Source organism: Myotis yumanensis, unplaced genomic scaffold, assembly GCF_028538775.1.
Source record: "Myotis yumanensis isolate MYYU_CA2020_CCGP unplaced genomic scaffold, mMyoYum1.0.hap1 SCAF_2, whole genome shotgun sequence".
Taxonomy (NCBI): Eukaryota; Metazoa; Chordata; class Mammalia; order Chiroptera; family Vespertilionidae; genus Myotis; species Myotis yumanensis.
Window position 1 is genome coordinate 67,941,617 of NW_027223753.1, and position 72,089 is coordinate 68,013,705.

Below are 72,089 nucleotides of genomic sequence, written 5' to 3' on the forward strand. Positions count from 1 at the left end.
TAAAAGAGAAACATGGTAATTAGCATATGACTGCTACCCTTCCCATTGGCTAATCAGCATACCCTTATGCAAATTAACTGTCAGCCAGGATGGCGGCCAGCAGCCATGCACTGAAGCCAGCAGGGAGGCTTGCTTGCTCCAGTGACGGCAGACTCCAACGTTCCCCGCCTCACTTGCCGGCCTCTCACCTGCAACTCTAAGCAACTATGTACTATGTTGCAAATAAGAAGCTAAACAAAACCCCAGAAACCAGCCGGACTGGAAGCCAGCCGGACCGCAACTTTGTATCGATGTTTTCAGCAGCAAGGCCTCCGAGCTAAAGCTGGCCCAGAATAAAAAAAAAGAAAAAGAAAGAAAACAAGGAGCGGTTGGAAGCTTTAGTCACTCGCCAGCCGGAAAACAGCCCTCAGCCCCTCACCCAGACTGGCCAGGCACCCCAGTGGAGACCCCCACCCTGATCCAGGACACCCTTCAGGGCAAACCAGCCAGCCCCTACCCATGCACCCGGCCTCTATTCTATATAGTAAAAGGGTAATATGCCTCCTGGCTATGGGATCAGCTTGACAGGGGGCAGCACCCAAACCCCGTGATCACCCTGAGGCTCTGTGTGTGACAGGGGGTGAGGCCACAACCTCCATATCCGCCCTGCTCTGTGCCTGATAGGGAGGAGCTCCCCAATCCCCTGATTGCCCTGTGGCTCTGTGGGTGACAGGATAGAGCCATAAACTCTCCATCAGCCCTGCCCCGAGTGTGACAGTGGCGGCACCCCAACCCCCTTATCGGCCCTGCTCTGTGGGAGATAGAGGGTGGCGCCCTAACCCCCCTCCACGGGCCTTGCTCTGTGTGTGACAGGGTAGAGCCATAACCTCCCCATTGGCCCTGCCCTGATTGTGACAGGGTGCAGCGCCCCAACCCCCTGATCAGCCCTGCTCTGTGTGTGACAGGGGGTGGCGCTACAACCTCCCTATTGACCCTGCCTTGAGTGTGACAGGGGGCAGTGCCCCAACCCCCCAATCGGCCATACCCTGAGCGTGACTGAGGATGGCATCGCAACCTCCCGATCCGCCCTGCTCTGTGCATGATGGGGCGGCTCCCCAACTCCCCAATCAGCCCTGCTCTGAGCCCGACCAGTGGCTGCACCTAGGGATTGGGCCTGCCCTCTGCCACCTGGGAGCAGGCCTAAGCCAGCAGGTCATTATCTCCCGGAGGGTCCCAGACTGCAAGAGGGCACAGGCCGGGCTGGGGGACCCCCCCGCCCCGAGTGCACAAATTTTTGTGCACTGGGCCTTTAGTATATATATATTATACTTTACTATAGCTGAGGAATGGGAAATGATGATAAAAAGGTAAAATTGGAAGGGAGACAGAAAAAAATCATTATTTAAGAGGTCCAACAACTTTCTTTTTTTTTTTTTTTTTCCTCTTAAAGTATTACAAAGGGTATTACATAAGTATCCTTCCCCCCCCCCCCCCCCGCCCTTGACAAACCACTACCCTCCCTTACCCCCCAGTGTCTTATGTCCATTAGTTATGCTTATATGCATGCATACAAGTCCTTCGGTTGATCTCTTACTCCCCTCCCTCCTGCCCCCCAACTCTCTCTGGCCTTCCCACTGCAGTTTGACAATCAGTTTGAGGCAGCTCTGCCTCTGTATCTATTATTGTTCAAAAGTTTGTAATGGTCTTTATTATCCATGAATGAGTGAGATCATGTGGTATTTTTCCTTCATTGACTGGCTTGTTTCACTTAGCATAATGCTCTCCAGTTCCATCCATGATGTTGCAAATGGTAGGAGTTCCTTCTTTTTAACAGCAGCATAGTATTCCATCGTGTAGATGTACCAAAGTTTTCTAATCCATTCATCTACTGATGGGCACTTAGGCTGTTTCCAGATCTTAGCTATGGTGAATTGTGCTGCTATGAACATCTGGGTGCATATATCCTTTCTGATAGGTGTTTCTGGTTTCTTGGGATATATTCCTAGTAGTGGGATCACAGGGTCAAATGGGAGTTCCATTTCCAATTTTTTGAGGAACCTCCATACTGCCTTCCATAGTGGCTGCACCAGTCTGCATTCCCACCAGCAGTGCACAAGTGTTCCTTTTTCTCCACATCCTCTCCAGCACTTGTCGTTTGTTGATTTGTTGATGATGGCCATTCTGACAGGTGTGAGATGGTACCTCATTGTTGTTTTGATTTGCATCTCTCGGATGATTAGTGACTTTGAGCATGTTTTCATATGTCTCTTGGCTTTCTGAATGTCCTCTTTTGAAAGGTGTCTATTTAGATCCTTTGCCCATTTTTTGATTGGATTGTTTATCTTCTTTTTGTTAAGTTGTATGAGTTCCCTATAAATTTTGGAGATTAAGCCCTTATCAGATATGACGTTGGCAAATATGTTTTCCCACGAGGTGGGTTTTCTTGTTGTTTTGTTGATGGTTTCTTTTGCTGTGCAGAAGCTTTTTATTTTGATGTAGTCCCATTTGTTCAGTTTCTCTTTAGTTTCAACTGCCCTAGGAGCTGTATCAGTGAAGAAATTGTTTTGGCATATGTCTGAGATTTTGTTGCCTTTGTATTCTTCTAGAATTTTTATGGTTTCCTGTCGTACATTTAAGTCCTTTATCCATTTTGAGTTTATTCTTGTGTATGGTGTAAGTTGGTGGTCTAGTTTCATTTTCTTGCATATGTCTGTCCAATTTTCCCAACACCATTTATTGAAGAGACTATCTTGGCTCCATTGTATGTTCATGCCTCCTTTGTCAAAAATTAATTGAGCATATTGGTTCGGGCTAATTTCTGGACTCTCTATTCTATTCCACTGATCTATATGTCTGTTCTTGTGCCAGTACCAGGCAGTTTTGAGAACAGTGGCTTTGTAATACAGCTTGATATCTGGCATTGAGATCCCACCTACTTTGTTCTTTCTCAGGATCGTTGCAGCTATTCGGGGTCTTTTTTTATTCCAGATGAATTTTTGGAGAGTTCGTTCTAGATCTTTGAAGAAGGCCATTGGTATTTTAATGGGAAGTGCGTTGAATGTATAGATTGCTTTGGGTAGTATGGAAGAGGTCCAACAACTTTCATTGTCATTTTCCATAGCAAATGTATGGCACTTTGCTAGCTATTTATTTATTTATTTATTTATTTATTTATTTATTATTTTTTATTTGTTTTCAGCATTAAAATCTTTTAAAAAACAGGCTGGTAATTTAAAGAAGCTGTCAGTTGGCCTATTTTTAGGTCCGAATGCATGGCCAGGAATAATCAGTTTTGGCAGTCCTAATTCATATTTTCACAGTAGTCACAAGGAGTTTATTAAAACAAATTGTCCTGTCACTTTTTTCTACACAGAGTCCTAAAGCATTAAAAGCTTGCATACTTCACACCATGGCTGCAAGATCCTACAGATTCTGACTCCTGCCTGGCCCTCTCATCATCACATGTTATTTCACAACTCTTCACCAAATAGGACTTTTGTGCACAAACTCTCCTCTGTCTAAAACTCTCTTCCCTCACATTTTCCCCAGTTGTTTACTGAAAATTTATCTTAACTTTATTTTCCCAAGGAAGTATTTCTGAATGAGTAGTCCAAATTCATTCTCCATTCTTACTCATAGCACTCTGTATGATTACTTTACAATGCCTATTAGGCATTCAAATATTACATTTATTTGTATAACTTGTTTTAATGTCTTCTTTCTGTTATAGAAATAATGCATGAACACAGGGACCATGTCTGCTGTGCTGATGATAGACTCCTCAATGCCACCCCAATGCTCAGCCATGGTCAGTGGTCTGTACATATGCATTGAGTGATTGATGCAGTCATGTTTAAAATGACCCATTTGATATCATCCAAGATTTTACTTGAGGTTTTTTTCTGCACTGTAAACTTGCAAATATATCAAACTTCATCCACATGCAGAAAATATGAACTATGTAGGTGAGCTCTTGTCAATACTGTATTTGTTTCTATCATCCTTATTATTACAATTATCATTATGATCACCATCACCATCTGTATTAGGTTTGCCTTTGATTGTTCTCTCATTCAAAAAAGACACTATTTCTAAGTAAGAAATGTATTATGCAAAGCCAATAAAATTTTTGGTTGTGCTAAAATTTGCTTTGTGTTGCCGAAACCAGTTTGGCTCAGTGGATAGAGCATCGGCTTGCAGACTGAACGGTCCCAGGTTCGATTCCAGTCAAGGACATGTACTTGGGTTGCGGGCACATCTCCAGTGGGAGATGTGCAGGAGGCGGCTGATCGATGTTTCTAACTCTCTATCAATCTCCCTTCTTCTCTGTAAAAAATCAATAAAATATATTTTTTTTAAATTTTGCTTTGTGTTAACATTAAGGATTTGGATTTTATTCTGAATTAAATTATTTACTTACTATCATTCTAAAAAAAAACAAAAACAAAAAAACCACCTTCAGCAGTTTTGCTTAGTGAATAGAACATTGGCCTACCAGATTCCATTCTGGTAAAGGGCGTTTTCTGCATTGCAAGCTCCTCCCTGGCCCAGGTCCTGGTTGAGACTCCTACAGTAGACAAATAATCCATGTGTTTCTCTCACAAAAATGTTTCTTTCTGTCTTTCCCTCCCTCTTCCACTCTCCTTAAAAATCAATGGAAAAAAAATAACCTCAGGTGAGGCTTAATAACAAAATTAAAAAATTAAAATTTTTAACAAAGTAATACATACTTCTTTACTCATTAATAAAGCTACAACAACAACAAAACTGAGACCTGATGAAGTATCAGTGAGTCAGTGGTTTGGATCATGCTGCGTTTAAATTTTCAACAGAGAGACAGGCAGGTTAAACTGTTTTGAGATAAAGAAAACATCTTCCTTAGGCACTGTTATGTGGCCCCTTCTTCCATACTGTTCTCAGCCCTTATGTCTGTTTAGACTCTGGAATACCTATTATGAGATTGGGATGTGATTGAATAGACACAGTTTCGTGGTTCTGGATCAATAGTTCCTAAAGGTGGTGATTTGGCCCCAGCTGACAGTTAGTAATGACTGGAAACATATTTTGTTGTCACAACTGGGTTGTTCAGAACACATGCTGTGGCATCTTGTGTTTAGAGGACAAGGCTGCCTGTTGAACATCCTAAAATGCCCAGGCAGCCACACATCAAAAAAAAATTTTGCAGCCCAAAATGTCAAGTGTGCTGGGGCTGAGAAATGTTTTGTGAAGCAATGAAGAGAATGAACTTTTGCATGCAACAAGGATGACTGTCACAAACAAAACATTGAGCAAAGGACTCAGAAAAGAGTACATGAAGTTGTGTCATATGAAGTTAAGACAGACTAAACTTTGCTTGGTGATAGAAGGCAGAGTAGTAGTTAATCGTGGGTAACTAGAAGTAGAAACATTACTGGGATTCAAGTAATGCTTTATATTTTTATCTGGGTGGGAGTTGCAAGGATGCATTTATTTGTAAATAATAGGTACTTGTGTACTAAAGTCTCCTGTAGACTTTGAACTTCATCTGCAACTTTTTCTCTTCCTAGCCTTCAGACTAGAAATGGAACATCAGCTCTCCTGAGCCTGCTGGCCCACCTTGTAGGTTTGGGACTTGATAACCTCCGCAATTTTTAGAGCCAGTTCCTTTCAATAAATTTCTTTCTATATGCATGCACATCGTATTAGTTCTGGGTTTCTTGTATTGTTTTGTTTTCTTGTTTGTTTGTTTGTAGAACTCTAACTGCAACACATGGTCAAATTTTGGAATTAACAATAAACATTTCACCTTAAGAAACTTGCCATTACAAATTTAATTCTATGCCTATCAGTTTCTTTTTTGTATTGTGAGCCCTTCTTCTATAACCCTACCTGAATGCTCTTGAACCTCAATGAAGTATAAATCCATTGTCCTCACCACTTATCAAATCTCCCATCTTCCTAGATTCCTTTGTTCTGAACTACATCCTCTCCTACAAACACATGTAATGCAATTTTCAGCTCCCTTCTAAATTGTGCCATGCCAGCATGGCCAAGAGTGGACCTGAGGAGTGGCAGTGAAGTATTAAAGATGACAGACAAGAGAATACAGCTGGGGTTTGGTAGATCTCCCGTGCCTGAATGAGGACACAGAAAAGATCCAGCCTGCAAGATGAGGCTTTATTTTATAGTCAAAGCAAAACAAGGAAGTTGTCAACATGGTTACAATGTTCTTGTGAGTTTCACCTTGTTTTGGCAGCACTTCTTGCACCTCCTACAGCCCATTAGCTACCTAGGAAGGAACTAGGGAAGGCTATAAGTTTAAAATTAATTATGCTAAGAGGGCTCAGCCCTCCAATCTGGGACTTGTTTGTGTCCCTGCCACAGGTCAATCTGAAGCTTGACCCTGTAGCTGCTTCCTACATCTCCCCCTTTTTTGTTTTTAAGCTACTATAATAAAAGTAAAAGTTAAATATCAAGAACAAAAGGCAAAAAACAAACTATAAACATGTTAACATTTTACGACTTGAATGTCTAAAACAAAACTCTGGCTATTAAAATAATAACAAAACAATGTCAATGCAACACAGAAATAAGAGAGAAATAAAACTACACACATGTTAACATTTTCAGCTACAAAATGAAAGTTTCTTTTGCTGCTGGTGTATATTTCCTGAGTCCTCTGACTTGGCTGCACAAGACTTTAAGAAGACTGCCAGATAACCAATGCTAGCATAGCTAGGAACATCATTGAGGAAGCAGTTTCCACTTCTTACTTTTTCACCGTCTGCTGGGCTTCAGTAGTTAACTTCTTCAGCTGACCACATGTTGGCCCTTTGGCCCCTTGAGGAGCCTTCATTTTCTTCTCCTTCTGCATTGCTGTCATCATGGCAACTCACAGTCTTTTGAACAAAGGGACAAAGAGCTTCTTTGGGTCCATTTTGGTGATGCACATAACACTCTGGCACCCAAATTGGCTGTGCTGCTCCTTCTGGAATGATACAGAACACAACCTCCTCCCACATCTTTACTGGGTCTGGTAAAACTCTTGTCTGCTTTGCTCTTCCTTCCACTGGGCTAACTCGGCAGAGGCTATTGCACTGGAGGTCCAATGCCTTTCAGTGGCTGTACAACTCTCTTCATCATAAATAAAAAAATTTAACATATAACATCCTTATCACCCTTTTGGTTTTTGTAATTGCTTTTTAAGAGTAGATTGGCTCTTTCCGCTATTGCCTGATCTTGAATTTGTGCTATTTTTTTCTGGTAAGACCTGATTTATAGTATTAATTGTTTGTGCCATTACTTAATTTCTCCAGTATAGTCCTGATCTATTACCCCAGGGAGAACTTCAAACCCTTTCAATGTTAAACTACTTCTCCCTAAATTTAGTCCCATGATGCCTGAGGGAAGGGGACCATACACTACCATGGAAATGGCCTGAGGCCCCATCTCTGGGGTTATATCGAGAGGTGGGACTGAGGTCCAATCCTGTGCTTCCCGAGGTGGCATGGTAAAGGTTTCGAATGGTTGGCTTTGGGACTGAGCCAGCTGGAAAGGCTGCAGTGGGGTTAAGAATAAGGCCCTTAATGTTTGGTGGGGCCGAGGCTGGCCTGGCTTGAAGTTTCCCTGCCTAGGGGGCATTGGATTATCATCAACATCAGTCTTGGAGCGGCATTCATTTACCCAATGCTTTCCTCTCCTGCACCTTGGACATAGTCCAGGCTTCTTGTTTCAATTCCCTGTAGCCTTTGACTTCCATTTCTAGCATTACAGTCTTTAGCAAAATTCCCTGGTTTACCACAGTTAAAACATCCCCCTTTCTTTTTCTGCTGACCAATGAGTGACATCTTTTTAAAAATATATTTTATTGATTTTATACAGAGAGATAGAGAGCTAGAAACAACGATCACCTGCCTCATGCACATCTTCCACTGGGGATATGCCCACAACCCAGGTACATGGCCTTGACCGGCATCGAACCTGGGACCATTCAGTCCACAAACGCACACTTTATCCACTGAGCCAAACCAGTTTCTGCGAGTAGCATCTCCTTTAATGTGGCAGCTAATACCACACCCTGAATGTAGGCTGGTCCAATTTCAGCACAAACACAGATAAAATACTTCCATAATATGTAATCTCCTGGTGAGAGACAAGCCTCTGCACAACTTTAAGCCTCTGGTAACCTTCCACTATCTGTCTTACTTCCCCTGCTACATACACTTATCTCAATTTGCTAATTTAAATCAGTCTGAAATAGGTTTACCTTCTAACTTTATTTGTCCTAGGGTGTGAACAGTAAATGACACTAATTGAATTTCTGCTATCATTCTTTTTGAGTATAGAGACTAAGCTTTGGTTAGGGAGGTAAAATTCACATTATTTACTTTTAAGTGTCCTTTGTTTAGGGAAGATAGGACTTACTATCTTCCCTAAAATACCTAGATATTTAATAATATTTATTATTTAATTTAGCAATGTTCTAAAGTCTTTAAGTTACCAAGGACTTGGGAAAATTTTGTATAGGCATGTCAAAAAGGCAGGGGGAGGAGCAACAAGGCCCCTAGCCTCTTGAATGTAAAACTGCCACATTTTTCCTTAGAGATAACATCTAAGGTTGCTGCTGCAGCTTCCCTGGGACTGGCCTTTTCCTCCAACAGAGAGTAAAGCCAGTCTCCTCTTGAGTGACTGGACTTTTATTGTTAATACATTTGTAATTATTACTGAAAAAGCTTTATTACAAATTCTTTCATTTAATTATGTATATTTTGCCTTAACAACTTTGAGATTTTAAAGCCAATTATTATTATCCAAGGCATTTTCTTTCGTAAATTCTGTAACAGAAATAATTTACTGACTTTCAGTGGCTTTCATGTTAAAGTATTATTATATTTTATTTCTTTATTTTATTATATTTCTTTTATTTTTTTAATTATATTTTATTGTTTTTTTTACAGAGGGGAAGGTAGAGGAATAGAGAGTTAGAAACATCGATGAGAGAGAAACATCTATTAGCTGCCTTCTGCACACTCCCTAATGTGCCTGTAACCAAGGTACATGCCCTTGACCAAAACCTGGGACCCTTCAATCCGCAGGCCTAAGCTCTAGCCAATGAGCCAAATTTGTTAGAGCTATTTTATTTTATTTTATTTCATTTTATTTTTTATAAAAACATGAGTGCCCCAGGACCTGTGAGGCAACATTGGAATGTGCTCTATTATTATTCAAGAACTACCCATTATTATGGAAACACTAATCTTGTTGCCTAAACCCAGCCTGTATATTTTCCTTGTGTCATTTTGGCCATCTTTGAAAGAAAAACAGTCTTGGGTTTATTCTATAGCATCCATGAAGAGATAGGGCTCAGTCCAAGAGCCATCCAAAATCAGGCAGGGCATGCCTTCTCTTATGCTAGGCTTTTTCTCTTCATGGGTACAGAAATCCCAGACGCATCCCTAAATTGTGAGAAATGTCTCATCTCTCCAAATTTCAAATAATGGACTGGGAAATAAAAACATGGCAAAAATGAGACTTTTAATAACACTCCAGAGAGTGGGCGTCCATTTTACAGGATCACCAAAAACCTATGAATTAATGGGCTGGTGCTTTTTTTAGTTACTTCCCTCTGTCTAGGGGATTTTCTTAGAACCTGTATTATTAACCACGTGTACCGCTCATATTCTTTCTCTCCCCATTCCCACATTCTGTTTCCTCTGGGGAAATTTAGTAATGGTCTGGCCATCTACTGTTCTTTAAAATTAAATGAAAGGCATGATTAATAGACTAACAATAAACAAATTAAACCAAACAACCAAGAAAAATAAAACAACAATCAACAGACAAGTGCCCATAACACATAGAAAATACTTAATAAATCAGAGTTCTTTTCATGGATCTTTCAGATGTTTTTTATAGTGCCTGGGACTTACAGCCACAATGCAGCCTAGATCTCAACCTCTTGCTCACGGATCTTATCATATTCTGCTCTCCATAGCATTAACTGGCATCTAAAGTTATTTTTGGTAAAATCTGTCTGTCCCAAAGCATAATATGGTAATTTTACAGACTTTTGATCTTCAATATGAAGTGGGCATAATGCAGTTCAAACAAGAACACACATAGTTAAAGATGACAAGAGCACTTGTTTTCTTTGAGCCTGATTTAAGAGACTGCCTTTTGACATTTTAGACCAGCCATGGGCAAACTACGGCCCGCGGGCCGGATCCGGCCCATTTGAAATGAATAAAACTAAAAAAAAAAAAAAAAAGACCGTACCCTTTTATGTAATGTTTACTTTGAATTTATATTAGTTCACACAAACACTCCATCCATGCTTTTGTTCTGGCCCTCCAGTCCAGTTTAAGAACCCCTTGTGGCCCTTGAGTCAAAAACTTTGCCCACCCCTGTTTTAGACACTTAAGAATTTGCATTGTTTTAGAGATCCCTTTCCTGAAATCCTGAATTTCCCATGTTTTCTGCCTAGCCAATACTAAACTGCGCTCTTTATCTTGCTTTGTGCTTTATGCACGTGCTTCACTGTAGTGCCCTTTCACCTTGCCATTGTAGTTCCCCTGTACTCAGGCCCCACATTGGGCAACACAAGTACTCTGCCAGCACAGCCAAGGGTAGACCTGGGGAGGGGCGGTGACAAGAGAAGACAGACAAGAGAATACATTTAGGGCTTGGTGGCTATCCTATGCCTGGATGAGGACACAAAAAAAGATCCAGCCTTCAAGCTGAGGCTTTATTTTATAGTCAAAGCAAAACAAGGAAGTTGTCAACATGGTTACAATGTTCTTGTGAGTTTCACCTTGTTTTGGCAGCACTTCTTGCACCTCCCACAGCCCATTAGCTACCTAGGAAGGAGCTAGGAAGGGCTATAAGGTTAAACTTAATTATGCTAAGCGGGCTCTGCCCTCCAAGCTCAGACTTGTGTGTAGCCCTGCCACAGGTCAGTCAGAGGCTGGACCCTATAGCCACTAGCTACACTAAGAGTCACCTTGTCCAAAGTTTTGACTCTTCTTAGGGTGTTCATCATTCCATGACCGATCTCTTAAAAACTAGGTGAAAGGGAAGAACTACTGAAGACCGGAGTTCTCTGTTGAAATGGGTGAAGCAATTTTTAAGACTCTAGATAAACTTCCCTTCCTTCCCAGTCCCATTTCCTTCCACATCTTTTCATAAGTGCTCTTTCCAGTAGTGTTCCCTAGTAAAAATTTTACATACCAATTTCAGTCACAGAATTTGCTTTCTAGGGAATTCAACCAGCAGTAGACTATACCCACAGAGGTCTGAAAAATAAGTTTCTGCAAAGGGATTCAACATCTAAGTAACAGGCTGCCTGGATGACAGGGACCCCACGAGTGCTGGTAAGTGTGTCATACATAGACCTTTGCATAGGGTAGGTATGCAAATATTAATCATTACACTGGTGCTGTTCGCTGTTAGTGCCTCAGTTTGATCATCTTACAAGGCCTTGCATCCATCCTGCTATTGCTGTGGATGTTGGTTGCTAAAAAGCTCACAGCTGCTCTTTCCTTTGGAGAATTTCCCTTAGCACCATGGTAGCTGCTCTGCTCAAGATGGATGGCCCACATACAGTGCCTGATGTGGTACAAATGTCTAGCACTTTGCTTCAAAGAGGGACAAATGCTCATGCTGTTTGTGCTACAGAAATCCCAGTGGATCAGCTTGAAGCCATTTTTTCCCTGCTACCATAGCCTCATTTCATTTCTATTTTCTTGACCTCTCCCTCTTCCCTTGTATTGAAAGCACGCCCTCAATACATCACATGAACACAAACCCATAGTCAAGGCTCTGCTTCTAGAGAATCTGACATAAGACAACTAATCCTGCTTTGTGGTTTGGTACAGGCAAAATTCATGTGATGTTTCTTAGTGTGCCTTACAATAAAGCATATTCTACTATTGTTGGGTGTAGGGTACTCCATTCATACATTAGGCCAAAGTGATCATCATGGCTTCAAAATATTTTCTAGCTTTATTTGAAATTTTACTTCTTTTTTGTGTGACTTACTTAGATATATGAAAATCATTTCTAAGTCTCCTGGTATAGAAATAGAAAACTTTCTCGGTTCTTTAACTGATTACATTATAAATGGCAATATTTAGATTTAAATCATGAAACCCAAAATTACTTGCCTTAATCTCCTGAAAACAATACAAGAACCTTATAATACCTGATCTATGACTAGATTCTTTGTGAATTATTTTATGTTGATTTTATCTGCTCTTTTCTAATTCCAGAGTATATTACTATGATTTTTTACGCAGTCAATATTTATTGTCTCACATATCTATTACATTTTTGGATCTCATTCCCTTTCATAGTGCAGACATTATAATTAGGCTATCTTTGTTTTTGACTAAAGTAAAATATTTAGAACATTTTCAGACTTTTTCAAGAAAAACTTTGCCCAAATATAAATTTTGTACCTATTTTTGACAGTTATTTTTTCTCACATACATTTAGGTTGACAATTATATTTCACTAACTTACACTCTCTCTTTCTTGCACTATTGTTTAACTACCCTTATTATAAAAATCATGAGAGCTCCTCCCAACCCTTTCCACCATGTGAAGACACAATAAGAGGGCAGCCCTCTGAAATCAAGGAGAGAATTCTGACCAAGAACCCCTAATGTTCGCATGCTGATCTCAAACTAACAGCCTCCAGAACTAGAAGAAATAAATATTTGCTTTCTAAGACACACAAAAATGGTACCTTTTTATAGCAGCCTGAGCTAAAGCAAACCATGATACTGATGGCATTTAAGTGCCAAAACCTGGCCTCCATGTGACAAGGTTTACCATCCCCAACTCCACCGGGCCATCCATTTCTGCAGTGGTACATGTCTCTTTACCCTTCCTTATAGCATAGAGGCCACCACTGCACTTTTAAGGATATAAAATCTCTCTTACCAATGCATGTTCTTATGTTTGGTAATTTGCTTCTAACAGCTTAGAAGTATAATTCAGGATAGGAATCAGAAGTTACTCTAGCTGAGATTTCCAAGTGAGACAGGAAAGTATATGTCTTAGTTTTGAAGCAAATATAATGGATTGAGAACCAGTCCTATAAGGAAATCAGATGAGGATGCAAATGTTATACCTTGTATACTTTTATTTAAGCTGAAACCTCTAATTTTGCAGGCTTGTGTCATTTCTAGAAGTGGTGAGAACTTTCATGATCTAATAGCCAGTTTTTACATTTTCTTGTTATTGTCATTATCAGTGTTACACTTTACATTTTCTTTGTTATTTATTTATTAATGATTGGAGGCCTGGTGCATGAAATTCGTGCATTGGGAGAGGAAGGGGATTGTCCCTCAGCGTAGCCAGCACCATTTCCAATCTGGGACTCCTTGAGGGATATCCAACTGCCGGTTTAAACATCTCTTTCACAATACAGAACTGCTGGCTCACAACCACTTGCTCACCTGCCTGCCTGCCTGGTTGCCCCTAACCACTTCTGCCTACCAGCCTGATCACCCCCTAACCACCCCCATTCCAGTATGATCGATGCCTAACTACTCCCCAGCCAGCCCAATTGCCGCCAACTGCCGTCCCCTTCAGGCCTTCCCCCTTCAACTGCCCTCCCCTACAGACCTGGTTACCCCAAACTGCTCTCTCCTGGAGGCCAGTTTGCCCCAACTGCCCTCCCCTAAAGGCTAGGTTGCCCCCAACTGCTCTCCCCTGGAGGCCAGGTTGCCCCTAACTGCCCTCCCCTGGGGGCTAGGTTGTCCCAAACTGCCCGCCCCTGCTTGCCTGATTGCCCACAACTGCCCTCCCCTGTTGGCCATCTTGTGGCAGCCATCTTGTAACCACATGGGGGTGGCCATCTTGTGCGATGACATGATGGTAAATTTGCATATTACTTCTTTATTATGTAGGATTTTTTTTACAGTATTCAGAAGAAAGAGTATATAATGAAAAGCAAGTGATATGCTTACCGTGATCCCACCAACTTCTCCAGAGTAGGAACTGATATTTTTTTAGGGCTTCCATAGGTGTTCAGTGTATACACATATGTATGATTGCAAACAGTAATTACATTTTTTCCAGTATACACATTATACACTTCTTGTGTTCCTCTTTTTTTCACTTTACAATGTATTTTCAACATTGTTGTATATTTATAAAAATAGAGTTGAATTCTCTCTTTACTGGTTGCATAATATTCCAACATGTGCACATGTTAAATTATATTACCAATTTATATCGATGAATATTTTAGTAGTTTCTAATTTTTTGTCATTAAGAGCAGTAAGTCAATGAATTGTTTGTAAGTATATTTATTTAAACATGCATATTTCATAAAGTAAATGCTATAACAAAGCATAGGAGCATTAATTCAATCTAATGAGGGATAGGCATTGATATTCTTTAGTAAGCACCTTTTTTTGTTTCATTGGGTGAAAAAACTTGAAAAGAATACACACTAAAAACAAGCCATAGCATATATCCACATTCTATAATTTTTTTCTAAGGAAAATTATTTCTTTTTTAAGGAGCCTATGCCTCTCAAAATATCACTAACAACTTTACCAGTATTACACAATACTGACAAGACATCTATGGCTTTTTCAATCCAGGAAGTATTATCCTTTTGAGCAGTATCAATCTTATTTCTCAAATGATTGATCTCTGCATTCATCAGTTCAGATTTATTTTTAAATCCTTCTTTAAGCAGATCTTCTTGAACCTAAAAAAAAAAAAAATGAGAAGAAAAATAAAATATTTTAAATTCCCATGTTTTCCAAGAATTTCATTTTCTATTTAAGAACTCTTTCCTTTCATTCTTAAAATTGTTCTCTCTTATACAATCAAGGATAATTTTGCAATAAGGAATAATCCTGTCTTGGACATAAACACTGAAAGAAAGCTTAGTTTACAGTCTTACAAATATTCACATATCTATAGGGTTTTGCTAGGACAGCCTGGCACTAGGACAAATGTAATGTGTGCCAGTCACAATGTCAGTTGAGAAGTAACCTTGGTCTGCTGGCACCAATTCTCAGTCCCACTTGGAATAATGTGGCCAACAAAATGCAGAAATAATGGGAAATTATACATTGAGCTGGAACCTTATTATAAACACGTACAGATAGCCAATCAGAAATGCTTCCTCTGCCATAAGATAACTTGGGTAGACTCTCCATACCTAGCAACAGTGCAGCAAATTTAAAACTATCATATCCCTGTAATTTTAAACTGGAATTTCGGATAATTTATTGTCAGCAGAGGTCTACCTTAGAGTCTTTGGATGGTAGCAGGGTTCGTGATAATAGGCAATGATCTTGGTAAAGCAAACCAGTTGGTGTTCATCTTAAATACATGTGTTTCAAATAACTGTTTATTCAGGCAAAATAAATCATTTTAAAATAACCCAAAATCACACCTCAGAACCTATTTATATGGTCCAAATATTCAGAAGTGAGATGCTTGTCCTGACCACTCCACAGTGTATGCACAGAGTAGATTTCAAAGATACTTTTTACAAAGAAAGGGAACAAAGGGAAGATTCAAGGTATTAACAAATCACAAGTAGTAAATGGCAATGGTGTTTCCTCCATGGTCTTGCTGTACCATTCTCCATCCACCTGAGGTACCAGGACAATGACCATGGAGCACTACTGAGGCCATGGCAGGACTTACCTTCAATTTATGCTCCAACATCATATTCTGCTCTCTTACTATAGTCTCTCTGTCCCTCTCCATCTTCTCCTTCAGTTGCAATATATTTTCCTCAAGACTCTTCTTCTGTGCCTCCATCTGCTGCTGCTGCTCCTGTAGTTTCTGTCTCAGCAACTCCTGATCCTTCTCAATTGCCTCCTTCTTGGCCCGCTCCGCTGCCCCAGGGAGGTTTGACAGAGGAAAGAAAATTAAGTGAGGACTAATCTCTACCCTCCTGAGCTCTGAGAACAAAACAAACTGGAAGGGGAGGTGAGAAGACTCTGAACTGCTCCCTTGCCACACCATCAAGAGCTCATAGCAGAGTGTGATAAGAAAGGCCCTGGCTGGCTGATGTGCCCTGGTGTTTTCAGAGTTAGAGAGTATGTCCCACAGAAGGAGAGAAAGCTCCTTGTGTCAGGAGGTTTTGTTCTCACAGCTGTCAAAGGACACTGCAGGTACCTGCCACCCATTGTGAGCCCAGCCCTGCCCCTTACCTGCCATGGCCTTCTCTCCATCCGTGAGAGCTTTGTCTGCCTGCAGGATGGAATTCTCTGTTGCTGCCTGCGACTGCAGGAACCTCTGGAGAACCTCATGTGCCTGAGGGGACAAGAAGGAACAAAGAACTTCAATTTCCACTGGGAAGAATAGGCTTCAAAAAACAATGTCCAGGTTATTTTTTCTTCCTGACTAAAACTGCACCATGTCTCCGCACAGTTTCCAATCTCATTAGAGAGACCAGAAGCTCTTCATACCCCTGGAGTCTCTCCCCTAGTGCTACATTCTACTGTTCACTCTACATTCCAGCCAGAGAGAACCATGTTCAGTTCTACACAACCACTGTCTCTGGTGCTTTTGTATAGTTGCCTTCCAGGGAGAAATGTTATCTCCAATTAGTGTTGTTGTTCTCCTCTGTCACTTGCTGGCTGTTCCGTTGAGCAAATCATTTTATCCCATCTCTGCCTCTCAGTTCAGATATGTGAAATGTTCTCAAAAGGTATAGATGCCTCTTAATGCTACTTGAAGGATAACATTAAAATTCTCAGGGAGGAACTCAATATTATGTCTTAATAATAAGAGTTCAATAAATATGAATTGCATTATTATCACTATTATTTTATTATTATTGGTTGGTACCACCACCTCTATAGCCAACTATCTCAGATTCATAAGTATTTTAACGCTGTATGCAATTATGGATATGTTTGACTTCCTTTTCTCTTTTGATCAGCTTTGAATACATAAATTCTGACTTTAACTTGTAAATTGTTTGCCTTTGACTCACTGAATGTTATATTGTTGGATGGAAAAGGATTGTTTCTTTTCTGTCTTTTATGGATTTCAGAAATCCATATTCTTTTCTGAGAATGGACATTGTGACTCTCTTTAGGAAGAAAGACCAAATTATGGGCCTTTCATGCTAAAACAGTCATGATATCTCCATGCTCCCATATTACCCACAACTGATGCTGTGACCGATTTCCAGGAGACCCCCTTGACTTTAATCTGTAAGATCCCTATGCTCCCCTTAGTCCTCACCTTCACTCCTTTCCTGGGCACTTGCCAGTAGTCCTGTTCAAGCCTTTCCTTTGTTTCCATATAGAGCTTGTGACCACCAGGAACAGAGAAAATACCTGCTGAAATACCTTCCATTAGGGACTTGGAAAGCTGCTCTAGTTTTTCCTGGCAGTATTTAACAGATGCCTCTTCATTCTGCAGCAAGATCTTATCCTGCTTATCCTTTATGATTTCCTGAAAGGGAAGTATAGAGGGCTGTCACCAGGAGAAAGGAACAGAGGAGAAAAAATTCCAAATAACTTGGTGGAAGGAAGTCTAGCTGTGGTCTTCATGAGAAAAGCATTCTGTTCGAGAATGACACAGAATAAAACAGGAATTACAAGACTTCCTTTACTCACAACCCTGAAAATTCCATGTGAGGCAGGGGAAAGTTTCTAACCCCCTTAGGTCTCAGGTTCTTCATCAAAAATGTTGGTGTTGAGTCCTGACCGATTTGGCTCATTGGATAGAGGGTTGGCCTGCGGACTCAAGGATCCCTGGTTCGATTCTGGTCAAGGGCATGTACCTTGGTTGCAGGCACATCCCCACTAGGGGCTGTATAGAAGGCAGCTGATCAATGTTTCTCTCTCATCAATGTTTCTAACTCTCTATCCACCTCCCTTCCTCTCTGTAAAAAATCAATAAAATATATATTTTTAAAAAATGTTGGTGTTGAATTCCCTTATCTCTATGGCTCCTTGCAATTGTGAATTTTGTTAATTTCATCTTCAATGACACAAGGAAGCAATAAGGAGCCATAGCAGATGAAAATAGCCTGGTATGAGGGTCTGTTAAGAGAAATTTGGTTCCTGGGAATGGAAGATTGTTCTCAAAAAGCATCTAAAGAAGGAATGACTTTTGGGTATTCAGGGCAGGCTTGACTTCAATGTAAGTATTCAGTTCAGAAAGATGTCTATGCTAATTATGCATCAGAGACCATATAAATTTTTACATAAAGTACCTGGGGAGAGGAAGAAGAAAATGCAGTCTTTTTAAATTGCATCCCTCATATGAATCCAGACCACTCTATCCATGACTGAGAGGAGGACTGGGGTCAGAAAAGTTCCTCTAGGCTACCTTTTTAATGAAAAGGTCTCAAAGGGTAAATAAATACTAAGATACAGTACCACAAGATTCTTCTGGAACACTTGGTTGTCATCCTTGAAGGAGTGCTCCATGAAGATTGCAATGGCTTCCTTCTCACAGGCTGCGTGCAGGTCCAGCAGCTCCTGCAGCGTCTCTGTGGGGAAGCTCACTCTCTGTGCCATCTGCTCGCTGTAGTGGTTGGCTGCCTTCTGAACGGCCCCAGAGTTCTCAAGCTGGGCCAGTGTTGTAACCGCATTCTCCAAACAAGGCACTGCACCACTGTTGATGGCATCCACATAAGTCACCACCAGAGTCCTTAGCCCTAATAAGCCAGGAAATTTAAGGGATAAATATCAGTTTATCACTCAACAGCATCTATGATTTGGAGACTAAATTTCTAAATCTCTCTATATGTCTGTCTCTCACAACCAACACACATATGTGTGCACGCATGCACACACAAACATACACACACACACACACATACAACTTCCATCTACTGCTATTGGTATATGCAGTTAGTTAGATATTAACAAGATACCAGGGAGCTACTGGAATTAGTCATCTGTTAAAGCCTGATTAAATAGAAAAAATAGCCTTACAATCACCCTGGGGAGTCCACCCAACTAACTAGGATGGGAGAAAAACGGCACAGAGAGAATTCCTTTACTAAGTACCTGTGCAATAGGAGCCAAATGACCAAGCAAAACAATGAAGCATGTGCAATAGGAGCCAAAATGTGGACCATAAGTGGGGGAGGGCATAAAACCAGGAAAATGGGGGGAAAGATTGCATGGGGGAAGGGCACAAGTCCCGAAGAAAACAGGAAAGAGATTGGATAGTTTTAAAGAAAGCTTGACCTTTCCCAAACCCAAATATATATGGGGAAGGTTCACAAATACCTCAGGGCAGTAGCTGCCCTCTAGCCTGCCAGCTCTCCGTCTCCCTGAGAGTCTACTTTGCTTTTCACTTTAATAAACCTTGCCATTATGGCATAAAACTCCTCCTACATAAGGGTCCCTCAAATTCCTTTCACACAACACCACAGAAGAACATATTTCCACTAGTAACACTATTGTCTCATTGACTCTAATTTGTATGTTTCTTTAGACCACAAGGCTAACATAATTCAATACATTCCTTTATCTAACATACTAAAAGATATCTGGAAAACACAATTTCTCATTGAAAATTTTACAAGCAAATTACTTACAGATGAGGCAGGGTAAATGTGATCCTATATTTTTCTGAATAATAAAGCTTCCTGTAAATTTTCAGAGCTTTATGGGCTCAGGTGCATTGTTAAATTGTTCTAAATCCCCAACATATCTTTTGTATTCTCCTTGGAAATCTCATTCATTATAAATAACCTCAGTTAAGGAAATAATGTATTCTATTTTTCTACCCAGTTAGTGATTCCTTTTGAGTGGATGTTTTATTAGTATGGATACTGCAAATTTTGCTGTCAATGGTTGTAATTTTAGAGAGAAATTTATAAACACCCAAAAGTATGACAAGTATACATGTGTCTGCATTGAGTATGAATATTTGTAGACCCATAATTCTATGTAGAATCAAACACAAATCCTGGAGAACACATCCTATAATATATTCAACAAATATCAGGCCCCACAAAATGTGAAATAGAGACTCACGTTTCCCAGTGACTGTGATTCCCTCCCTGAGGGTCTTGGTCCTGGCCTGGGTGAGGATGTAAGAACAGAAATTCTTTGTTTGTTCCTTGAATTTAGGATTCAGTTGGTATTCTGAAACCTTCTCAATATGGGCTAGGAGTTCTTTGTCATTTATTGGCCGGTCAAAGACAAAACACTTCCTTCTTGGAAAGAAATGGCGGATGCACTCTCTAGGGAGATTAGATATTTGAGCTTTGCGATTCAGGCCTGAAAGATTAAAACAAACAAAAACAAAAACAGGTATTACAGTAGGAGCAATCTGAGGACAAAAGACCTAAAGATTTTTATGACAGGGATTTTTGTATCTTTGCCATATTCTCTCTGTATAACTTCTGGTTATAACTCCTTTAGCATGGACATCCAAATGCTCCTTTAACATCAAATTTACCAATGATGCAACTTTAGGGGAAAATTTTAGAAGAGTTTAAATATGCTTAAAAAAAAAACAACTACAACTACCTATTGCTGTTATCAGACCTGAAAATGATAGAGTATTGTCTATATTGTCAATATTGGCTACTGAATAAATAACAGAAACATGGGTCAAATGTAAGATATTGGTCACCTTGATCCCATGGGGAAATGAAGCTGTGGAACAAAATGAAGAGCCCAAACAAGACTTAATGAAGCAATGTTGGAAATAACACCAGATTATCTAAGGAAAACTGTTTAGATGCTAAAAATAATGTGTACAGCATTAGCTTTCAAAACAATATTATACTCTGAAGAGTGAAGGGTAAATGTAGCTAAAACATAATTTTAAGATATCACCATTAGTCTCTAAACTCTTTAAGGAAAATAACTATATTCATTTGATAGCTTTGCTGTTCTGTGTAGCCCATTTCTCATTTTTTTGAGAAACCATAAATAGAAACATGAAATTAGGAGTGTATAAATCAGAAGTGGATTTTCTTTCAAGGGTTCATCAGATACCTACACGCTCCTGTTAATTTAACCTATTCAAATATTTTTATTATTTTGAAATTGTAGCACGGGTAAATATGGGTAAATTGAAAAAAATTATGATACAGATAGAAAGAATTAACATAATTAAAATGTCTATAATGCCTATAATGAATCTATAAATTCAACACAATCCCTGTCAAAATACCAATGGTGATTTTCACATCAGTACAATAAATAATCCAAAATGTATATGAAACCATAAAAAACCCTGAATAGTCACAGACATACTGAGAAAGAACAAAGTTGGAAGTATTATGCTACCTGATACCAAACAATAATACAAGGTTATGGTAATCTAAGCAGCATAGGGCTGGAATAAAAACAGACATCTACATCAATTGAACACAACAGAGTGCACAGAAATAAACCCATGCAAATATGATCAATTAATAGATGACAAAGGAGGCAAAACAACATACAATGGGGTAAAGGCAGCCTAGTGGTGCATGGTCTTGGAAAATTGGACAAATATGTGCAAAAGTAGTGAATCTACACCACCGTCTTACACCATATACAAGAATAAGCTCAACATAGATTAAAGACTTAAATGTAAGACTTAAAACCATAAAACTACTAGAATAAAACATATACAGTAAAATCTCAGACATGAAGGCTAATACACATATGAAAAGATGTTCAACATCACTAATCATCAGAGAAATGCAAGTTAAAACCACAATGAGATATCACCTCATGCCTGTCCGAATGGTTCTCATTCACAAATTAACAAGCAATAAGGGTTGGTGAGGATGTGGAAAAAAAGGGAACAATTTTGCACTGTTGGTGGGAATGCAGATTTGTGCAGCTACTATGGAAAAGAGAAAGGATGTTTCTCAAAAGAATTAAAAATAGGACTACCTTATGACCCAGTGACTTCACTTCTGGTTATATATTTGAAGAAATCCAAAACACTAATCCAAAAAGAATATATGACTCCTATATTCATTGCAGCATTATATACAATAGCCAAGATATGTAAGTAACCTAAGTGCCCAAAAATAGACAAGTAGATAAAATATAGGTAGTACATATACACAATGGAATACTACTCAATCATAATAAATAATGAAATCATATCATTTGATATAGCATGGATGAATATAGACAGTACTATGCTCACTGAAATAAGTTAGAGAGAGACAAATATCATATGACTTTACTTATTTGTGGATTCTAAAAAACAAAATAAATGAACAAAATTGATACAGACTAATACACACAGAGAAAAAAAATTTGATGGCTGCATGAGGAGAGTGGGGGTGAAAAAGTGAAGGCATTAACAAATACAAGTTGGTAGTTGAAAATATTCATGGGGATGTAAAAAAGAGCATATGGAATCCTATATAATAAAAGAGAAACATGGTAATTAACCGTACGGCCGCTACCCTTCCCATTGGCTAATCAGGGAGATATGCAAATTAACTGCCAACCAAGATGGCGGCTGGCAGCCAGGCAGTTTGAAGCGAACAGGGAGGCTTGCTTGCTCCAGTGACTGTGGACTCCAATGTGCCCCGACTGACTTGCCGGCCTCTCAGCTGCAACTCTAAGCAACTATGTTGCAAATATACAAGCTAAACCAAACCCCAGAAACCTGCTTCAGTCAGCCGGGCTTCAGCGAGCCAGACCGCAACATTGTATCAAATACAGAAGGTAAACAAAGGCCAGAAAACCGCTTTCAGCAGCCGAGGCTTCAGAGCTAAAGCTGGCCCAGAATAAATTTTTAAAAAAAGAAAAAAAAGGAGCAATTGGGAGCTTCAGTCACCTGCCAGCCTGAAAACGGACCTCAGCCCCTTAGCCAGACTGGCCAGGTACCCCAGTGGGGACCCCCACCCTTATCCAGGACACCCTTCAGGGCAAACCAGCCGGCCCCCACCTGTGCACCAGGCCTCTATTCTATATAGTAAAAGGGTAATATGCCTCCCGGCACCGGGATCAGCGGAGCTGCAAGGCCTCCCAGCACCGGGATCAGCATGACAGGGGGCAGCGCCCCAACCCCCTGATTGCCCTGTGGCTCTGTGTGTGACAGGGGGCGGGGCCACAACCTCCCTATCCACCCTGCTCTGTTCGTGACAGGGGAAGGCGTCCCAACCCCCTGATCAGCCCTGCTCTGTGCCTGATAGGGGGGAGCTCCCCAATCCCCTGATCGTCCTGTGGCTCTGTGTGTGACAGGGTGCAGCGCCCCAACCCCCTGATCAGCCCTGCTCTGTGGGTGATAGAGGGCAACGCCACAACACCACCCCCCTACGGGCGCTGCTCTGTGTGTGACAGGGTAGAGCCATAACCTCCCCATCAGCCCTGCCCTGAGTGTGACAGTGGTGGCCTCCCAATCCCCTGATCAGCCCTGCTCTGTGAGTGATAGAGGGCAGCGCCCCAACCACCTGATCGGCCCTGCTCTGTGGGTGACAGGGGGGAGCTCCCCAACCCCCTGATCGCCCTGCGGCTCTGTGTGTGACAAGGTGCAGCGCCCTAACCCCTTGATCGGCCCTGCTCTGTGCATGACAGGGGGCTGCGCCCCAACCCCCTAACCCACCCTGCTCTGTGTGTGACAGGGGGCCGTGCCCCAACTCACCTATCGTCCCTACTCTGTGAGTGACAGGGGGGAGCTCCTCAAGCCCCTGCTCATCCCTGCTCTGTGTGTGACAAGGTACGGAGCCCCAACCCCCCTGATGGGCCCTGCTCTGTGCATGACAGGGGGCAATGCCCCAACCCCCTGATCTGCCCTGCTCTGTGCGTGACAGGGGGTGGCGCCGCAACTTCCCTATCGACCATGCCTTGAGTGTGACAGAGGGTGGTGCCCCAACCCCCCAATCGACTCTACCCTGAGCTTGACTAGGGGTTGCATCGGACCTCCCGATCCACCCTGCTCTGTGCATGACAGGGGGCAGCGCCCCAACTCCCCAATCGGCCCTGCTCTGAGCCCGACCAGTGGCTGCACCTAGGGATTGGACCTGCCCTCTGCCACCCGGGAGCAGGCCTAAGCCAGCAGGTCATTATCTCCTGAAGCGTCCCAGACTGCGAAAGGGCACAGGATGGGCTAAGGGACACCCCCCCCCCCCCCCCCCCCCCGCACCGAGTGCACAAATTTTTGTGCACTGGGCCTCTAGTATAGTTAATAATATTGTAATATCTATGCATTGTACTAGGTGAGTACCTGAAATATAGGGAGATCTCATTGTAAAGTATGTGTTATCTAACTGCTATGCTATATATTTGCAAATAATACAAAATGATATTGAGTGTAAACTACAATTGAAAATAGGTGTCAATGAGTGAGGGACAGTTAAATCCAGCAGGAAAATCAGAGGCGGGCAGACCGGGCTCTCCTGGACAGGAGCACCTACCATTGCCACCTGCACTCCCTAGGATGTGGGGCTCGGGCACAGAGCCCTTGCCATCTTGAATGAGAGAGCAGTCTCTTCTAGGAACTCATCAGCTCCACCACCCAGACTGGCGTTGGACAATGCCCAAGACCCTGCAGTCACTCCAGTCAAAATCCTGTTGCCCCACCCGCAGACCTGCAGATCCCTAGGATTTCCACCTCCAAGGGTGTGTGGCTCCTGCAGCAGTAAGTGTGACTTCCCTCTCCCAGACTGTCGACCTCCAGACACTACAGTCATGCCTTTCTAGCGTGCAGACCTCCTGAGCCCACCGCCTCAAAGGTGGCTATTTGGTGCCGCTGTAAGCCCCCACTGGGTGTGCTTGTATCCAAACAAGGACACATGCCCCAGCAATAGAAATTGGGACACCCTCCTTCCCGGCTGCCTGCCCACAAACACAGCAGGTCACACAACTTCAGCTCCAGAGCCCATCTGAGTACTCCGCCTTGGCAAAGAACCACCAGGTGCCTCTGTGAGCCACCACTGGTACGTGAATCCAATCAAGGGCACAAGGTCCCAGCAGCAAAAACTGTGTCTTCCCAATCCACAGCTACCAACCACCAGACACCACAGTCGTGCCTTTCCAATGCACAGGAAAAGGCAGCACTGAACACCAGTAACTTGACTCTCGGCAGGCACATGCTGGGACTGTCTCTCATTGCATGCACATGGGATCCCTGATTCTCAGTGCAAGCAAACTGAGCTCCAGTGACTCCAATTCTTGGCACACATGCACACAGGGACCCTGATTCTTGGCACAAGGTCGCACCAAGCGACCGAGACTCCAATACTCAATTCTCGGAGCGTGCATATGGGGACTCTGACTCCTGGTGCACTCCAGGGGACTCTGATTTTTGGTGCATGACCACAGGGATTATTTTTTTCAGTGTGGCACATGCGGGGTGCCTGATCCTAGATGCATGCACGAGGCTGCACTGAGCACCGGTGACTGATTCTCGGTGCACGTGGCACCCACTGGCCCGTGGCAGCCACAGGCTTCAGTGTCAGAGCTCTTCAGTGACACTTCAGAGGCACGACGTTCCCATTGCACATGACTCAGGCCCCGCAACTCAGTGTTTGGACCTTCTGATGATAGTTAGAATGGAAAGACAAGGAACAATCCTCAGAGGAAAAAAAAGAGAAATCACTAAGAAAAGAAATAAGTGAAATGAAGGCATGCAATGTGACAGAAAAAGAATTCAGAGTAATGGTCATACAATCCTAAATGACTCACTAGATCAGATGTGCTTAATTGACATCATTAGAACATTCCAACCCACCCCAAAACTACAGAATATACATTCTTTTCAAGTGCACATGGGACATTTCAAAAGATAGACCACATACTGGGACATAGGCAAAGTATCTCCAAATTCAAGAAGATTGAAATCATATCATAAACTGGATGGATGAGAAAATCAACAACCTATGCAAAAATCAGGAAGAAATCTAAAGTGATAAGCTACAATCAAAAATGCTATGGAAGGTTTCAAGAGTAAACCAGAAGAAGCAGAGGACCAAATTACTGAGTTAGAAGATAAAGAAGAGAAACAAGCCCAAACTGAACACCAACTGGAGAAAAACCAGAAAGAGAAAATAAGGGAACTTTGGGACAACACAAAATGAAGTAACATATGTATAACAAGGGCACCAGAAGGACAAGAAGAGGAGCAAGGACTAGAGAATCTATTTGAAAAAATGTTGACAGAAAACTTCCCTGATATGGGGAACAAAAAAGTCACACAAGTACAGAGATTCCCAAGCAAGATGAATCCCAAAAGACTCACAACAAGACAAATCATAATTACTATGGCAAATGTTATCGACAAAGAGAAAATCTTAAAGGCTGCAAGAGATACAGAGAGTTGCCTCCTAAAGATCCCCCATCAGATTATCAAATGACTTCTCAACTGAAACTAGAAGGGAATGGAATGAAGTATACAAAATTATGCAAAGCAAAGGACTGAATCCAAGAATACTCAATCCAACAAGACTATCAATCAAAATATAAGGGGAAATCAGGAACCTGGCAGATAAAAAAAAATGCTGAGTTTATCACTACCAAGTCAGCAATGTTAGAAATTTTAAAGGGAATGCTATGAAAAGAAGAAATAGACAGGGAGGAAGGAAGACAGGCATAAAGTACAGAAATGTCTACAAACAAGTGCCAATCAATAATAACATTGAACTTAAATGGATTAAATGCTCCAATCAAAAGACATGGAGTGAATGAATGGATAAGCAAACATGACCCATATATATGCTGTCTACAGGAAACCCACCTCAGAACAAGGGAATCACACAGACTGAAAGGGAAGGATGGAAAAATATCTAGCAGGCAAATGGAAAGGGAAAATATGCTGGGGTAGCAATACTTCTATCTGACAAAAAAAGACCTCAATGTGAAGACCATAACAAGAGACAAGAAAGGCCACTTCATAATTCTAAAGAGATTGACACAACAAGAGGTTATATCTTTGGTAAACATATATGCACCAAATGCGGAAGCACCCTAATACATAATAAAACTTCTGGGAGATATTAGGGGAGAGATTGACAGCAATGCAATCATAATAGAAGACTTTAACACGCACACTCGTCTTGTATACTTGTTTCGTCTATCTACTTTCGTTCATCCTCTCTGTATGTCCAAACCATCTCAACATACCTTTCTCAATCTTCGACACTACACCTTCTTTCACTCCACAACATTCCCTAAAATTAACTTAATAAACTTTACTTAAAGTTTTAAGTCAACTTCGCACTGTACGTGCATGCCCGCATGTGGTATTTTGTGGAAGAGCCACACTCAAGGAGCCAAAGAGCAGCATGTGGCTAGTGAGGTGTGATTTGCCGACTAAGGCTCTAGACAAAAAATTAGCAAAGAAATAGCAATCCTAAATGACTCACTAGATCAGATGTGCTTAATTGACATCATTAGAACATTCCAACCCACCTCAAAACTACAGAATATACATTCTTTTCAAGTGCACATGGGACATTTCAAAAGATAGACCACATACTGGGACATAGGCAAAGTATCTCCAAATTCAAGAAGATTGAAATCATATCAAGCATTTTCTCAGACACAATGGAATAATATTAGAAATAAACTACAATATATACAATAAAAAAAATTCAAACTCTTGGAGGCTGAATAGCATACTATTAAACAATGATTGGGTTACCAAAGAGATCAAAGAAGAAATAAAAAACATCCTGGCAAGAAATCACAATGAAAATACAACAATACAAAATCTTTGGGACACAGTGAAAGCTATTCTGAGGGGGAAATTTTATAGCATTACAGACCTACCTAAAAAAAAACAAGAAAAACTGGTAATAAACCATATAACTCTACAACTTGAAGAATTAGAAAGAGAACAACAAGAAAAGTGCAGAGTGAGCAGAAGGAAGGAAATAATAAAGATCAGAATAGAAATAAATAACATTGAGACCAAAAAGAACAACAAAAAAGATCATTGAAACTAAGAGCTGGTTCTTTGAAAGGATAAACAAGATTAGTGAACTGCTAGCCAGGCTCACTAAGAAGCAAAGAGAGAGGACCCAAATAAACAAAATCAGAAATGAAAGAGGCGAAATAACAACAAGCCCCACAGAAATATGAAGGATTACAAAAAAAAAAAAAACTATGAACAACTCTATTCCAACAAACTGGTCAAAATAGAATAAATGCACATGTTCCTAGAAAAATACTACCTTCCAAAACTCAACCAGGAGGAATCAAAAAAATCTGAATAAGCCAATAACTATGGAGGAAATTGAAGCAGTAATCAAAAAACGTCCAACAATCAAAAGCCCTGGACCACACAGCTTCACAGGGGAATTCTTCTAAACACTCAAAGAAGAAATGAAATCTATCTTCCTCAGACTATTCCAAACAATTTAGGAGGAAGGAACACTTCCAACCTCTTACTATGAAGCCAACATTACTCTAATCCCAAAACCAGATAAAGACAACACAAAGAAAGAGAATTATAGGAAAATATCCCTCATGGACATACACGCGAAAATTCTCAACAAAATATTAGCAAATCAAATCCAGTATTACATTAAAAAGATCATACACCATGACCAAGTGGAATTTATTCCGGGGATACAAGGATGGTACAGTATCCACAAATCAATAAACGTGTTATATCACATAAACAAACTGAGAGATAAAAACCATATAATCATATCCATTGATGCAGGAAAAGCATTTGACAAAATCCAACACCCTTTTTCATAAAAATCCTCAGCAATGTGTGAATAAAAGGATGATACCGCAACATAATTAAAGTCATATATGTCAAACCCACCCTAAGAACAGGAACAAGACAGGGATGCCCACTCTCACCACTCTGGTTTGACAGAGTACTGGAAGTACTAGCCATTGCACTCACACAGGAAGAAGAAATAAAAGGCATCCAAGTTGGAAAAGAAGAAGTAAAACTGTCCTTATTCGCAGATGACATGATATTGTACATAGAAAACCCCGAAGACTCCATCAAAAAACTACTGGATTTAATAAATGAATTCAGCAATGTAGCAGGATAAAAAATTAGCACCAAGAAGTATATGGCTTTTCTATACACAAATAATGAACTCACAGAAAGAGAAACTTAAAAAGCAATCACATTTACCATTGCAACAAAAAAATTAAGATACCCAGGAATAAATTTAACCAAGGAGATAAAGCAGTGGTTCTCAACCTTCCTAATGCCGAGTCCCTTTAATACAGTTCTTCATGTTTTGGTGACCCCCAACCATAAAATTATTTTCGTTGCTACTTCATAACTGTAATTTTGCTACTCTTATGAATCGTAATGTAACTATCTGATATGCAGCATGTATTTAGGCGATCCCTGTGAAAGGGTCATTCAACCACCAAAGGGGTCGCAACCCACAAGTTGAGAACCACTGAGATAAAGGCCCTGTACTCAGAAAATATCAGGACACTGAAAAAAGAGATAGAGGAAGACATGAACAAATGGAAGACTATACCATGTTCATGGATTTGGTAGAATCAACATCATTAAAGTGACCAAACTACTCAAAGCGATCTATAAATCCAATGCAATCCTCATTAAAATACCAAACACATACTTCAAAGACCTAGAACAGACTCCAAAAATTCATCTGGAATAAAAAAAGATCCCAAATAGCTGCAACAATCTTGAGAAAGAAGAACAATGTTGGAGGGGACCTCAATACCAGATATCAAGCTATACAACAAAGCCACTGTTCTCAAAACTGCCTGGTACTGGAACAAGAAGAGGTATATAGACCAGTGGAACAGAACAGAGAACCCAGAAATTGACATAAGTCACTGTGCTCAATTAATATTTGACAAAGGAGGCAAGAACATACAATGGAGTCAAGATAGTCTCTTCAATAAATGGTGTTGGGAAAATTGGACAGATACATGCAAAAAAATTAAACTAGTCCTCCAACTTATGCCATACACAAAAGAAAACTCAAAATGGATAAAAGACTTAAAACATAAGATGGGAAGCCATAAAAATATTAAAGAATCCATAGGCACTAAGTAGCAGACATTTGTTGTAGCAATATCTTCATCGATAAGCTCCTAGGACAGTGATGGCGAACCTTTTGAGCTCGGTGTGTCAGTATTTTGAAAAACCCTAACATAACTCTGGTGCCATGTCACATATAGAAATTTTTTGATATTTGCAAAAATAGTCAAACAAAGATTTATATTTTTAATATTTATTTTATATATTTAAAGGCCACTTAACAAAGAAAAATCAACCAAAAAAATGAGTTCGCGTGTCACCTCTGGCATGCATGTCATAAGTTCACCATCACTGTCCTAGGGCAATGGAAACTAAAGAGAAAAGAAACAAATGGGACTACATCAAAATACAAAGCTTCTGCACAGCAAAAGAAATCATTAACAAAACAAGAAGCCCACTGCATGGGAGAACATATTTGCCTATGTTATCTCTGATAAGGGTTTAATCTCCAACATTTACAGGGAACTCATACAAGTTAACAAAAGGAAGGTAAACAATCCAATCAAAAAATAGGCAAAGGACCTAAATAGATACTTTTCGAAAGAGGACATACAGAAAGTCAAGAGACATGTGAAAATGTGCTCAAAATCACTAATCATCTGAGATATGCAAATCAAAACAACAATGAGGTACCATCTCACACCTGCCAGAATGGCTATCATCAACAAATCAACAAATGACAAGTGTTAGAGAGGATGTGGAGAAAAAGGAACCCTCCTTCACTGATGGTGGGAATGCAGACTGGGGCAGCCACTGTGGAGAACAATATGGCATTTCCTCAAAAAATTAAATGGAATTTTCATTTGATCCAGTAATCCCACACTGGAATATATCCCAAGAAACTAGAAACACCAATCACAAAAATATATGCACCCCTATGTTCATAGCAGCACAATTCACGATAGCTAAGATTTGGAAACAGCCTATATGCCCAACAGCCAATGAGTGGATTAAAAAACAGTGTTACAGCTCTGACCGATTTGGCTCAGTGGATAGAAGGGTCCCAGGTTCGATTCTGGTCAAGGACATGTGCCTTGGTTGTGGGCACATCCCCGGTTGGGGGTGTGCAGGAGGTGGCTGATCAATGTTTCTCTCACTAATGTGTCTAACTCTCTATTCCTCTCCCTTTCTCTCTGTAAAGCCCTGACTGGTTTGGCTCAGTGGATAGAGCATCGGCCTGTGGACCAAAGGGTCCTGGGTTCGATTCCAATCAAGGCATGTACCTAGGTTGCAGGCACATCCCTAGTAGGGGGTATGCAGGAGGCAGCTAATCGATGTTTCTCTCTCATGGATGTTTCTAACTCTCTATCCCTCTCCCTTCCTCTCTGTAAAAAATCAATAAAATATAGTTTAAAAAACGGTGTTACATATACACAATGGAATACTACGCTGCTGTAAAAAAGAAGGAACTCTTACCATTTGCAATAGCATGGATGGAACTGGAGAGCATTATGCTAAGTGAAATAAGCCACTCAGTGAAAGATAAATGCCACATGATCTCACGCATTTGTGGAATATAAAGAACAATATAAACTCATGAACAAAAATAGATACTAAGGCAAAGAAGCATCCAACAGACTGTCAAACTACAGCGGGAAGGCAGGGAGGGGTCGGGGGCAGAGGTAAGAGATCAATCGAAGGACTTGTATGCATGCATATAAGCATAACCAATGGACACAAGACACTGGGGGTGAGAGTGTTGGCATGTGCCAAGGGATAAGGCAGGCCAGGGGGAGGTCAATGAGGAAAAAAGGCATGAGCACTACTATTTGCAATACTTTAAACAATAAAATAAAATTAAAAATAAAATTATTTAAAAATAAAAAATCTTTGATATAGAAATTAAAATTATATTCTAATAATTATCAATAATTGCATAAATAGGTAGATTGAAAAGAGAAAATATACTACTTCAGGTTTATGAGAACATAAAGTCATTTTTAGAAGAATTATGTCTAATTACATGAAAAACATTTTTTCATTAGTAGGCTTTTCATTGTAATTTTATGCCAAACAAGTTTTTGATCAGCTGTTTTCCTCAAAACAGAAAAGCAGAAGCTAAAATAATAAACATAAGTGACAGCTCATTAGAAGATTTTAGCACCAATTTCAAAAGTTAAATTGGATTCTAAATTACAATGTGTAAAGATCAAATCGGTTATGAATAGTTTTACTCTACTTTAGGCTCTACTTTTATTAAGTGAACTAAAACTCCAGTCCATAGAGCTTTAAAACCCATTCCCAGCCACCATTTCTGCAGACTGCTATTCTCAAGTACAAATGCAACTCCAGATGTAAAGTTCAGTACCTCCCATCTGTTTTGGACCATCCACTGCCCAGCCATGCTGTTACCTGGAACCAGCTTCAAGGCATTCTCCAGGTACTCATCTTCTGTGATAGGGTGACCATTTAACTCCAGCTCCAGGATGAAATCCCGTACAGCCCAGATAAAGTCTGGGAAGAAACTCACAAACTCTGTTGAATCTTCTGCTCCATCTGGTGTAGGGGAGGACTTAGCCCTGATGAGTTCTGTCAGCTCTGTCACATAACTAGGACCTTGCTAAGGAAAATTAACTTTCTACCCACAATTCCCACATTTCTCTAATTCAAACAAACAAACAAACAAAAAAACAAGAAAAGAAATACTATTATAAACACTCTCATTCGGATCCTTTTGGTCTACAAAGGCAACTGAGAGGGAAGGAGAAACTGACTGGATCCCCATTCCCACTGAAGCCATGACACATGGAGGTTGGGTTCCTGGAAGGATACTGCAGCTGCTCCAGGGCCTGGTGGTTGATGGTGCTCATGCTGTTGTAGACAAAGCTGCTACATAGCAGCACAGCCAGGGCAAAGATCCACGAGTCATTCTTCGAGTCGCCCTGGAAGTACAATAGGGCAAGACATTCAGGGGTTTACCCTATAGAAATTCATTCAGACACTAAGTCTAACAGTCCTTCAATTTATTTCAGGTAATGTACTCATCATGCAAACAAGTAAGTTTGAAGATGGGAATAAATATACATATGAGCTTTAGCAATTACAAAAACATTACTTGTGACTGTGAATTTGTCATCACAGGGTTTTCTTTTTAATGAATTGGATGAAATAAAATAACATATAAAGTAATTTAGTGCAGCACCTGGTGTGCTATTAGGTTCAATGACTGGTACTAGCAGATATTTATTCTACATATATTGGTTGGTCATGGACTATATAAAATATTCCATAGTTAACATAACTGGGGATATATCCAAGAAGTGTTTATGGGAAACTACTGAATATTTCCACTGTTGTTAAAATTAAAAATCAGTTTAAAATGACAAATATTACTTTCCAGGTCACTATTTCAAAGCCATGATGAACATCTATAGCAAGGAATATAACAAGGATAATATCTATAGGATGCTACATCAAAGTAATGTATGTAAGCATTGGAACCTGTAGCTATAATGGTAATTTAAGGGGGGCAGGAGAGAAAATATCAACCAAAGAACTTATATGCATATATGCACAAAACATGGACACTGACAAAAGCATGCTGAAGGCCTGCAGAGGGGATAGGTGTGAGGAAGTCATGGTCAATAGGAGGGGACGAAGGGAAAAATATGTAATACTTTCAATAATAAATACAAATTTTAAAAAGCATTAAGTTAAAATTTACATGTCTAGCATGGAAGATCAGAGCTCTGAAATTTGGAAAATTTTACATAACATAAAGTCTTCCTCAGCATCTTGATTGAAAATTAAAGACTTAGCAGAGTGTGAATTTCAAGAAGTGAAGGTATCCTGCACATGGAAAGACCCACAGAAGCAAAAGTAGACATGGCCGCATACAGAAGTCTTTTCTATAAAATAGAGTTATTTGATCTGACTGGAACAGAGGGTAGGTCAAGAAGTTAAAGCTGGATAGTGAGCCTAGTGCAACCAGATGAAGGACCTTAAAGGAGGGGGTAATTTGTTTGTATAAAATACAGCAGGTCTAAATAACGGCACAATACAGACTTTTTATTCTATTACAAACACTCTCTAAAGTTGTTCCCCAGAGCAAAAGTGGAAAATATCTACAAAAACTTGGAAGGAAATGCTGATTTGTCCATTTATATTCCAAAGCCCAATTTAAAAAAATGATTACAATAAGAATTTGCACTTATGACAAACAACAGGTTATCGGGACAGCAAGACTGTTTGATATATAAAAACAAACACAAAATTTCTAAATCTTCTCTGGGTAGAAATAAAAAGTTGTAGGAATTTAGGTACTATTTCCAAATAAGTCTCAAAATAAAGCAGAAAAGGAGAAATCATTCGTTTTACCCTTTAGTAGAAAACTAAAATAACAGAAACCCATCTTAAAATGATGTAGGACAAACACATCTTTTATAGAACCATCTCATTCAGAGGTGTCTCGAAGTCTTCCAAAATGCTTGGTGAGCACTTGGTGAACTTCACCAGATGACCAAAGACTTATTGAGGGCAGGGCTTTTACATGGGTCACTAGTATCTACAGTACTAACTTAGAGACCCAGGAATATGGTGCTCAGCAATTGAATCAAATTATGCATTTATTGCCAAGAAATAGAAAAAATTTACACAATGTAACATGACACCTTACCTAGAAATAAGAGCCAAACAACCAAGAATTTGCCTGATATATATAATTCGATTTCTAGATTTCACAAATAGATCAAGCAGTTAAATTAAAAAGTTCACTATGAGACAATCCATTACTTTGATGTAACATCCTATAGATGAAAACATTTTATCTGTGACCCTCTGCCTTACCTTTTCCACATCGCCCAGGCCCTCAGTGTCCAGAAGGACCAGAGTGCAATCAGGCTTATAGGGGTGAGGCACACACCACATCCAGATGCCCTTGGTTTTAGACTGCACCGTAGAGCCCAGAGGGAAACCTATAAAGGAAGGGGAGACCCAAGCCAAGTGACAACAAATAATGTAAGCAGCCAAGTGGCTACAAAATCAGACTCTTTGGAATGGAATTACCCCAGAATATAAGATGGTGCTTTCTCTATTTTATAAGAATGCTTTACTTAGTGTGTCATCTATTTGAAGGAGGAGATGAATGTTAACAGTGAGAATGATATCCTGCAAGAGCTCAAAATGGAGGTGAAGTGCATCCATGAATCAGACATAATAAAGGTCACTGAATACCATAATAAGAGCATATTAAAGAATGGTCCAGTAAAGGCCAAATAGAAGTGGGTAGAAGAGAGACATCTAAAGAAAAAGAAATTCAGATAATGTTTTTCCAATCAAAGTGATAAAAATAAAAATTACAAATGGTGTGGGAGAGGTTGTTAACAACAATGGCATGTGAACTCAAAAAAATCTTTAAAGATGGTGATAGATATGCAATTATCTCCATATATTCATGGGAAAAGCAAAATTCTATAGAGAGAGCAAAAGATGTTATGACCAAGAGAGGAGGCACAATTTCAAGACCCCAGTGTTGGCACAGGTAAAAGAAGGAGTCTATGCATTACTAAGAGGGATTTTCCTTAACAGAAGTAAAACTATAAATATGGCAATAGAATAGATTAAGCTAATAATTTAGTGATGAGAATTAGACTTAGAAATTTGGTTTATTGAGAGGAGTTTAGTTCTCTCTTCATGTAACCAGGGAAGAAAACTAATAAGCTGGGATTTAGTTAGAGTAAAAAAACTGGCCCTGGCCTGAGATAAGACTAATTAAGCTCATAATTTATTAGTAAGAATTAGAAATAGAAGATTGGTTTATTGAAAGGAATTTAGCTCTTTCTTCATGTGACTAGGGAAGAAAACTACGAAACTGTGATATAGCTGGAGTCACAGAATTGTCCTCTGCCTGAGACACCACTCACCGTGATTCTGTCCTGCAAGCCGATTCATCAAGTAGGATTTGCCTGTTCGATACAGTCCTACAATGGCCACGACCACCACTGGCTCAGAAATCTGGCCAAGAATCTCTAGAGCTTCCTGATTCACTGACAGCTGCTCATTGTTGTTTTCCACCAGGCAAATGGGGGCCGTCATGTTGGGTCTAGATGCCATGGCAACCTGCAAACCTAGAAAAACATCCCCATAGAAATAAGCTTAAAATGTTATTCACTGAAGCAGAGTTGTGCAAAGCACCCATCACCTTAGGACAATGGGAGTGTTTTACTTTTTTTCTGGCACAGTAAGCATAGGCCAAGACCTGCAGTGAAAAATTGATCTTTTTTTGTTCTATACTTGCAGTGAATCTCTGCAAGGTCCAAAGTGTTCCCAATGCTGTGAGGACCTCAGATTGAATGTTATTGCTGGTGCTGGGCAGCACATCTTGTAATGCAGGTGAGTGGCTCTACCCTATGCCAGGGTCACCCCTGAGAAGCAAAGCTATCACCTCATGTGAATATCCTGTCCCCATCCCTGAGTTTTAACCAGCTGCTTAGAGAATAGTGAGGCGGATGCTGAGGAAGGACCTGCCTGGGACAAGAGCGACCCGGGCACAAAGCCAAGATATATTAAGCCATAGGTTTCATGCATCTCTGTCTCGTGGTCCTCGTTGCTGAGGACAGCTATAGAACTAGTGGTGAGTATGACTAGTATTCATCACAATCTGAGGATTTAACTGGACAATTTGATTTGAAATACGACAGACCAATAAAATGTAATATTTATTTATGATACTGAAGGAACTGAAGGAGTTTGGGGTTCCAGAAGAGAAACAGCTTTTGATTTTTCTCTTGTCTTAGAAGTTCTCAAAATCCTTTTGGCCATAAAGTTTTACAGTCATTCCCTGTTTAGAGAAACTGAGTCATGTGATACTTATTTTGTTTTTCAACATGAAGTGTGCATCAAAATTAAAAATAGATTGATGTTATAAGCCAATAAAAAGTATGTATTAATAAAACTGTCAATAAAGAATAACAAGAAGTCTTCCTATTTTTGTATCCTCCATGTTTTGTTAAAAATATCCTTGTGATTAAAAAAATCAACAGCTTATGTAAGACTCTAGAGGAAATAAAGGGTGATATAGCTACAATAAAAAATACTATGGAAAGTTTCAACAGTGGACTAGGAGAAGCAGAGAACTGAATTAACCAATTAGAAGGCAGGGCAGTAAAACAAGCCCAAAATGAACTGCAATTGGAGAAAAAAATTAAAGGCCAGGAGGGGAGCCTAGGAGAGCTTTGGGACAACATGAAACAACACAACATACGAATAATAGGGGTGCCAGAGTGACAAGAAGACAAACAAAGGTTAGAAAAACTATTCGAAGTAATACAGAAAACTTCCCTGATTTAGGGAAGAAAAAGGTCACACAAGTAGAGAGAGTCCCAAACAATATGAACCTGAAAAGACCCAGACCAAGACTCAACGTAATTACAATGGCAAATGTTCAGGACAAAGAGAGAATCTTAAAGGCTGTAAGAGAGAGACAGAAAGTTATTTATAAGGGATCCCCCATTCTATTATCAAATGATTTCTCAACGGAAACACATCAGGCCAGAAAGGAATGGAAGCAAGTTTACAAAATCAGGCAAAGCAACATACTAAAACTAAGAATACTCTATCCATCAAGGCTATCACTCAAAATTGAAGGGGAAATAGTGAGTTTCACAAAAAAGAAAAAAAATGCTAAAGGGAGTTTTTCACTACCAAGCCAGCAATGCAAGAAATGCCAAAAGGGCCTGGTTTAAAAAGAAGAAATAAATAAGGAAGAAGGAACACAGGAACAAAAATAAAAATGGCTACAAACAAGTACCCATCAATAATAACTTTAAAAGTAAATGGACTAAACGCTTCAATCAAAAGACATCCGAGTGGCTGAGTGGATAAGAAAACATGACCCATATATATGCTGTCTACAAAATACCCACCTCAGAACAAGGGACTCATACGGACTGAAAGCAAAGGGATGGAAAAGTATCTTCCAGGCAAAATGGAACTAAAAAAAAAAAAAAAAAAAAAAGCTGAGGTAGTAATACTTAAATCTGACAAAATAGGCCTCAAAATGAAGACCATTACAAGAGATAGGGATGGCCACTTCATAATGCTGAAGGGATTGATACAACAAGAGGATAAAACCCTGGTAAACATATATGCACCCAATGCAGGAGCACCCAAACACATAAAAAACTCCTAGAAGATATCAAGGGAGAGATCAACAACAATACAATCATAGTAGGGGACTTTAATACCCCACTGACATCACTGGATAAATCCTCTTGACAAAAAATCAGCAAAGAAATACCAATCCTAAATAACTCACTAGATCAGATGGAATTAATTGATATCATCAGATCTTTTCACTCCAAAGTGAAATATACGTTCTTCTCAAGTACACATGGGACATTTTCAAAGATAGACCACACATTGGGTCATAGGCAAAGTCTCTCCAAATTCAAGAAGATTGAAATCATATCAAGCATTTTCTCAGACCACAATGACATAATATCAGAAATAAACTACAATAAAAACAATAAAAAAAATTCAAACATTAGAGGCTGAATACCTTGATATTAAACAATAATTCGATTACCAAAGAGATCAAAGAATAAATAAAAAACATCCTAGAAACAAATGACAATGAAATTACAACAACCCAAAATCTATGGACACAGTGAAAACAATTGTGAGAGAGAAGTTTATAGCTCTACAGGCCTACCTCATAAAAAAAAACAAAAAACATGTAAAACTGGTAATAAATTATCTAACTCTACAAATTAAAGAATTAGAAAGTGAGTAACAAGAAAAGCACAGAGAGAGCAGAAGGAAGGAGATAATACCAGTAAAGATCAGAACAGAAATAAATGACGTAGAGATAAAAAAAAAATACAAAAGATCAATTAAAACAAGAGCTGGTTCTTTGAAAGAATGAACAAGATTGATGAACCTCTAGCCAGGCTCACCAAGAAACAAAGAGAGAGGACCCAAATAAACAAAATCAGAGTTGATAGAGGTGAAGTAACAACAGACCCCATAGAAATACAAATGATTGCAAAAAAATACTATGAACAACTATAGTCCAACAAACTAGACAACCTAAAGGAAATGGACATATTCCCAGAAAAAAGCAACCTTCCAAAACGCAATCAGGATGAATCTAAAAATCTCAATAGGCCAATAATTATGAAGGAAATTGAAGCAGTCATCAAAAACCTTCCAGCAAACAAAAGCCCTGGACCAGACGGCTTCACAGGGGAGTTTTACCAAAATTTGACCCAGTGATCCCACTTCTAGGAATATATTCCAAGAAACTAGAAATACCAATCAGGATGGATATAAGCACCCCTATGTTCATAGCAGCACAATTTACAATAGCTAAGATTTGGAAACAGCCTAAGTGCCCATCAGCAGATGAGTGAATTAAAAAACTGTGATACATCTATACAATGGAATACTATGATTTGCAACAACATGGATGGAACTGGAGGGCATTATGCTAAGCAAAATAAGCCAGTCAGAGAAAGATAAATATCACATGATCTCACTCATATGTGGGATATAATGTTCAACATAATTTGCTGAACAAGAATAGATTGATCTAGAGACAAATGGTAGGGAAGGCGGGGGTGGGTTAGAGAGCAACCAAAGAACTTATATGCATGCATACTGGCATATGGACACAGACACTGGGGCGGTGGGGGCTTGCCCAGGCAAAAAAAGGATAGGGGAGGGGGTTAATAGGGGGAAAAAGGAGACATATGTAAAACTTTAGACAAACAAAACAAATGGTGGTACATCTACATGATAGAATACTATGCTGCTGTAAAAAGGAAGGAACTCCTACCATTTGCAACAGCATGGATGGAACTGGAGAGCATTATGCTAAGGGAAATAAGTCAGTCAGAGAAATATAAATATCACATGATCTCACTCATTTGTGGAATATAATAAACAACATAAACTGATGAACAAAAACAGATCCAGAGACAGAGAAGCATGGATCAGACCTTCCAGACACAGAGGAAAGGCAGGAGAGGGCGGGGATAAGGGGGAGAGATCAACCAAAGGACTTGTATGCATGCATATAAGCCTATCCAATGGACACAGACACTAGAGGGGGTGAGGGCACCAGTGGGGGGGAGGGGGATATGGGGCAATAAGGACACTGGGGCAATAAGTAAGACCTTAATCAATACTGAAAAAAAGATAAATAAAACAAACTCTAAAAATAAATAAAAATGTCTGTGCGAAAATATCAAGGGGCTGTGCATAATTCCTGGGCATGTCTGACCTAGGACTTTGTTAGGGTGGAGAAAGTACTTCTTATATTCCAGGAAGTGCTGTGCTGGTCCATCCTAATTTTCAGACCATACCAAGAATGAAGCTGAGCCTGGTGGTGTTCTAAGCTAGTTTGAGCCCGAGCAGTGAATTATAGCCTTGTCACGAGACAGCCTGCTCCTTTCCCAACTTGTAAGGATGTGACTGGAAGCTGGCGGTGAGGCCACAATCATAATGCAGCCCATCTATGTCTGACTGGTTTCCTTCCTTCCTTCTTTCCTTCTTCCCTTCCTTCCTTCCTTTCATCCTTCCTTCCTTCCTTCCTCTTTTTCTTTTTCCATCCAACAAATAAATGTATCCCAGAGCTCTCTGAGCCAAGGCTGCTCTTGAGGAAAAAATTAAATTAACTAAAAATGCAAAATTTATAATGTTGTGTAAGCAGTGAATCTAATGTGGAATTAGAATAGGACCACAAGTCCAACCTAGTGCACAGTACAATGAGGAACACTGAGCTCATGCATGAAGAAGCTGCCTCCATGCCCCACCCCATCCCATTAAGCAGCCAGAAACCCTAATCTCTCAGCTCTCCATGCACCCACATTGTCTGCTATACTTGCTGCTGTCCTGGTTATGTGAAGTCCTACTAGGCTGTCACATCACAACTACCACTGCTCCTAATGGGGAAGCTAAAGCTAGCAACTGAGCCCTGCAGTTCAGGCTACCAGGCTACAGGTGTCCCTACATCTTCATTCCTCAGTCCATTTTGAATCAGAAATTGAGAGGCTTAAGTTCAGGACCAAGTTGTTTGCAAAGAAAGTTGAATTCCCACTTCTGTCCCACAGCTCCTCAGGTCAGTGTGTCACAGAAAAAGCTCCCAGGTCCTTCTCACTCCTCCTTGCTCCCTCTCCTCCTCCTACTTTTCTGTTGATACTTTACAGAAGCTTTTTTTAAAAAGCTGAGGAATTTTGTTTTCATTCTTACAGAGGACTCAGCAAAACAACTGAACCTAAAAACAATAATGATGTAATTTTTTGGTAGGGACTAAACATTTGGAAACTGCAGAATAAAACCCAGCCTAGACCTTATAGTTATTTTTAATAGTTGATTAAAATATGTGAGAATGAAGTATTTCATCTAAATACCACTTTATAGAATCTTTGGAATACTAAATACAGTTCATACAATAAAGAATGTTTTAATATTTAAATTGCAGGGTAAGGATAATCTCTCTGTTTTTTTCACTGTCCCACAGACATCAGGGAAATGTGTGAGATGGGGAGGGGGAAGATGGAGGAAGTGACTGAAACCAGCGCTTCTTAGGGAAGAACAGGTTTGGTTCCTCAGTCACAGAAAGGACTTCAGCCCCTTCAAGCAGGTGATGTAGGATGCACTCCTCCTTCTCCCAGGCAGGGCTCTTTGTGCAGCCTGGGAGGGTGCCCAAGAGGGAGCAGCCCAGCCCAGGAACAAGCTGAGTCCCCTGCCCTGCAGCAGCCTTCCATCCAAACAGAGGGGCTGAGCTGACTCCAGTTTACAGTCCCTCCAGCCACCCCTCCTCAGCCCCCACCTTCTGCCAGCTGCTTCCAAGGCTGATGTTATTGTAGATGTTACTTAATGTTAATGTTCCTTAATAAACATGTGCAAGGAAATCCAAGTCTCTGAGAGAACTTACCTTTCTCCTAAGCAGCAGATAGCGGTTAAGTTCTTGCCTCTGGCTGCCTCACTCCTCCTGAGTCTGTCTCCCCAGGGTGCTCACCGTTCCTTTAGAAGCTGAAAATCAAGCCGGATTTTACAGCGAAGCAGTTTTCAGTGTGGTTGAGAAGAACCGAAATCGAAAGGACACATCCTTTTCTGGGAAGTTACGTGCTGAATTTTTATCTCCTCTCCCCCTAACCCGGAAGGCATGCAGGGTGGATGACATTTCTTCCACACCCACCTCTGAAATCCCAGGCTGGCACCGCCTCCCCATGGGGCTTGTGTTCCCTGACCCCACAGTGAACACAGCTGCAGGGCTGAATGTGAGCCAGTAACAGCAGGCTGACAGGTCTGCAGCCTGTCTCTCAGAGGTACTTTGGAAAGGCAATAAGGTGTTTCTTATTTGTGGAATATAATGAACAACATAAACTGATGAACAAAGCAGATCCAGAAACAGAGAAGCATTGATCAGACCATCATACCTCAGAGGGAAGTTAGTGGAGGGTGGGTATAGGAGGGAGAGATCAATTAAAGGACTGTATGCATGCATATAGCCTAACCAATGGACACAGATAACATATGAGTGAGGGCATGAATGGTGCGTGGAGGTGGCAATGGAGGGATAAGGACACATAGTAATACCTCAGTCAATAAAGAAAAAAAAGGGTGCTGGATTTTGTTGAGTGTTTTTTTCTGAATCTATTGATATGATCATGTGGTTTTAATCTTTCAATGTGTTTATGTGATGTATCACAGTTATTGATTTGCAAATATTGTGCCAGCCTTGCATCCTTGGAAAAAATACCAATTGATCATGACACTACTCTTTTTAATATATTGCTGGATCCTATTTACTAATATTTGTTGAGCATCTGTGTCCATCAGAAATATTGGCCTGTAATTCTCTTTCTATGTAGTGTCTTTATCTGGTTTTGGAATTCGGATAATGCTGACTTCCTAAAAAGAGCTTAGAAGTATTCCTTCCTCTTGAATTTTTTGGAATAGTTTGGAATGGGTGTAATTTCTTCTTTGAATATTTGGTAAAATTCACCTGTAAATCCATCCAGTTCAGGACTTTTGTTTGCTGGAATATGTTTAATTATTGCTTCAATTTCATCACTTGTTATTGACCTAGTCAGGTTTCCTGACTCTTCCTGATTGAATCAGAAAGAATTCAGAAAGAATTTTGGAAGACTGCACGTTTCTAGGAATTTGTCCATTTCACTCAGCTTGTCCAATTTGTTGGCATATAGTTGTTCATAGTATTTGCTTAACATCTTTTGTATCTGTGTGGTACCATAGTTATATTGCCTCTTTCATTTTCAATTTTATTTATTTGGTTCCTCACTCTGTGTTTCTTGATGAGTCTGGGGAGGGGTTCCTCAGTCTTGTAATCTTTTCAAAGAACCACCTCTAGGATTTATTGATCTTTTGTTCTGTATTTTTCTCTCTTTATGTAATTTATTTCCATTCTGATCATTATTCTTTCCTTCCTTTTATTTCCTCTGGGTTTTTCTTTTTATTCTTTTTTGAATGCATGTAGTTGTAGAATTAGATAGTTCATTAGTGCTCTTTCTTGTAGCTTGAGGTAGACCTGTAGTGTATGAACTTCCCTCTCAGGACTGCTTTTACTGTGTCCCATATGTTTTGCGTGGTTGTGTGTTCATTTTCATTTGTTTCCAGGAAGTTTTTAATTTCTTTCTTGATCTCATTAGCAATCCATTCATTGTTTAATAAAATGCTATTTAGACTCCTTATATTTGAGGGTTTTTTAAATTGCAGTTTATTTCTAACTTTATGCCATTGTGATCTGAGAAGATGCTTGGTAGTTTATCAATCTTTTTGAATTTTTATCAACTTGTTTTGTGCCCTAATATGTGGTCTATCTTTGAGAATGTTCCATGTACACTTGAGAATAATGTATATTGTGGTGATCTGGAGTGCAATGTCCTATAAATATCAGTTAGATCCATCTGATCTAGTGTGACTTTTAAGGTCTCTGCCTCCTTGTTGATTTTTGTCTGTAAGATTTATCCAGTATTGTTAGTTGGGAGTTAATCCCCCACTACGATTGTATTTCTGTCAATATCTTCCATAAAGTCCATAAAGAGGTTTTTTTATGTACTTGGGTGCTTCTATATTGGATGCATATATGTTTACAAAAGTTATATTTTCTTATTGAATCTTTCCTTTTAGTATTATGATGTGGCCTTCTTTATCTACTGTTATAGCCATTGTTTTGAAGTCTATTTTGTCTGACATGAGTATTGCTACTCCAGTCTTCTTTTCCTTTCCATTTGCATGGAATATATTTTTTCATCCCTTCACTCTCAGTCTGTGTATATCTTTAGTTCTGAGGTGGGACTCTTGTAGACAGCATATATATGGATCATGTTTTCTTATCTACTCAGTCATTCTATGTCTTTTGACTTGAGCATTTGATCCATTTACATTTAAGGCTATTATGGATAGGTATTTTTGATTGCCATTTGTATTTTGTTTATGCCTATAATCCTCTCTTTGTCTTTTTCTTCTTCTTAAACCTTTCCCTTTAACATTTCTTGCATTGCTGATTTGGTCGTAATGTACCCTTTAAACTTTTTATGTCTAAAATTTTTTTTATTTTGTCTACAGTTTTAAATGATAGCCTCAGTGGATACAGTACTCTTAGATTTAGACCCTTGCTTTCAATTACTTAGAGTACTTCATACCACTCCCTTCGGGCCAAAGAGTTTCTCTGGAGAAGTCAGTTGACATTCTAATGGGAACTCCTTTGTATGTAATTTTCTCTCTGTGTGGCTTTCTGCCCTAAATATTCTCATTATCTTTAACATTTACCATTCTAATTATGATGTGTCTAGGAATGGGTCTCTTTGGGTTCATCTTGTTTGAAACTTTCTGTGCCTCGTGAACTTGTGTTAAAATTTCCTTCATCGGGTTGGGGAAGTTTTCTGTCATTATTTCTTTAAACAGGTTCTCTGTTCCTTGCTCATCCTCTTCCAATTCTGGTATTCCTGTAATATGGATGTTGTTATGTTTCATATTGTTCCAGAAGCCCCTTTAGCTATCTTCCTGATTTTTAATTAATTTTTCTTTTTGCTGCTCTAATTGGGTATTTATTTCTACCTTGTCTTCCAAATAATTGATTCAGTCCTCTGGTTCATCCAATCTACTTTTAATCCCTTTCAGTGTGTCCTTCATGTCAAATATATCATTATTGATTTCTGTATGGTTCTTGTTAAAAGCCTCTAATTCCCTGTTCATGCTGTTGTAATTTGCACTAAGTTCCTTAAGCATCTTTATAACCATTGCTTTCAACTCTATGTCTGATAGGTTGTTTGCTTCCATCTCATTTAGTTATTTCTCTGTAGATTTTTCTTTTCTCTCATTTGGGGATTTTTTCTTTGTCTCTCTCATTGTATTTGCTTCCATGTATAAGATAGAACTGCTATGCCTCCCAGTCTTTGTAGGATGGCCTTGTGTAGATGTTTTGAGGTGTCCAGTAGTATGGCCTTTTTGTTCACCTGAGCTAGATGCTCTAGGAATGCCCCTTGTGTGTGTGGTTTGGGCTGTCCTGTTGTAATTGAGTCTTTATTGTTGATGTCCCGTATGTGGCATGATTGACCCCTTTGACTTGCTGCCAATGAGGTTCAATCCCAATATCACTGTGCCAGTTGTCAAGTTGTCAGGGACTCCTTAACCCTGAGGCTGACTCTGCCTTGAGTCTCACACTTTTATTGACCCTGTTCTGAGCTATACGTCCTTCCCCCACAGAGCTGGTCCCATAGGTGTCAGCTATAGGTGCTTGGTGTCCCATTCACTTTCAGCTGCTGCATTATCTGGGTTGGTGTCTGTGGCAGTGACCCAAACTGATGTTTATGACTAATTAGATCTGGCAAAGACTCAAAGCCTCCTGAGAACCACTCTGCCTACAGAATGATTGGATTCAGTCTGAAGTAGCCTCAAACAATTGTCCACAGGTGGGGTGATAGGTTTTCTAATAGGAAGGGACAACTTCTTCTATCTGGATGTTAATTATTATTCACAGTCTTTTAATGCTCCCCAGAAACCACAGGTTGGAGCATGGGATTTTTCAATAGGATGGGTCAACTGTCTTTCCCCGAGACAAAAATGGCAGGATAGTAAATGTTTGCCTGAGAAACATGACCTCTATAGCATGAGGGAATGACTCAACACATGAAACTGGGGTGTCTGTCTTCTGAACTCTAACCTCAGATTCCCCAACCCTGAATCACATTCATACAGTTCCAGTCCACTTGCTCCCGTTCTGCCAGAGCCCAATGTGAATGGCTGCACTCAAGATGTGTGTATTGGCCATTTACAAGGTTGCCTGCATTTCCAGATGACTTTCCTTGGCAGAGAGCAAACCTGCTGTTTTTCACAGCCAGATGTTATATCGGCACCTTTCTCAATATTGGTGGTCTCTGCTGGGGGGCCCAGGTGGGGGATTTGACCCCACAGTTCAAATCCCCACAGCTGAGATAACTCTCTGGAACTTCATTTGCTGTCTGTGGGAGCCTGGCCAGCTCTTTCATGCCTCCACTTTCCTACCAGTCCCCTTTCTGTCCTTGGTTATCAGATTTCTCTCCAGCTGCTCTTCAGTTGATTATTCTGGGTGGGATTTTTGTTTGTTTGTTTTTTTTGTTTTTATTTTAGTTGTAATTCAAGTTTGGTCCTGGAAGCATTTCTGTGAATGTCCTCTTATTCCGCTGACATCTTCTGTAACCTCTGCAATGAATTTAGATTTTTCAAAACCAGGCTCAAGTATTGTTCCTACAGAAAGGCAGCTGATTTTTTGGAAATGAACTTGTGATAAAAGTCATTCTTCCCTGCTTTCAGTTTCATCTGAATTGTTTCCCGGAAATGCCATTTTCAGTGGCCTTAATTGACTTACAAGATTGCTTTTTCTGGCAGGGAAACCTTTAGATTACATCATTTTAAAACATAATTACTGTTTAGCATATACTGGTATAATCTATATATATGTCAATTATATTTTACTAAAGCTGGGGGAGGGGGAATGACAATAAAGGGGTAAAATTGGAAGGGAGAAAGAAAACAATCATTATTTAAGAGTCCCAACAACTTTCATTGTCATTTTCCAGAGGAAATGTATGGCATTTATTTATTTATTTATTTATTTATTATTTCTTTATTTGTTTTCAGCATTATAAATCTTTAACAAGCAGGCTGGTAATTTCAAGAAGTTGCCAGTTGGCCTATTTTTAGGTCCGGATGCATGGCCAGGAAAAATCAGTTTTGGCAGTCCTAATTCATATTTTCACAGTAGTCACAAGGATTTTATTAAAACAAATTGTCCTGTCACTTTTTTCTACACAGAGTCCTAAAGCATAAAAGCTTGCATTCTTTGCACCATGGCTGCAAGATCCTACATATTCTGACTCCTAGATGCCCCTCTCATCATATGTTATCTCAGCTTCGGATACCAAAGACACCCAACTCTTCACAAAATAGGACTTTTGAACACAAACTCTCCTCTGTCTGAAACTCTCTTCCCTCACATTTTCCCCAGTTGTGTTCACTGAAAATTTATCTTAACCTTATTTTTCCAAGGAAGGATTTCTGAATGAGTAGTCTAAATTCAGTCTCCTTTCTACACTTACTCATAGCATTCTGTATCATTCCTTTACAATGCCTGTTAAACATTCAAATATTACATTTATTTGTATAACTTGTTTTAATGGCTTCCTTCTGAAATAAAAATAATGCATGAGCACAGGTACCATGTCTACTGTGCTGATCATAGACTCCTCAATGCCTCCCCAGTGCCTTCCCCAATGCTCAGTCATGGTCAGTGGTCAGTACATATGCATTGAGTGATTGATGCAGTCATGATTAAAAGTAGCCATTTGATGTCACCCAAGATTATTTTTGAATTTTTTCTACATTGTAACCTTGCAAATATATCAAAATTCATCAACAATACAAAAAACATGAAATGATGAAGGTGAGCTCTTATTAATGCTATGTTTCAATCATCCTTATTATCACAATTATCATTATCATCACCATCACCATCTGTGCTAGGTTTGCCTCTGATTGTTCTGTCATTCAAACAAAGACACTACCTATAAGTAAGAAATGTATTATGCTAAACCATGAAACTTTTTAGTTTGTGCTAAAATTTTCTTTGTGTTGGCATTGAGGATTTGTATTTTATTCTGAATTAAATTATTTACTTACTTTCATTCTAAATAAAAATAAAAAACCACCTTCAGCAGTTTGACTCAGTGGATAGAACATTGGCCTACCAGATTCCATTCTGGTAAAGGGCATTTTTTGGATTGCAGGTTTCTCGCTAGCCCAGGTCCTGGTCACAACTACTGCAGGAGATAACCAATCAATGTGTTTCTATCACATCGATGTTTCTTTCTGTCTTTCCCTTTCTCTTCCACTCTCCTTAAAAATCAATGGAAAAAGTAATCTCAGGTGAAGATTAATAACAAAATAAAAAAATATTAAAATTTTTAACAAAGTAATACATACTTCCTTACTCATTAATAAAGCTACAACAACAACAAAACTGAGACCTGATGAAGTATCAGTGAGTCAGTGGTTTGGATCATGCTGCTTTTAAATTTTCCACAGAGAGTCAGGCAGGTTAAACTGTTTTAAGATAAAGAAAACTTATTCCTCAGGCACTGTTATGTGGCCCCTTCTTCCATACTGTTCTCAGCCCTTATGTCTGTTTAGACTCTGGAATACCTATTATGAGATTGGGATGTGATTGAATAGACACAGTTTTGTGGTTCTGGATCAATAGTTCCTAAAGGTGGTGATTTGGCCCCAGCTGACAGTGAGTAATGACTGGAAACATATTTTGTTGTCACAACTGGGTTGTTTAGAACACATGCTGTGGCATCTTGTGTTTAGAGGACAAGGCTGCCTGTTGAACATCCTACAATGACCAAGGCAGCCCCACACCAAAAAAAATTTTGCAGCCCAAAATGTCAAGTGTGCTGGAGCTGAGAAATGTTTTGTGAAGCGATGAAGAGAATGGACTTTTGCATGCAACAAGGATGACTGTCACAAACAAAACATTGAGCAAAGAACTCAGAAAAGAGTACATGAAGTTGTGTTATATGAAATTAAGACAGACTAAACTTTGCTTGGTGATAGAAGGCAGAGTAGTAGTTAATCGTGGGTAACCAATAGGAGGAATATTACTGGGATCCAAGTAATGCTTTATGTTTTTATGTGGTTAGGAGTTTCAAGGTTGCATTTATTTGTAAATAATAGGTACCTGTATACTGAAATCTCCAGTAGATTTTGAACCTCATCTGCAACTTTTTCTCTTCCTAGCCTTCAGACTAGAAATGGAACATCAGCTCTCCTGAGCCTGCTGGCCCACCTTGCAGGTTTGGGACTTGATAACCTCCACAATTTTTAGAGCCAATTTCTTTCTACATATATACACATCCTACTGGTTCTGGGTTTCTTGTATTGTTTTGTTTGTTTGTTTGTTTGTTTGTTTGTTTGTAGAACCCTAACTGCAACACATGGTCAAATTTTGGAATTAACAATAAACATTTCACCTTAAGAAACTTGCCATTACAAATTTAATTCTTTGCCCATCAGTTTCTCTTTTGTATTGTCAGCCCTTCTTCTACAACCCTACATGAATGCTCTTGAACCTCATTGAAGTATAAATCCATTGTCCTCACCACTTATCAAATCTCCCATCTTCCTAGATTCCTTTGTTCTGAACTACATCCTCTTCTACAAACACATGTAATGCAATTTTCAGCTCCCTTCTAAATTGGCCATGCCAGCATGGCCAAGAGTGGACCTGAGGAGGGACAGTGAAGTATTAAAGATGACAGACAAGAGAATACAGCTGGGGTTTGGTAGATCTCCCGTGCCTGAATGAGGACACAGAAAAGATCCAGCCTGCAAGATGAGGCTTTATTTTATAGTCAAAGCAAAACAAGGAAGTTGTCAACATGGTTACAATGTTCTTGTGAGTTTCACCTTGTTTTGGCATCACTTCTTGCACCTCCTACAGCCCATTAGCTACCTAGGAAGGAACTAGGGAGCCTATAAGGTTAAACTTAATTATGCTAAGAGGGCTCAGCCCTCCAATCTGGGACTTGTTTGTGTCCCTGCCACGGGTCAATCTGAGGCTTGACCCTATAGCTCCCCTTTTTTTATTTTTAAACTACTATAATAAAAATAAAACTTAAATATCAAGAACAAAGCTCTGGCTGTTAAAACAATAACAAAACAACGCCAAGGCATAAAACAAACTACAGACATGTTAACATTTTAAGACTTGAATGTCTAAAACAAAACTCTGGCTATTAAAATAATAACAAAACAATGCCAATGCAACACAGAAATAAGAGAGAAATAAATTTACACACACGTTAACGTTTTCAGCTACAAAATGAAAGGTTCTTTTACTGCTGGTGTATATTTACAGAGTCCTCAGACTTGGCTGCACAAGACTTTAAGAAGACTGCCAGATAACCAATGCTAGCATAGCTAGGAACATCATTGAGGGAGTAGCTTCCACTTCTCGCTTTTCTACCATCTGCTGGGCTTCAGTAGTTAACTTCTTCAGCTGACCACATGTTGGCACCTCAGCCCCTTGAGGAGCCTTCATTTTCTTCTCTTTCTGCATTGCTGTCATCACGGCAACTCACAGTCTTTTGAACAAAGTGACAAAGAGCTTCTTTGGGTCCATTGCGGTGATGCACATAACACTCTGGCACCCAAATTGGCTGTGCTGCTCCTTCTGAAAAGATACAAAACACAACCTCTTCCCCACATCTTTACTGGGTCTGGTAAAACTCTTGTCTGCTTTGTTCTTCCTTCCACTGGGCTAACTCGGCAGAGGCTATTGCACTGGAGGTCCAATGCCTTTCAGTGGCTATACAACTCTCTTCATCATAAATAAAAAAATTTAACACATAACATCCTTATCACCTTTTTTGTTTTAGTGATTGCTTTTTAAGAGTAGATTGGCTCTTTCCACTATTGCCTGATCTTGAATTTGTGCTATTTTTATTTCTGGTAAGACCTGATTGATAGTATTAATTGTTTGTGCCATTACTTTAATTTCTCCAGTATAGTCCTGATCTATTACCCCAGGGAGAACTTGAAACCCTTTCAATGTTAAACTACTTCTCCCTAAATTTAGTCCCATCATGCCTGCGGGAAGGGAACCACACACTCCCATGGCAATGGCCTGAGGCCCCATCTCTGAAGTTAGTACATATAGGGAGGTTGGACTGAGGTCCAATCCTGGGCTTCCTGTGTGGCATGGTAAAGGTTTTGAATGGTTGGCTTTGGGACTGAGCCAGCTGGAAAGGCTGCAGTGGGGTCAAGGATAAGGCCCTTACTGTTTGGTGGAGCCAGTGCTGGCCCTGCTTGAAGTTTCCCTGCAAAGGGGGCATTGTATTATCATCAACATCAGTCTTGGATCAGCATTCATTTACCCAATGCTTTCCTCTCCTGCATCTTGGACATAGTCCAGGCTTCTTGTTTCAACTCCCTGTAGCCTTTGACTTCCATTTCTAGGTTTATAGTCTTTAGCAAAATGCCCTAGTTTACCAGAGTTAAAACATCCCCCTTTCTTTTTCTGCTGACCAATGAGTAACATCTCCTTTAATATGGCAGCTAATACCACACCCTGAGCGTAGGCTGGCCCAATATCAGCACCAACACGGATAAAATACTTCCATAATACGTAATCTCCTGGTGAGAGACAAGCCTCTGCAACAACAATAAACCTCTGGTAACCTTCCACTATCTGTCTTAGTCCCTCTGCTTCATACACTTATTTCAATTTTCTAATTTAAATCGGTCTGAAATAGGTTTATCTTCTAACTTTATTTTTCCTTGGGTGTGAACAGTAAATGACACTAATTGGATTTCTGCTATCATTCTTTTTGAGTATAGAGACATAAGCTTTGTTTAGGGGGGAAAAATTCACATTATTTACTTTTAAGGGTCCTTGGTTTAGGGAAGATAGGATTTACTAGATGGCCACAAACCACTTGGCATTTATATTTTTTAGATGGTTTCAAACTGCTATTACATGAGAACCACGAAATTAGAAAAATGCCTCCGTAGGTTTTTGCATACACTTAATAAAAACTTTCTTAGGAGCCGTAACCGGTTTGGCTCAGTGGATAGAGCGTCGGCCTGCGGACTGAAAGGTTCTAGCTTCGATTCCGGTCAAGGGCATGTACGTTGGTTGTGGGCACATACCCAGTGGGAGATGTGCAGGAGGCGGCTGATCGATGTTTCTCTCTCATCGATGTTTCTAACTCTCTATCTCTCTCCTTTCCTCTCTGTAAAATATCAATAAAATATATATTTTAAAAAAAAACTTTCTTAGGATTCCTAAGTATATTGAATAAATTTGTCATTTTCCCTGTAGACATATTTATATAAGGTTTTAACTAATTAATGTCCTCTAATAATTTCTAAAAGTCATTTAAGGTCTTGAGGCAATTCTTTGGTATGTCTACCTTTTGAGGCCTAATACATTGATTTTTAAGTACCCTTCCTAAGCATTTGAAGGGCATTTCCCACTGTATTTTTTCCCAGAGCAATCTCTAAGCCACATTTAGGGAGTTTCTTTTAAAAACTTTTACTTTCTTTTAAGCAGAACAACCAACTTGGTTGCTTTTCAGAAAAACTAGTAGGAGAGAAACATGCTGGCCAATACTGCAATGCATACATCTCAAGTAAAGGTAACTTTTTTTGTCCTCATGGTGTCTCATTAATGGTGAGATTTAATGCCCAACTAATAACTTTTTAATTTACTTTGTAAATAGTAGTGGAAGAGATTTTAAAATTTCTCCTTTTTAAGCTTAAATTTACTTTTCAACAGTATTCTTATTGACTAGTGCTTATGTGCATATGTATGCAAATTTTACTTTAGAGTTTATATAAGACTTGATTATATTGTGAAAAGCTAATGAAGTATTCAGCAACCTTGTACTACCAAGCTTAGAGGTTGAAACCTTTATAACATTTAAAATATATATATTCAAATAGAACACAGTTATTAATTTTTATTTGATAAAGCTTCCCTTGTGATTCCGAGTATATTAGATTGGCCTAATTTCAGTTTAAAATATTTCTTTTAAGAAGAGAGAATAAATCCTTGAATCATTCCAGGGCCCTTGAAATGTCCCAAAGCTATCTCTCAGTTAAAGTCTTGAAATTTAACTTGGAAAAGACTATCAACTATACATAACCCAAAGATTATATTACACACTTTTTGAAATTATTTTTCAAAGATATCAATTAAATTTAAACTGGTTTTAATATTAAAAATTTGGTTAAGACCATAGAATTAATCCTTTTTTAATTAGGCCAATAAAATATTATATCCTAGGTTGAAATTTTACCACACATAATACACATAAGGACTACAATATATTTTGTACTACTAATATCTCCAGAGAAAATACAAGAATTATTTTTCTTAAAAATGAATTTCTATACTTTATGCATTTTGTTATCACAACCATATAATTTGTCCCAACTTAATTTGAACTTTAAACCCTTAGAATCTACATTTTAGCTGGCAAGTTAAATACTTAGCATTTCTCAGCTTAGTAATATATTTATATTTTAAAGGATATATTTCAAATAAAATACAAGGCATATTTAATTAATAGATTCAATTCTATCCTCTAGAATAGATGTTTCATATGAGGCAAACTCAGATTGATATTTCAGTATTTTGTTATTTTAAAATACCTAGATATTTAATAATATTTATTTAATTTAGCAATGTTCTAAAGTCTTTAAGTTACCAAGGACTTTGGAAAATTATGTATATTCATGATGAAAAGGCAGGGGGAGGAGCAACAAGGCCCCTAGCCTCTTGAATGTAAAACTGCCACATTTTTCCTTAGAGATAACATCTAAGGTTGCTGCTGCAGCTTCCCTGGGACTGACCTTGTCCTCCAACTGAGAATAAAGCCAGTCTCCTCTTGAGTGACTGGACTTTTATTGTTAATACATTTATAATTACTACTGAAAAAGCTTTATTACAAATTCTTTCATTTAACTATGTATATTTTGCCTTAACAAATTTGAGATTTAAAAACCAATTATTATTATCCAAGGCATTTTCTTTGGCAAATTCTCTAACAGAGATAATTTACTGACTTTCAGTGGCTTTAATGTTAAAGTATTATTTTATTTTTATTTAATTACTTATTTACTTTATTTTTTAAATATATTTTATTGATTTTTTACAGAGAGGAAGGGAGAAGGATAAAGAGTTAGAAAAATTGATGAGAGAGAAACATCAATCAGCTGCCTCCTGCACACTCCCTACTGGGGATGTGCCCGCAACCATGGTACATGCCCTTGACGATAATCAAACCTGGGACCCTTCAGTCCACAGGCTGATGCTCTAGCCAATCAGCCAAACTAGTTAGGGCTATTTTATTTTTATTTTTTATTTTTTATAGAAACATGAGTGCCCCAGGACCTGTGAGGCAACATTGGAATGTGGTCTATTATTATTCAAGAACTACCCATTATTATGAAAACACTAATCATGTTGCCTAAACCCAGCCTGTATATTTCCCTTGTGTCATTTTGGCCATCTTTTAAAGAAAATGTCTTGGGTTTATTCTATAGCATCCATGAAGAGATAGGGCTCAGTTCAAGAGCTATCCAAAAGCCCTAACCGGTTTGGCTCAGTGGATAGAGTGTCAGCCTGCAGACTGAAGGGTCCCAGGTTCGATTCCGGTCAAGGGCATGTACCTTGGTTGTGGGCACATCCCCAGTAGGGAGTGTGCAGGAGGCAGCTGATCGATGTCTCTCTCTCATCGATGTTTCTAACTCTCTATCCCTCTCCCTTCCTCTCTGTAAAAAATCAATAAAATATATTTAAAAAAAAAAAAAAAAAAGAGCTATCCAAAATAGCCTTCTCTTAAGCTAGCCTTTTTCTCTTCATGGATACAGAAATCCCAGATGCATCCCCAAATTGTGAGAAATGTCTCATCTATCCAAATTTCAAATAATGGACTGGGAAATAAAAACATGGCAAAAATGAGACTTTGAGAGCTTGTTTGGAGGTTCTAGCAGGGGAGCGCAGCTACTCGTATACCCTTGACCTAAGACCGGTCCTCTCCTGTGGGGAGGGGGCGGGGGGGGGGGGAGAGTCGTCCTCTTCCACCAACCGAGAGCGCAGCTTCGCGAGGGACGAACATGGATCGGTGAGGGAGGAGGAGGACACCTGCCTAGCCAGCCAGATCAGCCGAATCAACCCTGGCGATCAACGGGGTGACAGATGTCGCAGCCAGATCGCCCTCACATCCGAAAAATGAGACTTTTATTAACACTCCCGACAGTGGGCATCCATTTTACAGGATCACCAAAAGACCTATGAATTAATGGGCTGGGGCTTTTTTTAGTTACTTCCCTCTGTCTAGGGGATTTTCTTAGAACCTGTTTTATTAACCACATGAACCGCTCATATTCTTTCTCTCCCCATTCCCACGTTCTGTTTCCTCTGGGGAAATTTAGTAATGGTCTGGCCATCTACTGTTCTTTAAAATTAAATGAAATGCATGATTAATAGACTAACAGTAAACAAATTAAACCAAACAACAAAGAAAAATAAAACAACAATCAACAGATAGCACCCATAACACATAGTAAAGACTTAATAAATCAGAGTTCTCTTCATGGATCTTTCAGATGTTGTTATATTGCCTGGGACTTACAGCCACAATGCAGCCTAGACCTCAGCCTGTTGTTCACAGATTTTATCACATTCTGCTCACCATAGCATTAACTGGTATCTAAAGTTATTTTTGCTAAAATCTGTCTGTCCCAAAGCATCATGTGGTAATTTTACAGACTTTTGATCCTCAATACGAAGTGGGCACAATGCAGTTCAAAGAAGAACACACATAGTTAAAGATGACAAGCGCACTTGTTTTCTTTGAGCCTGATTTAAGAGAGTACATTTTGACACCTTTAGACACTTAAGAATTTGCATTGGTTTAGCGATCCCTTTCCTGAAATCCTGAATTTCCCATGTTTTCTCCCTAGCTATTACTAAACTGCAACTCCTTATCTTGCTTTGTGCTTTATGCAGGTGATTTACTGTAGTGCCCTTTCACTTTGCAATTGTAGTTCCCCTGTACTCAGGCCCCACGCTGGGCAACACATGTACCCTGCCAGCACAGCCAATGGTAGACCTGGGGAGGGGCGGTGAAGGATTAAAGAAGACAGACAAGAGAATACAGTTAGGGCTTTGTGGAACTCCCATGCCTGGATGAGGACACAAAAAAAAGATCCAGCCTGCAAGCTGAGGCTTTATTTTATAGTCAAAGCAAAACAAGGAAGTTGTCAACATGGTTACAATGTTCTTGTGAGTTTCACCTTGTTTTGGCAGCACTTGTTGCACCTCCCACAGCCCATTAGCTACCTAGGAAGGAACTAGGGAGCCTATAAGGTTAAACTTAATTATGCAAAGAGGGCTCTGCACTCCGAACTGGGACTTGTGTGTAGCCCTGCCACAGGACAGTCAGAGGCTTGACCCTATAGCCACTCGCTACACTAAATAGTCACCTTGTCCAAAGTCTTGACTCTTCTTAGGGTGTTCATCATTCCATGACCGATCTCTTAAAAACTGGGGAAAAGAGAAGAACTACTGAAGACCGGAGTTCTCTGTTGAAATGGGTGAAGCAATTTTTAAGACTCTAGATAAACTTCCCTTCCTTCCCAGTCCCATTTCCTTCTACATCTTTTCATAACATAAGTGCTCTTTCCAGTAGTGTTCCCTAGTAAAAATTGTACATACAAATTTCAGTCGCAGAATTTGCTTTCTAGGGAATTCAACCAGCAGTAGACTATACCCACAGAGATCTGAAAAATAAGTTTCTGCAAAGGGATTCAACATCTAAGTAATAGGCTGCCTGGATGACAGGGACCCCACCAGTGGTGGTAAGTGTGTCATACATAGACCTTTGCATAGGGTAGGTCTGCAAATATTAATCTTTATAGTGGTGCTGTTAGCTGTTAGTGCCTCAGTTTGATCATCTTACAAGACTTTGCATCCATCCTGCTATCGCTGTGGGTGTTCATTGCTAAAAAGCTCACAGCTGCCCTTTCCTTTGAAGAATTTCCCTTAACAGCATGGTAGCTGCTCTGCTCAAGATGGATGGCCCACACATAATGCCTGTTTGGGTACAAATGTCTAGCACTTTGCTTCAAGGAGGGACAAACTCTCATGCTGTTTGTGCTACAGAGATCCCAGTGGATCAGCTTGAAGCCATTTTTTCCCTGCTACTATAGCCTCATTTCATTTCTATTTTCTTGGCCTCTCCCACTTCCCTTCTATTGAAAGCATGCCCTCAATAAATCACATGAACACAAACCCATCATCAAGGCTCTGTTTCTAGAGAATCTGACATAAGACAACTAATCTTGCTTTGTGGTTTGATACAGGTAAAATTCATGTGATGTTTCTTAGTGTGCCTTACAATAAAGCATATTCTACTATTGTTGGGTGTAGGGTACTACATTCATACATTAGGCTAAAGTGATCATCATGGCTTCAAAATATTTTCTAACTTTACTTGAAATTTTACCTCTGCTTTATTTTGTTTGTTTGTTTTTTACTTACTGAGATGTATGAAAGTCATTTTTAAGTCTCCTAGTATAGAAATTGAAAACTTTCTCTGCTCTTTAACTGATTACATTATAAATGGCAATATTTAGACTTAAATCATGAAACCCAAAATTACTTGCCTTTGTCTCCTGAAAACAATACAAGAACCTTATAATACTTGATCTATGTCTAGACTCTTTGTGAATTATTTTATGTCGATTTCATCTGCTCTTTTCTAATCCCAGAGTACATTATTATGATATTTTACACTGTCAATATTTATTGTCTCACATATCTATTACATCTGGATTTCATTCCCTTTCATAGTGCAGACATTGTATTTAGGCTATCTTTGTTTTTGACTAAAGTAAAATATTTAGAACATTTTCAGACTTTTTCAAGAAAAACTCTCCCCCAAATATAAATTTGTATCTATTTTTGAAAGTTATTTTTTCTCTCAAACATCTAGGTTGAAAATTATATTTCACTAACTTACACTCTCTCTCTTGCACTATTGTTTGACTACCTTTATTATAAAAATCATGAGAGCTCCTCCCAACTCATTCAACCATGTGAAGACACAACAAGAGAGTAGCCCTCTGCAAATCAAGGAGAAAATTCTGACCAAGAACCCCCAGTGCTGGCACACTGATCTCAAACTAACAGCTTCCAGAACTAGAAGAAATAAATATTTGCTTTCTAAGACACACAAAAATGGTACTTTTTTATAGCAGCCTGAGCTAAAGCAAGCCATGATACTGATGGCATTTAAGTGCCAAAACCTGGCCTCCAGGTTTATCATCCCCAACTCCACCGGGCCATCCAGTTGTGCAGTGGTACATGTCTCTTTAGCCCTTGCTTATAGCAGAGGCCACCACTGCACTTTTTTTTTTTTTTTAAATATATTTTATTGATTTTGTACAGAGAGGAAGGGAGAGGGACAGAGAGTTAGAAACATCGATGAGAGAGAAACATCGACCAGCTGCCTCCTGCACATCTCCCACTGGGGATGTGCCCGCAACCCAGGTACATGCCCTTGACCGGAATCGAACCTGGGACCTTTCAGTCCGCAGGCCGACGCTCTATCCACTGAGCCAAACCGGTTTTGGCCACTGCACTTTTAAGAATATAAAATCTCTCTCAACGATGCATGATCTTATGTTTGGTAATTTGCTTCTAACACCTTAGAATTATAATTCAGCCTGCACCCTTTCCAATCTGGGACCCCTCAAGGGATGTCCAACTGCTGGTTTAAACTTCTCTTTCACAATCCAGGACTGCTGGCTCCCAACCAGTTGCCTGCCTGCCTGATTGCCCCTAACCACTTCTGCCTACCAGCCTGATCACCCCCTAACCACTCCCCTTCCAGCATGATCAATGCCTAACTGCTCCCCAGCTAGCCTGGTCACCCCCAACTGCCCTACCCTGCAGGCCTTGTAGCCCCCTTCTGCCCTCCCCAGCTAGCCTGGTTGCCCCCAACTGCCCTCCCCTGGAGGCCAGGTTGCCCCCAACTACCTCCCCTGCTGGCCTGATTGCCCACAACTGCCTTTCCCTGCCGGCCATCTTATGGTAGCCATCTTGTAACCACTGGGGGCGGCTATCTTTGACCAAATGGGGGTGGCCATCTTTGTGCGATGGCATAATGGTCAATTTGCATATTACCTCTTTATTCTATAAAATTTTTTTTACAAGATTCAGAAGAAAGAGTATATAATGAAAAGCAAGTGACATGCTTACCCTAAAGCCACCCACTTCTCCCAAGTAGGAACTGATATTACTTCTTTGAAGGCTCCCATAGGTATTCAGTGTGTACACATACCTATGATTGCTCACAGCAATTACCTTTTTTCCAGAAAACACATTATACACTTCCTGTGTTCCTCCTTTTTTCACTTTACACTGTATTTTCAACATTGTTGTATATTTATAAAAATAGAGCTGAATTCTCTACTTACTGGCTGCATAATATTCCAGCATGTGCACATGTTTAATTATATTACCAATTTATATCAATGAATATTTTTGTAGTTTCCAATCTTTGTCATTTAAAGCGATAAGTCGATGAATTGTTTGTAAGTATATTTATTTAAACGTGCAAATTTCATAACGTAAACATGCTATAACAAAGCATAGAAGCATTAATTCTATTTAATGAGGGCTAGGCATTGATATCCTTTAGTAGGCACCTTTTTTTGTTTAAGACTTGGATGAATGAAATTGAAAAGAATACACACTAAAAACAAGCCATAGCATATATCCACATTCTATAATTTCTTTCAAAGGAAAATTATTTCTTTTTAAACAGTGAGCCTATGCCTTTCACAATATTACCAATAAGTTTACCAGGAGCACACAATATTGAAGAGAGCTCAGTGCCAATTCTATCTATGGTTTTTGCAATCCAGGGAGTATTATCATTTTGAGTAGTATCAATCGTATTTCTCAAATGATTGATCTCTGCATTCATCTCTTCAGATTTCTTTTTAAATCCATCTCTTAGCAGATCTTCTTGAATCTTAAAAAGAAATGAGAATGGAAATAAAATATTTTAAACTCCCACGTTTTTCAAGAATTTCACTTTCTATTTAAGAACTCTTTCTTTTCACTCTTAAAATTGTTCTCTCTTACACAATCAAGGATAATTTTGCAACAAAAAAAAATCCTATCTTGGACCTAAACACTGAAAGAAAGCATAGTTTACAGTCTTACAAATATTCGTATTTCCATAGGGTTTTGCTAGGATGCTAAGCCTGGCCTGAGGACAAATGTAATGTGTGCCAGTCACAATATCAGTTGAGAAGTAACCTTGGTCTGCTGGCACCAGTTCTCAGTCCCACTTAGAATAATGTGGCCAACCAAATGCAGAAATCATGGGAAATTACACATTGTTCTAGAACTTTATTATGAACACATACAGATAGCCAATCAGGAGTTCTTCCTCTGCCATATGATAACTTGGGTAGACTCTCCATACCTGGGAACAGTGCAGCAAGTTTGAAGCTGTCATATCCCTGTATTTTTAATCTGGACATTTCTGATAGTTTATTGCCAGCATAGATTTACCTTAAAGTCTTTGGATGGTAGCAGGGTTCTTGATAATAGGCAATGATCTTGGTAAAGCAAACCAGTTGGTGGTCATAATAAAAACATGTGTTTCAAATGCCTATTTATTCAGGCAAAATAAGTCATTTTAAAATAACCCAAAATCACACCTCAGAACCTATTTATATGGTCCAAATGTTCAGAAGTGAGATGCTTGTCCTGCCTACTCCAGAGTGTATGCACAGAGTAGATTTCAAAGATACTTTTTACAAAGAAAGGGAACAAAGGGAAGGTTCAAGGTTTTAACAAATCACAAGTAGTAAATGGCAATGGTGTTTCCTCCATGGTCTTCCTGTAACATTCTCCATCCACCTGAGGTACCAGGACAATGACCATGGAGCACTACTAAGGCCCATGGCAGGACTTACCTTCAATTTATGCTCCAACATCATATTCTGCTCTCTTAATATATTCTCTCTTTCCCTCTCCAGCTTCTCCTTCAGTTGCAATATATTTTCCTCGAGACTCCTCTTCTGTGCCTCCATCTCCTGCTGCTGCTCCTGTAGTTTCTGTTTCATCAGCTCCTGTTCCTTCTCAGCTGCCTCCTTCTTGGCCCGCTCCGCTGCCCCAGGGAGGTTTGACAGAGGGAAGAAAATTAGGTGAGGACTAATCTCTACCCTCCTGAGCTCTGAGAACAAAACAAACTGGTAAGGGAGGTGGAATACTCTTAATAGCTCCCTTGCCACACTATCAATGACACATTTCAGAGTGTGATGGGAAAGGCCCTGGTTGGCTGATATGTCCTGATGTTTTCAGAGTTAGAGTATGTCCCACAGAAGGAGAGAAAGCTCCTTGTGTCAGGAGGTTTTGTTCTCACAGCTGTCAAAGGACAGTGCAGGTACCTGCCACCCATTGTGAGCCCAGCCCTGCCCCTTACCTGCCATGGCCTTCTCCCTATCTGTGAGCGCTTTGTCTGCCTGCAGGATGGAATTCTCTATTGCTGCCTGCGACTGCAGGAACCTCTGGAGAACCTCATGGGCCTGAGGAGACAAGAAGGAACAAAGAACTTCAATTTCCACTGGGAATATAGGCTTCACAATAACAATGTCCATGTTATTTTTCTTCCTGACTAAAACTGCACCATGTCTCCACATAGTTTCCAATCTCATTAGAGAGACCAGAAGCTCTTCCTACCCCTGAAGTCTCTCCCCTAGTGCTACATTCTTCTATTCACTCTACATTCCAGCCAGTGAGAACCATGTTCAGTTCTACACAACCACTGTCTCGGGTGCTTTTGTATATTTGCCTCCCAGGGAGAAATGTTGTCTCCAATTAGTGTTGCTGTTCTCCTCTGCCACTTGCTGGCTGTTCCTTTAAGCAAGTCATTTTATCCCATCTCTGCTTCTCAGTTCAGATGTGTGAAATGTTCACAAAATGTATAGATGCCTCTTAGTGCTACTTGAAGCATAAAATTAAAATTCTTGGGAAACAATATTATGTCTTAACAATAAAAGTTCAATAAATATTAATTATATTATTATTATTATTATTTTGGTGTTATTATTTGTTACTATCACCTATGTAACCAACTATCTCAGTTTCATAAGTATTTTAATGCCATATGCAATTGTGTACGTGTTTGAGTGCCTTTTCTCTGTTGATCAGCCTTGAATACAAAAACTCTGACTTTAACTTGTAAATTGTTTGCCTTTAACACACTGAATGCCATTTTGTTGGATAGAGAAAATGATTATTTCTCTTCTGTCTTTCTTGGATTTCAGAAATCCATATTCATTTCTGAGAATGGTTATTATGACTCTTTTCCGGAAAAAAAGATGAAATAACCTTAAATGCTAAAACAGTCCCAATATTGCCCACAACTGGTGCTGTGCTCTCTGATTTCCAGGAGACTCTCTTGACTTTAATCTGTAGGATCCCTAGGCTCCCCTTATTCCTCACCTTCACTCCTTTCCTGGGCACTTGCCAGTAGTCCTGTTCAATCCTTTCCTTTGTTTCCATGTAGAGCTTGTGACCACCAGGAATAGAAAAAATGCCTGCTGAAATATCTTCCATTAGGGACATGGAAAGCTGATCAAGTTTTTCCTGGCAGTATTTAACAGATGCCTCTTCATTCTGCAGCAAGAACTCATCCTTCTTATCCTTTATGATTTCCTGCAAGGTAAGTATAGAGGGCTGTCACCAGGAGAAAGAAACAGGGGAGAAAAAGTTCCAAAGAACCTGGTGGAAGGAAGTCTATCTGTGGTCCTCATGAGAAACGCATTCTGTTGGAGAAGGACATGGAATAAAACAGGAATTACAAGGCTTCCTTTACTCACAACCCTGAAAATTCCATGTGAGGCAGAGGAAAGCATCTAACCCCCTTGGGTCTCAGGTTCCTCATCAAAAATGTTGGTGTTGAATTACCTTATCTCTATGGCTCCTTGCAATTGTAAATTTTGTTAATTCCATCTTCAATGACATAATGATACAACAAGGAGCCACAGGAGTTGAAGACAGCCTGGTATGAGGGTCTGTTAAGAGACATTTGATTCCTGAGAATGGGAGAGTGAGCTCAAGAAAGTGACCAGCCAAGGAATGACTTTTGGGTCTTCTGGGCAGGTTTTAATTCAATATAAGTATTGAATTAAAATAAGTATTCAGTTCAGGAAGATGTCTATGGTAACTATGCATCAGAGATCGGAGAAATTTTTGGATAAAGTACTGAAGTTTGGTTATGAGGGTGCGACAAAAGAGCAATGTTTTTAAACTGTATCCCTCTAAATCCAGACTACTAAATCCATGAGTACGAGAGGAGGACTGGGGTCAGAAATGCTCTTCTAGGCTTCATTTTTCAAGGGAAGATTCACAAAGGGTAAATAAATACTAAGACAAAGTACCACAAGATTCTTCAGGAACGCCTGGTTGTCATCCTTGAAGGAGTGCTCCATGAAGATTGCAATGGCTTCCTTCTCACAGGCTGCATGCAGGTCCAGCAGCTCCTGCAGCGTGTCTGTGGGTAAGCTCACTCTCTGGGCCATCTGCTCGCTGTAGTGGTTGGCTGCCTTCTGAACAGCCCCTGAGTTCTCAAGCTGGGCCAGAGTTGTAACTGCATTCTCCAAACAAGGCACTGCACCACTGTTGATGGCATCCACGTAAGTCACCACCAGAGTCCTTAGCCCTAATAAGCCAGGAAATTTAAGGGATAAATAACAATTTATCACTCAACGGGATCTATGGTTCACACTCTACTTTTCTAAATCTCTCTGTCTTTTTGTCTCTCACTTACAAAAACTCATACACACACACACACACACACGCACACACATACACACACACTACATCCTACTATTGTTGGACTATGCAGTTAGCTAGATATTAACAGGAGACGAGGGAGCAAATTGAATCAGACATCTGATAAAGCCTGATGAAGTAGGAAAAAACAGCCTTAGAGTCATGCTGGGTAGTCCACCCAACTACCCATAATGGGAGAAAAATGGTGCAGAGGGAGTTCCTTTACTAAGTACCTGCACTATAGGAACCAAATGACCAAGCAGAACTATGAAGTATGTGCAATTGGAGCCAAAATTCGGACCATAAATGGAGGAGAGCAAAACTGGGAAAATCTGCAGAAAAGATTGCATAGAGAAAAGGCACAAGCCCTGAAGAAGACAGGAAACAGATTGGATAGTTTTTAAGAAAGCCTGCTCTTTCTCAAACCCAAATATATATGGGAAAGCTTCACAAATACCTCAGGGCAGTAGCTGGCCCCTAGTCAGCCAGCTCTCTGTCTCCCTGAGAGTGTACTTTGCTTTTCACTTTCATAAACCTTGCCATTATCATGTAAAACTCCTACATGAGAGTCCCTGAAATTCCTTTCACACAACGCCACAGAAGAACATATTTCCTCCAGTAATACTATTGTTCTATTGACTCTTAATTTGTATGTTTCTTCTGACCACAAGGCTAAAATAATTCAGTATCAACCTTTATCTAACATACTAAAGGATATCTGGAAACATAATTTCCTATTAAAAATCTTAGAAGCAAATTATTTACATAGGTAGACAGATGAGGTAAGGTAAATATTATTCTATTTTTTTTCCTAATTATGCAGAGTCCAGTAAATTTTCAGAGCTTTATGGGCTAATAGTCACTAGTAAATTGCTCTAAACTCCCAAAATATCTTTTGTATTCTCCTTGCAAATCACACTCATAATAAAGAACTTCAATTGAGGAAACAGTGTATTCTGTTTTTCCACCCAGTTAGTGATTCATTATTAGTAGGAGACTTTTTATATGTATGGATGCTGCAGATTTGGCTGTCAATGGTTGTAATTTTAGAGAGGAATTTATAATCACCCAAAAGTGTGATAAGTATACATGTGTCTTCATGGAGTATGAATATCTATAGACCCATAATTCTATGTAGAATCAAACACAAATCCTGGAGAACACATCCTATAATATATTCAACAAATATCAGGCCCCACAAAATGTGAAGTGGAGGCTCACGTTTCCCAGTGACCCTGATTCCCTCCCTGAGGGTCTTGATTCTCGTCTCAGTGAGGATGAAGGAACAGAAGTTCTTTGTTTGTTCCTGAAATTTAGGATCCAGTTGGTATTCTGCAACCTCCTCAATATGGGCTAGGAGTTCTTTGTCATTTGTTGGCCGGTCAAAGACAAAACACTTCCGTCTTGGAAAGAAATGGCGGATGCACTCTCTGGGGAGATTAGATATTTGAGCTTTGGGATTCCGGCCTGAAAGATTAAAACAAATGAAAACAGGTATTACAGTAGGAGCAGTCTGAGGACAAGGGACCTAAAGATTTTTATGACAGGAATTTTTATATCTTTGCCCTATTCTATCTGTATAACTTGTGTTTATACCTCCTTTAGCATAGATATCCATCCAAATGCTCCTTTAACATCAAATTTACCAATGATGCAACTTTGGGGGAAAATTTTGGAAGAGATTAAATATGCTTTAAAAACAACTACAACAACCTATTGCTGTTATCGGACCTAAAAATGGTAGTAGAGTATTGTCTATATTGTCAATATTAGCTACTGAATGAATAACAGAAACATGGGTCAAATGTAAGTTTTTGGTCACCTTGATCCCATGGGGAAATGAAGCTGTGGATCAAAATGAAGAGCCCAAGCAAGACTTAATGAAGCAATGTTGGAAATAAAACCAGATTATCTAAGGAAAACTGTTTAGATGTTAAAAATAATCTGTACAGCATTAACTTTTAAAAAAATAAAAACCTTTGAAGACTGAAGAGTAAATGAAGCTAAAACATAAATTTAAGATATCACCATTAGTCTCTAAATTCTTTAAGGTAAATAACTATATTTCATTTGATAGCTTTGCTATTCTATGTAGCCCATTTCTCATTGTTTTGAGAAACAGTAAATACAAACATGAAATCAAGAGTGTATAAATCAGAAGTGGTATTTCGTTCACAGGTTCATCAGATACCTTCATGTCCATGTAAATGTAACCCATTCAAATATTTTTATTATTTTAGCAAGGGTAAATAATTGGAAATTGGGGGAAAAAACTATGATACAGATAGAATTAACATCATTAAAATAATGCCCAAAGGAATCTATGGAGTCAACACAATCCCTGTCAAAATACCAAAGTTGTTTTCACAACACCACAAAATATAATCCAAAAACTTATATGAAAGCATAAAAGATCCCGAATAGCCACAGAAATACTGAGATGGAAGAACAAAGTTAGAGGTATTATGCTACCTGATATCAAACTATAATACAATGCTATGGTAATCTAAGCAGCATAGTGCTGGAATAAAAACAGACATATAGATCAATTGAACACAACAGAGTTCCCAGAAATATACCCATGCAAATATGACAAATTAATAGATAACAAAGGAGGCAAAACAACATACAATGGGGTAAAGGCAGCCTAGTCGGTGCATGGTGTTGGGAAATTAGACAAATATGTGCAAAAGTGAAACTACACCACCTTCTTACACCATATACAAGAATAAGCTCAAAATAGATTAAAGTCTCAAAACCATAAAACTACTAGAATAAAACATAGAGAGTAAAATCTCAGACATGAAGGCCAATACACATATGAAAAGATGTTCAACATCACTAATCATCAGAGAAATGCAAGTTAAAACCACAATGAGATATCACCTCATGCATGTCCGAATGGTTCGCATTAATAAATCAATAAGCAATAAGGTTTGGTGAGAGTGTGGAAAAAAGGGAACCATTGTGCACTGTTTGTGGGAATGCAGATTTATGTGGCTTCTATGGGAAAGAGTATGGAAGCTTCTCAAAAAAATTGAAAATAGAGCTGCCTTATGACCCAGTGACTTCACTTCAGGGTATGTATCCAAAGAAATCCAAAACACTAATTCAAAAGACTATATGACTCCTATATTCAATGCAGCATTATTTATGATATCCAAGATATGGAAGTAACCCAAGTGCTCAACAATAGACAAGTAGATAAACAAGAAGTGGTACATATACACAATGGAATACTACTTGGTCATAAAAAAAAGAATGAAATCATACTATTTGAGACAACATGGATGAATCTAGAGAATACTATTCTCAGTGAAATAAGTTAGACAGAGAAAGACAAATATCATTTGATTTAACTTATATGTGGATTCTAAAGAACAAAATTGAAACAGAGTAACAGATACAGAGAAAAAAAACGATGGCTATCGGGGGGCGAGGGCGTGTGTTGGAGCACTGGGTGAAAAAGTTGAAGTACAAATACAAGTTGGTAGTTATAAAATAGTCAGGGGAATGTAAAATACAGCATAGGGAATATATTTAGTAATATTGTAATAATTATGCCAGGTGGGTGCTTGAAAGATAGGGGCGATCACTTTGTAAAGTATGTGATATCTAATCACTACAATATACACCAAAAAATAATACAAAATTATATTGAGTGTAAGTTTTACTAAAATAATAAAATTGTTTTAAAAATAAAAATCCATGATATGGAAATTAAAATTATACTAGGATAATTATTAAAAAAATCCCAAAATGTTAGATTGAAAAGATAAAACATTCTTCTTTCAGTTTATTAGAACATAAAGTCATATTTACAGATAACATATGTATAAAGACATTAGAAAGTTATATGTCCCTTTCAGAAGAATCATGTCTAATTACATGAAAAATATTTTTTCATTAGATAGGCTTTTCATTGTAATTATATGCCAAACAAGTATTTGATCAGTTGTTTTCCTCAACACAGAAAAGCAGAAGCTAAAATAATAAACATAAATGTCTGCTCTTCAGAAGGCTTTAGCAACTCTGTATTCAAAGTTACAGTTGGATTCTCAGTTACAATGTGTAAAGAACAAATGGGTTATGAATAGTTCTACTCTAGTTTAGGCTCTACTTTTCTCAAGTGAACTTAAACTCCAGTCTGTAAAGCTTTTCAACCCATTCCCAGGCACCATTTCTGCAGACTTCTAGTCTCAAGTACAAACGCAACTCCAGATGTAGTGTGTAGTACCTCCCATCTGTATTGGACCATGCACTGCCCAGCCATGCTCTGTTACCTGGAATCAGCTTCAAGGCATTCTCCAAATACTCATCTGCTGTGATAGGACGACCATTTAACTTCAGCTCCAGGGTAAAATCCCGTACGGTCCAGATAAAGTCTGGAAAAAAACTCACAAACTCTGATGAATCTTCTACTCCATCTGGTGTAGGGGAGGACTTTGCCCTGATGAGTTCTGTCAGCTCAGTCACGTAACTAGGACCTGGCTAAGGAAAATTAACTTTCTACCCACAATTCCCACATTTCTCTGATTAAAAGAAAGAGTATCATAAACACTCTTTTTCACTTTGGATCCTTTTGGTCTACCAAGGGCAACTAAGTGAGAGGGAAGGAGAAACTGACTGGATCTCCATTCCCATTGAAGCCATGACACATGGAGGCTGGGTTCCTGGAAGGATACTGCAGCTGCTCCAGGGCCTGGTGGTTGATGGTGCTCAGGCTGTTGTAGACGAAGCTGCTACACAGAAGCACAGCCAGGGCAAAGATCCACGAGTCATTCTTAGGGTCACCCTAGAAGTACATTAAGGCAAGACATTCAGGATTTACCCTATAGAAATTCATTCAGACACTAAGTCTAACAGTCCTTCCTTTTATTTCAGGCAAAGTACTCACCATGCAAATAAGTAAGTTTGAAGACCAACATATCCTATATAATAAATAGGTAATATGCAAATCGACCCTCAAACCGTAACACCATCACAAGATGGTGGCGCACATAGTGGAGGTGGGGCATGGGGACTGGGCTGGTGGTTGCTCTGCATGGCTTCCACCAGGGTTCCTGTGGCCCTGTGGGGCTGCAGAGGTCCCAGCTTCCGCTTCCTGTGGCTTCTGCCACTGTTTCCAAGGCCCACCACATGTGCCATGGAGGTGGGGCCCAGTGGATGCTGAGCGGGACTTGGAGGCAGGGCAACAGGGTGGCACTCCAGGACTTGGGGCCGTCCCACAGAGCACCAGCCACACAGGGAGGACTCTGGGACTCGGGGAAGTCCCAAGGCATGGGGGAGACTGGGAGGAGGGAGTAGAGGGTCCCAGTTCTTGGGCGATTTCGCACAACGGGTTACTAGTATACACATATGAGCTTTAGCAATTACAATAACATTACTTGTGACTGTGATTCTTTCATATATAAAAAGATTCTGTCATCACAGAGTTTTCTTTTTAGTGAATCAGATGAAATAAAATAACATAAAATAACAGCGCAGCACCTGGTGTGCTATTAGGTTCAATGAACAGTGTTAGCACATATTTATTCTACATATATTTGTTGGTCATGGACTATATAAAATATTCCATAGTTAACATAATTGGGGATATATTCAAGATATGTTTATGGGAAGCTACTGAATATTTCCACTGTTGTTAAAATTAAAAAGCAGTTTAAAATGACAAATATTACTTTCAAGGTGACTATTTCAAAGCCATGACAAACATCTGTAGCAATGAATATAACAAAAATAATATCTACAGGAGGCTTACATCATAGTAACATGTATAATCATTGGAACCAGTAGCTATAATAGTAAATTAAGGGGGGGAGGGAAGAGATCAATCAAAGAACTTGTATGCCTGAATGCACAATCTATCGACACTGACAATAGCATGGTGAAATCCTGCGGAGGGGATGGAAATGGGAAGAAAGCATCAATGGGAGAGGGGAAGGGAGACATCTGTAATATTTTCAATATTAAAGATCAATTTTAAAAAATAGTAAATTAAAATTTACAAGTCCATCATAGAAGACCAGAGCTCTGGAAGATGGAAAAATTTTACATAACATGAAGTCTTCTTCAGCATCTTGACTGAAAATTAAAGACTTCGTAGAGTGTGAATTGGAATAAATGAAGATATCCTACAGGTGGAAAGACCCACAGAAGCAAAAGTAGACATGGCAGCATACAGAGGGCTCTTCTCATAAAAGGAGAGTTGTTTGATCTGACTGGAACAGAAGGTAAGTCAAGAAGTTAAAGTTGGGCTGGGTGGAGACCTGAGCCAACATTGAGGTGTCCTCATGATTCAGCCCGACTCTCCCCCTTCTCGCAGCATCATGGTGGCCTACTGACGACAGGCTGGACTCAGCTCCATCCACGACTCCCACATCAGTGCAAAAACAGTGAGGGATGCCCTGAAAACTGAATTCAAAGCAAGCGCCAAGAAGAGCTTCGGCAGCAGCATCAAAATTGTGAAAGTGAAGAAGGAATAATGTACCCTGACTAAAGCTTGAAATGCTACATTTTCAAAGTGAAGATGTGTGGGCACAGGTTATGGCAGATGGAAAACCATCTCACTTCATGGGGAAAATAACACCTGTCTTGTTGATAGATTGACAATGCCAATAAACTGAAGCATGCTTCCCTCAGAAAAAAAAAAAAAAGTTAAAGCTAAACAGTGAGCCTAGTGAAACCAGATAAGGGACCTTAAAGGAGCGGTTAATTTGTTTGTATAAAACACAGCAGGTCTAAATAACGGCACAATACAGACTTTTCTTTCTATTATAAACACTGTCTAAAGTTGTTCCTTAGAGCAAAAGTGGAATATACCTGGAAATTCTTGGAGGATTTATCTTCCAAAGCCCAATTTAAAAAAATGATTATAAGAAGTGGTACTTATGACAAACAAAAGGTTATTTAGACAGCAAGACTGTTTGATACACAAAATAAACACAAAATTTCTAAATCTTCTTTGGGTAGAAATAGAAAGTTGTAGAAATTTAGGTAATATTTCCAAATAAGTCTCAAACAAAAGCAGAAAAAGAGAAATCATTCATTTTACCCTTCAGTAAAAAACTAAAATATCAAAAACTCATTTTAAATTTTGTTGAAAGATAAACCCATGCTTTTATAGAACCATCTCATTCAGAGGTGTCTCAAACTCTTCCAGAATGCTTGGTGAGTACTTGGTGAACTTCACCAGAGGACTGCAGACTCATTGAGGGCAGGGCTTTTACATGGGTCACTAGTATCTACAGAACTTAGAGACCGGGGAATATGGTGCTCAGCAATTGTTTATTAAATTGAATCAAATTATTCATAAGTGCCGAGAAATAGAAAAAAATTTACACAATGTACCATGACACCTCACCTGTAAATAATAGTCAAACAAGCGAGCATTTGCCTGATATATAGTTGGATTTCTAGATTTCACAAATAGATCAAGCAGTTAAGTTAAAGAGTTCGTTATGAGACTATCCAGGTTGAAAACATTTTATCTGTGACCCTCTGCCTTACCTTTTCCACATCACCCAGGCCCTCAGTGTCCAGAAGGACCAGAGTGCAATCAGGCTTACAGGGGTGAGGCACACACCACATCCAGATGCCCTTGGTTTCAGACTGCACCGTAGAGCCCAGAGGGAAACCTATAAAGGAAGGGGAGACCCAGCTCACAGTGACAACAGACAATCTAAGCAGCCAAGGGGCTACACAGTCAGATGTTTTGGAATAGAAATACTCCAGAAGGTAAGATGGTGCTTTCTCTATTTTGTAAAAAATGCTTTACTTTGTGTGTCATCTATTTCAAATAGGAGATGAATGTTAACTGTGAGAATGTTACCCAGCACGGGCTCACAATGAACCAGATATAAGAAAGGTTACTGAAGACCATCAAAAGGGCATTTTAAAAGAATAGTCCACTAAAGATGGATGGAAGTGGATAGAAGGGAGACATCTAAAGAAAAAACATGAGATAATATATTTTCCAGTCAAAATGATAAAAACACGGCAGAGCATATGGGAGGGGTTATTTGCCACAATGGGATGTGAACTCACAAAAATCTTTAAACATGATGACAGATATTCAAACATCGTTATATGTTGATGGGAATATTCTACAGAGAAAGCAAAATATGTTATGAGAGAGGAGGCACAATTTCAAAACCCCAGTGCTTGCACAGGTAAAAGAAGGGGTCTATGCATTAGTAGGATAGATTTTCCTGAACAGGAGTAAAACATAGAATATGGTAACAGAATACATTAAGGTAATAATTTAGTGATGAAAATTAGAAGATTGGTTTATTGAAAGGAATTTAGTTCTTTCTTCATGTGACTAGTGAAGAAAACTACG

General features: G+C 39.4%; 2 protein-coding genes and 1 pseudogene across 8 annotated transcripts in view; 1 reads left to right on the forward strand and 2 right to left on the reverse strand.

The window, feature by feature from the left end:
• Window positions 1-14,257: 14,257 nt before the first annotated feature.
• Window positions 14,258-41,924, reverse strand: LOC139003549 (guanylate-binding protein 6-like). Of its 4 annotated transcripts, XM_070405561.1 has the most exons (12): window positions 41,750-41,924; window positions 37,734-37,801; window positions 35,733-35,936; window positions 34,657-34,784; window positions 32,644-32,753; window positions 32,224-32,420; window positions 19,950-20,195; window positions 18,336-18,616; window positions 17,191-17,403; window positions 16,149-16,251; window positions 15,637-15,830; window positions 14,258-14,683 (listed from the first exon to the last, which is right to left on the reverse strand). In XM_070405561.1, the coding sequence occupies exons 3-12, from the start codon at window positions 35,920-35,922 to the stop codon at window positions 14,474-14,476; spliced, it is 1,872 nt and encodes a 623-aa protein (XP_070261662.1). In that variant the 5' UTR covers window positions 35,923-35,936; window positions 37,734-37,801; window positions 41,750-41,924; the 3' UTR covers window positions 14,258-14,473. The 4 variants fall into 4 exon arrangements, with proteins under 4 accessions (XP_070261662.1, XP_070261660.1, XP_070261663.1 ...); XM_070405559.1 differs by lacking the exon at window positions 37,734-37,801; XM_070405562.1 differs by lacking the exons at window positions 35,733-35,936; window positions 37,734-37,801.
• Window positions 41,925-59,493: 17,569 nt separating this feature from the next.
• The window catches only part of LOC139003547 (guanylate-binding protein 6-like), a 15,550-nt gene continuing 2,954 nt past the window's right edge, over window positions 59,494-72,089 (reverse strand). For all 4 annotated transcript variants that reach the window (XM_070405556.1, XM_070405555.1, XM_070405558.1 and 1 more), the window contains 9 exons: window positions 71,258-71,385; window positions 68,434-68,543; window positions 68,032-68,228; window positions 64,970-65,215; window positions 63,355-63,635; window positions 62,417-62,629; window positions 61,395-61,497; window positions 60,886-61,079; window positions 59,494-59,930 (listed from right to left, as the gene is read on the reverse strand). In XM_070405556.1, coding sequence (XP_070261657.1) covers window positions 59,703-59,930; window positions 60,886-61,079; window positions 61,395-61,497; window positions 62,417-62,629; window positions 63,355-63,635; window positions 64,970-65,215; window positions 68,032-68,228; window positions 68,434-68,543; window positions 71,258-71,385 — 1,700 coding nt within the window. In that variant the 3' untranslated portion in view covers window positions 59,494-59,702. The remainder of the gene's footprint in view (window positions 59,931-60,885; window positions 61,080-61,394; window positions 61,498-62,416; window positions 62,630-63,354; window positions 63,636-64,969; window positions 65,216-68,031; window positions 68,229-68,433; window positions 68,544-71,257; window positions 71,386-72,089) is intronic.
• Window positions 70,069-70,341, forward strand: LOC139001887 (ATP synthase subunit epsilon-like protein, mitochondrial; annotated as a pseudogene).

What these genes read in the sequence shown, in the direction of transcription:
- LOC139003549 (XM_070405559.1), bottom strand. Translation starts at nt 35,922, where the DNA reads ATGGCATCTAGACCCAACATGACGGCCCCCATTTGCCTGGTGGAAAAC. An exon ending in GCTTGCAGGACAGAATCACG is followed by an intron (nt 34,785 to 35,732) that starts GTGAGTGGTGTC and finishes CTTCCTTTATAG; the next exon opens with GTTTCCCTCTGGGCTCTACG. An exon ending in TGTTGGAGCATAAATTGAAG is followed by an intron (nt 14,684 to 15,636) that starts GTAAGTCCTGCC and finishes TTTTTTTTTTAG; the next exon opens with GTTCAAGAAGATCTGCTTAA.